The 70,122-nt window shown below is 42.9% G+C and overlaps 5 protein-coding genes across 8 annotated transcripts in view; 3 read left to right on the top strand and 2 right to left on the bottom strand.

Moving 5' to 3' along the window:
- The window catches only part of LOC117814695 (peroxisomal succinyl-coenzyme A thioesterase-like), a 13,805-nt gene extending 3,925 nt beyond the window's left edge, over nucleotides 1–9,880 (bottom strand). Inside the window, exons 1-5 of the mRNA XM_034686164.1 lie at nucleotides 9,428–9,880; nucleotides 5,416–5,628; nucleotides 5,209–5,308; nucleotides 4,945–5,135; nucleotides 3,144–3,313 (exon numbers count right to left, since the gene is read on the bottom strand). Coding sequence (XP_034542055.1) covers nucleotides 3,144–3,313; nucleotides 4,945–5,135; nucleotides 5,209–5,308; nucleotides 5,416–5,628; nucleotides 9,428–9,533 — 780 coding nt within the window. The 5' untranslated portion in view covers nucleotides 9,534–9,880. The remainder of the gene's footprint in view (nucleotides 1–3,143; nucleotides 3,314–4,944; nucleotides 5,136–5,208; nucleotides 5,309–5,415; nucleotides 5,629–9,427) is intronic.
- An 11,010-nt stretch (nucleotides 9,881–20,890) lies between these two features.
- Nucleotides 20,891–24,072, bottom strand: LOC117814694 (kelch repeat and BTB domain-containing protein 13). Its single transcript, XM_034686163.1, has 2 exons — nucleotides 24,035–24,072; nucleotides 20,891–22,629 (listed from the first exon to the last, which is right to left on the bottom strand). Exon 2 carries the CDS (start codon nucleotides 22,517–22,519, stop codon nucleotides 21,059–21,061), a length of 1,461 nt encoding a protein of 486 aa, XP_034542054.1. The 5' UTR covers nucleotides 22,520–22,629; nucleotides 24,035–24,072; the 3' UTR covers nucleotides 20,891–21,058.
- Nucleotides 24,073–28,351: 4,279 nt separating this feature from the next.
- Nucleotides 28,352–34,351, top strand: LOC117814697 (serine/threonine-protein kinase pim-3-like). Its single transcript, XM_034686166.1, has 6 exons — nucleotides 28,352–28,630; nucleotides 29,460–29,569; nucleotides 31,234–31,284; nucleotides 31,847–32,210; nucleotides 32,518–32,694; nucleotides 32,793–34,351. The coding sequence occupies exons 1-6, from the start codon at nucleotides 28,552–28,554 to the stop codon at nucleotides 32,978–32,980; spliced, it is 969 nt and encodes a 322-aa protein (XP_034542057.1). The 5' UTR covers nucleotides 28,352–28,551; the 3' UTR covers nucleotides 32,981–34,351.
- Nucleotides 34,352–36,630: 2,279 nt separating this feature from the next.
- Nucleotides 36,631–42,859, top strand: ftsj1 (FtsJ RNA 2'-O-methyltransferase 1). Its single transcript, XM_034686167.1, has 11 exons — nucleotides 36,631–36,862; nucleotides 37,720–37,848; nucleotides 37,966–38,035; nucleotides 38,145–38,265; nucleotides 38,348–38,426; nucleotides 38,541–38,593; nucleotides 38,669–38,722; nucleotides 41,442–41,544; nucleotides 41,680–41,763; nucleotides 41,860–41,963; nucleotides 42,428–42,859. Exons 2-11 carry the CDS (start codon nucleotides 37,728–37,730, stop codon nucleotides 42,596–42,598), a joined length of 960 nt encoding a protein of 319 aa, XP_034542058.1. The 5' UTR covers nucleotides 36,631–36,862; nucleotides 37,720–37,727; the 3' UTR covers nucleotides 42,599–42,859.
- Nucleotides 42,860–44,559: 1,700 nt separating this feature from the next.
- On the top strand, nucleotides 44,560–60,168 carry LOC117814679 (bromodomain-containing protein 1-like). Of its 4 annotated transcripts, XM_034686143.1 has the most exons (12): nucleotides 44,576–44,887; nucleotides 49,700–51,090; nucleotides 51,266–51,422; nucleotides 51,512–51,640; nucleotides 51,785–51,913; nucleotides 52,118–52,430; nucleotides 52,532–53,290; nucleotides 53,365–53,506; nucleotides 54,629–54,756; nucleotides 55,122–55,216; nucleotides 55,568–55,722; nucleotides 58,530–60,168. In XM_034686143.1, exons 2-12 carry the CDS (start codon nucleotides 49,718–49,720, stop codon nucleotides 58,720–58,722), a joined length of 3,573 nt encoding a protein of 1,190 aa, XP_034542034.1. In that variant the 5' UTR covers nucleotides 44,576–44,887; nucleotides 49,700–49,717; the 3' UTR covers nucleotides 58,723–60,168. The 4 variants fall into 4 exon arrangements, with proteins under 4 accessions (XP_034542035.1, XP_034542036.1, XP_034542034.1 ...); XM_034686144.1 differs by lacking the exon at nucleotides 55,122–55,216 and having other exon boundaries at nucleotides 44,560–44,887; XM_034686145.1 differs by lacking the exons at nucleotides 54,629–54,756; nucleotides 55,122–55,216 and having other exon boundaries at nucleotides 44,567–44,887.
- The last annotated feature ends 9,954 nt before the right edge of the window (nucleotides 60,169–70,122 follow it).

Genomic DNA, 70,122 nt, shown 5'->3' with positions numbered 1-70,122 from the left:
TGTTCTTTGAAGTTTCCCTCTACGGCGGCTGTGAATCAAAGGAAACAGGAAGTAAAACCCCGTTTTTTAAACTCTAATAACCAACGAAAAAGAAACTTTTCAGGAAAAAGAGGCCTTGAACACAAAACAGTGAAATACTAACTACATATCACCACAGCATACGGACGGGAGAAACATTCGTATCACGTGTATTTAGTTTTTAAAGTTTGACTGCTCCCCCATTCAAATGAATGGAGGAGACGGATTTTTTGACCTATACTGCAGCCAGCCACCAGGGGGCAGACACACTGCTGAAAGCTTCACCACCAGCCACCGGAACGCAGCAGGTGTGCTTTATGAACCAGCTCTCCTCACATCCATGCATCTGTCTCATCTTCATTGAGGATTTTTAGTAAGCTTTGATCAACTCCTCGTCATCAAAGCTGCAGATGCATGTCAGAGTGAGCTGACTGTCTGTCCAGTGCGCCTGTCCCTGCAGGTGCATTCAGGGACCGTCGTAAATGTGCAATGTAGCCCTGTATTTGTGTTTATGACGTTTTTATTTGAATCAAGAGATCAAGATTCAGTCTCAGTGGTCACAGAAAGAATGTTCCCTTTTGACTTCTTAGCAGGGACAGGCTGAATTATTTAACTTAGGATATTACATAAATGTTAAAAGAGTGAAATGTTGACGATTTTAACTCTTAATACCGATTTCTGATCGGCTACATGAATTATTTCAAAGAGAGAAAATGTTTCAGCAAAAATAAAAGACTAAAATGTGACTAAAACTAACATTTTCATCTAAAGACTGAGACTTAAATGAACACTGGTTCAGTCTGCTTTTGCTCTCCATACTGACTGTGTTTCCTGCATACACCAGCGCCTGCTGATGCATGATGGATTAATACTTCTCAGACTACAAATGTGCAACAAACCAAACACTTCTCATACTTAAATCCTGACCCACGCCTACAGAGTCTGCATTTTCAATTCTGTCAATAAAGATAACATGCAAATAAACCCAGATTGCACTAGATTATCAGGTACAACCTGAGCTCTGTGTGTTCAAGGATGAGTCATAAAACTCTTCTTTCTTCAGTCAGTGAAGCTGATTCTGCTGCCAGGCTTTTAACCTACTGACAGTTATGACTTTATTACACCACTGTATCAAAGATTGGATTGCATGATAGGTGCTGTTTTGTTGAGATTTATGTGGCTTCAGATTAAACAAGATCTCAGTAAGTGGGTCAAACCTTTGTCTGGGTGAATGAGTCAGGCTTTAAAGGGGACTGAACCTCTGAACCAGGACTGTCACAGTTTGTTGACACACAAACACACACTCAGATATCAGACACAAGTCCTGGTGTGGAGTGTAACCAAGACCTACTTGACTTCTGACATGTCATACAATGATTATACATGATCATGACCTGCACAGAGAAAATTACACTGGCTGGGAAGTGAAATGAAAATTAACAAAGGTTGAAACACTTTGAAAAGTTGGAGACTAATCAACATTTTGGAAAACCTTTTCAAATTTTATAAAACAAAACTACATTAAAAAAAACTTTTACCAAGACCAAAACAAATTAACATTTAAAGGCACTGTGGGGAGTTTTTAACCAGCTGAGAAACAGACTGAAACTGACACTGATGCCTCTTTATGACCTTCAAAAGCAAACAAAACCATAAACAACAACACTGATACCTTATCTGTTGTTATTTTTAATGCCTTAAACCGCTCAGAGGGGGTAGGTGTCAGACCACATGATTGGCATTTGGCTTTAGAAACACCCTTTTTTGGCTGTATTTATGGCAAATAATCACATTGAGTGATAAATCTGGCTGTTAAAAGACATTAGGGTGAGTTTTTGTTGAAAACACTACTTTTTCATGTACAGAACAAGAGATAAGAGGTATCACTTTGTCCACAAGGGGTTGCCAAAATTGATATAAATCAAAAGTTCCTCACAGCAGCTTTAAGAAAACAAATTCAAAAAATCAGTAACACTTTTAAAGAGTTAGGACATCTTTACCAGTCCTGAAAAAAATGTATAAACAGCAGATTCTACCTGAAAAGGAATGTACCAAATACAGGAAGTGAAATGGACTGCCCTGTCCATCATAGGTCATTCTGATGTGTCAGAATTGTTTTAAAAATTTAGATAATTCTGGATATTTTCAATCAGAGATTTTTAACAAATCTCTGTTTCCACTCACTCATTATAATCCACCAACCACAGCTTGATCTGATGTGTAAATACGGTCATGTCATCTCCTTATGTAGCTTTTAGTCCTTTTTAATCATATGGTGCTATTTCTACTTTTCTTCTTGTCTTCTTTTCTTCTTTGTTTGTGTTTTGGTTTCTCCTCTCCCTTTTTATTTTCATTTTATTTGACCTTATTATTCTTTTTTTGTTTAATCTTGATCTTTCTAATGAGCCTTTTTAACATCTAGGGCAAGGGACTACAGATGTAAACTAGCCTTTTAGCTAATTCTGGCATATTTACAAAAATGTTAATTAATATGCAAGGTCCATTTAAATGGAAAAATAAATTAATAATAAATTAATAAATAAAATGAAAATATCATCCGTTTAACATTTGGGAAAAAAAGCAGTAATTCTGGATATTTTTAATCATAGATTATGAATCAAAAAATCCTAGTTTCCTATGAATATTTTTCCACTATTAGTCTGAATTAAAATGACTCAGAGGACGCTGGGATTCTTTGTTCATAACTCTGATTGAAAGGGTCGGGGATAATCACTATTTTTCAAATTTGGTTTGGCTTTTATTTTGAAAGGACACATCAGAATGACCTGTGATTGACAGCACAGTCAGTTTTTTCTGCGCCAAAACAAACCGCTCGACCACTTCCGGATCACTTCCTGTATTTGGTACGTTCCTTTTCCAGTAGAATCTGCTGTTTGTTTGTTTCTGGTAAAAATGTCCCGTCTCTTTAAAAGTGTTTCTGATTTTGTACATTTGTTTTGTCAGTGGTAAAAGTGTTTAAAGTCATTTTGTTTTATAAAATGTAAATTTGTCTCTAACTTTGTAAAGGGGTTTCATCCTTTGTAAATTTGGTCCCCGCCTCCTTGAACACATTAAAGCTACTTCTCAGTCAGTTTGTTGTTGCGCTCTGCAGCCTCGACTCTCACCTCAAAGTAATCGTTCTCAACCATCTTTCCAGTTTCCAACGTGACTTTAGGAGTCAAGTAGTCGAGGGCCAGGGCGGCGATGCCATGGGAGGCCAGAAGAGCTGCACGGTACTCCACCAGCTGCCCTCCCCCCCCCCATAGGTCAATGAGGCCAGGGAAAGGTCCGGGTCCTTAATATGGGACAAAGCACAGAAAACAATGAGATTGTCCGGGAACTCTAGAGACCATTCCTGAAGATGTACAGACTCCATCCAGGTGAGCTTGAAACAGCTGAATCTGGGGTCTTTTAACCCCCAGAACTCCTTTACCCTGAACTAAAAGGTTCCTGTGCCCCCATTGTTGTCTGCGTTTCGACCGTGGCCTGAAGTCCCGGGTAGATTGTGTAAATCAGGTCAGTGACGTATGGAGAAAAAAAAAGCACTACACCACCAGACCAGTAGAGGGCAGTAAAACAAAGACGAATGCCATTCATCACAGATGACACCATAGGAGCAGACGGACAGGCAGGTATCATTATGAGCAACACAACAGTTAGCCTGTTAGCATGAAGAGACTCAGCTGGCGCTGTTTTAGATGGTGCTATATTTCATCAGAGATGGATTCACTGAATCAACACGTGAGAGGAGATAAGCGCGAGTAGCAAAGACGTTTCAACACGGCTTTAAAATCCTTTGACACTACACCACCAGACCAGTAGAGGGAAGTAAAACAAAGACGAATGCCATTCATCACAGATGGAAAAAACAATGACTGTGAATGGTTTTTGGAAAAAGTCGGAAAAAAAAATTTAAAAAAAATTTTTGAAAAAAAAAATAATTGAATTTTTTTTTTGAAAAACAAAATTAGAATTTTATTATTGAAAAACAAATAATTTGAATAAAAAAAAAATTTAAAAAAAAAATTTGAAAAAAAAAATTTGAAAAAAAAAATTTGAAAAAACTTTGACGAAAAAGTTGACCCGGAGCCTGTTGAAAAAAAAATCATTTTCCTCAAATTTGAAATTGTGCTCCAAAAGCAGAAAAACATGAAAAGAAGTGAAAATTTTGCACCTGCCGTTAAAACATTGAAAAAGCAATGAATGAATCAACACGTGAGAGGAGATAAGCGCGTGTAGCAAAGACGTTTCAACACGGCTTTAAAATCCTTTTGAACTCAAAAAGCCGTGGCAGAGATCGACCGGTGTTTTGGTTTAAACAGCGACCCTGTTAACTGGAGACTCTCAGCCGGATGCATCCCTCATAAACGTCTTTAGACGATCATTAAATATCTGATGAGGATATTTTGAAATCTTAATAAAAACTAAACTAGTTTGCATTCCCAGGAACTCCCTCTGTGTTTCAACAGCTGTGTAAACTCCACAAACACTGACACGTTCAGCTGAAGGTCTCCAGTTTACAGGGTCACTTTTAAAACCGGAACACCGGGAGGAGAGACGCATTCACGGTGGGCTGAGAGAAGACTACTGTTACAAGCTGCTAAATCAAGAGAATCACAGCTTCTTCTTTTGAAAAGTACACACACATACAAAAAAGATAGAACAAATAAAAACTAATGAAAGAAAGAGAAATCAAGTGAATCACAGATGTGTGTGATGTTATTGTGGACGGAGGGCCCCCCCAAGCAGGGGCTTTTTAGGGGGGAGATTAACTACCCCTGAACTAAATTTAGACCCTGGTTCCTCCAGTCGAAACGCACGTAGTCCCGGGGTAAAGTTCCTGCGGTTGAAAAAAGCCTTAAAGCTACACTGAAGGTCAATGTCCAACCAGAGGACGCCCCCCTCTTGACTCTCATCTCATCTTACCTGAGGGCAGGAAGAGGGTTGCAGTGAGTCCATCCTCTGTAATCGGGACCCTACGGACCCCTGGTGCCATGTACCAGCGCTCCACGACGACACCAGCCAGCGGCACCTGATCGTTGAAGCCCTCAGTCTGGTGACCCTGGTACACAGAGATGGTGAACTCCATGGGGGTCTGGATGTTCATCTTTCTCAACCTGGAGGACAATCAGAAAGATTGGACTCTGACGCTCAGAGTATTTTTTGGTGTTGTCTGAACAGTTCGCCCACCTGAGCCACGGTTTGCTGCCTGGAACTGCTCTGAGGCTCCACAGGAGACCCATCTGTTCAACGCCAGAATATGTCCCGCCCAGACTGGGATCCTCTAAAACTGCAGTGGAAACAATCATCTGAATTTAATCCTTCTGAAAGATCACAGAGTTTTTAATAATACCTGATGAAATGTAAAATCAAAGGTCTAGATTCTGGATCGTGTACCGTTTACAGTCCCGGTGTTGTTGGCGGTGTAGTGACCGAAGGCCTCCCAGGTGTGTCCGTCATCACTCTGATGGAGCGCGTGGATGGTCAGCGGGAAACCAGGCAGCGTGTTCTGGACCAAGACGGTGAACTTCTCATCCACGAGTCCTCTGGACGGCTGGACTGACAGCTTCACGCAACACTGACTGTTCTGCATCCTGAAGGTTTGAACGCCTGAAACAATAACACAAATCTGTGAAGCTGGGTGACACCACAGGGAAGACAGGAGATCTGGCTAGCAAGGATGGAGTCGACTTAAAGGGATATTTCAGTTTTTTTGAAGTGGGGTCGTATGAGTTACAGTACACTATTGCTCCTGTTAGCCACAATGAGTGCCGGTGAGCTCTTCCCCTTTAAAGGTGACATATCACGCTTTTTTCATCAACATATATTGGTCTAAGAGATCCCCAAAACATGGCTTTTAAGTTTATATTATGAAATCAGATTTTGGTCTGCCTGAAAAACCCTCTTCTTCAGCCCTCCTCAGAACACTCTGTTTTCTCTCTGACCACGCCCCCTCAGGAAGTGGGTGTGGCCTCGGCTGTCCAGCACGTTGATCTAATGTTTACATGTTGGCTGAATATACACGGCTGCTCACAGACCCGCGTTACTTCAACCCTCTGAATCTGATCCAGAATCTGATCCTGACGGAGAGGCGCCTGCAGCAGGACCTTTCTGAATCATTGGTCACAGATTTAGTGTTTCTTGTTGTTTTATTTGTCAGTATGTAGACGTGTGTCTTGGTACACAGCTACCAACATGTAGCTATGTGGCTATGCTAACTAGCGCTAGCACTTTTCAATGAAAACTAAAAATCATCCACTAGATCTTCAAATCTGCAGACGTGGGGAGTAAAACCGACCTCTGCCAGAAAGGGAGCAGGACCTTTCTGAAGGATTGGTCACAGATTCTGTGTTACTTGTTGTTTTATTTGTCAGCATGTCGACGTGTGTCTTGGTACACAGCTACAGCAACGACATGTAGCTATGTGGCTATGCTAACTAGCGCTAGCACTTTTCCATGATAAATAAAAATCATCCACTAGATCTTCAAATCTGCAGACGTGGGGAGTAAAACCGACCTTTGTGTTTATTAAGACAGCCTACAACTAGCATGCCTCCCTCCTAAGCTCCTTGTTAGCACACATGTGTGCAGGGAATGAAAAACGGAGGAGGGGTTGAGTTGTATTTTATACAGTCTATGGGCTGAACAAGCTCCGAGCTCTGACTTCCTGTTACAGACCGGATGGCGTTGTGACGTATGAAAAACACTGAAAACTGAAACGGCTGGTTTCAGCACACATTTACAGAAAGGTGGAGATATCAGAACAGGGGCAGAATGGATTCTTTTCATTTTCAGGGGGTTTGTAGACAGGGACACAGATTTCAGGTAGAGAACCATTAAAAAGTCCATTTTGCATGATATGTCACCTTTAAAGGGGAAGAGCTCACCGGCACTCATTGTGGCTAACAGGAGCGCTAATGTACTGTAACTCATACGACACCACTTCAAAAAAACTGAAATATCCCTTTAACAACATTCACAGTGAGAGATATATTTGACATTTAAAACACAGCCCGACGAGAGGTTCGGGTAACTCTTTGTCCACAGGGGGCGCCAAAATCAACGCAAACCAAAAGTTCCTCTCTGGTGTTTTAAGTTCTAGTAACATTAGCACTGTGTAGTCTCGGCTTTATAAGATAAATGACTTCAAATAAAAACCTGTTTCGACCTCCCACACACAAATCACTTCTCTACACAAAGTCGTAAAGTACACAATAAGTCTACACACCTGGGTCAATCATTACTGGTCTATAAACTAAGTAACATCCTTATTGTATCTTAAACTCGTAAAATATTAGCTGGACTTGCACGCTCTCACTCTGCCCGGACAAATGTCACGCCACAACACGCCATTCTTTTTGTTTGTTTGTTATAAGTAAGGGATAGATATGGGAAAATAAGATTACATCGGTTTTATCTTTTAATGATTTTGAGAGAGTTATACATGCTTTTATTTCGACTTGACTGGACTACTGCAATGCACTTTGTGTCGGCGTTAACCGGGCCTCCCTGGCACGCCTACAGCTAGTTCAGAATGCTGCCGCTCTGCTTTTAACTGGCACCCGTGAGCGAGAGCACAGAACCCCCATCCTCGCCTCCCTCCACTGGCTCCCTGTTCATTTTATTGTTGTTTTGTTTGTTATTGTTTTTATACAAATAAGATTTTGCTCTTGTTCACTTACTACTTACTACATACTGAATTCTGGCCAAATCAGTACGTACTGCTAGTATAGTAGGCGGTTTAGGAAACTGCCACCTTTTCCACCAAGCTTACACACTGTAATCCATCTCCCTAGGACTGGAGTGTAGGACTGGAATGACCCCCCCCCTTTTATCCTTCTAGTATTGTATTCTTTAGTGTTGCTTTTAATATTGCTATGTTGTAAGGTGACCTTGGGTGTCCAGAAAGGCGCCTTTAAATAAAATGAATTATCATTATTATTATAAAACACAACGACATTAAAGCTGGGGTTGGTAGTCTCAGAAAACTAGCATGAATTTGAATGTAGCATTTCCTCAGGACTCCGTCTAACCCAGTTGTACCAGTGACACGATATCAGGAGAAAAGTTATAACACACATATAATACTGTAACAACTCTACTGTTTGTTAAACGTGTTCAGTGTAGATGCTCTTAATTCCTACAGTGTTGACGGTCAGTGAAGGCATCAGGAGAGGTGTAGAGTGTGTGAGCGGGAGAGAGGAGAGACAAGAGGAGAAGTTCTTCATTCATTCAAACATTGATTGTTGTTTTGTTGGTTGGCGTGGTAACGGCCGACAGATAAGATAAGATAAGATAAGATATTACTTTATTGATCCCCCGGGGGGGAAATTCAGTTGTTACAGCAACCCAGATATAAGTACAATCAAGAAAGAAGTTTCAATAAGTACAAAATAAAAAAAAATAAAAAAAATAAAAAAATAAAACAAAATAACATAAAAAAAATAAAATAAAAATAAAAATAAATAAAAATAAAAATAAGTAAAATAAAATAGATAAATAAAGCTAGAATACAATTTCGATATATACAATGTTACAATGGAATTTAAATTAAATAGCAGTAATTACAGGCAGTATTAAAAAATGTTTCAGTAGTGACAGGTTGACATGGTGTGATTATGGTTGGTAATGACAAATTAAGCAATAAATAAATAGTGACCGGTTATTAAAGATCGGCGTTTTCACGAATTGGCTCGTCATCCCTACAGTGTCCGGACGGACGCTACAGTACATCTACATTTCTGTAGGACTTACTAAATGTCATTCATTCTTCTGCTTGTCAGAGCCCCCGTGGTGAGAGCTTTTTAGACTCTGATCCGGACTACAGTCCTGAGCAAAGCCCCTCATGGGGTCAGAGGGGACAGGCCCGAGGTGGAGCGAGAGGGGCAGTCAGTAGAGTCAGGGGAAGCAGAGGCAGGAGACGGGGAGTGAACGCCGGGGAAATGTACGCTCTGCAGGAGGCGTGCAGAACGGCAGGACAGGATCTGATTGGTTTAACATTTTGGGACCCTAATGACGGTGATTGGTTGGTGTTTTCCCAGGTTTACTCCGGCTGTAGATAGCAGTTTTTCTTACCTCTTTTTTAAGAACACATTATGTATTGATTACCATCAGGACATAAAGATCATTTTAACCAGTAAAACAAAAAGTGGATCTAAATCTGAACACCAACCTCAGCTTTAACCAAACAGGAACAGATAGGTACCCTCGGGCCATAGACATGATGTAGTTCTGTTTTCTGATTTGCTCCTCAGGGCCCCCGTACCCTTCACATGAAGTTAAGTTTTAAAGATGAGGTTAAAGTATCACAAAGAGGGAAAAGTGGACTCTAATATTCAACTTTTGGCACCGACCTTCCCTTTGTTTACAGGACGAAACCACAGAAGACGAAAAGTAACATGGCACGCACCTTGAAGCTGTGTTCTCCTCCAGGTGAGTCTCCTGGATCTCCCCGGGTTTAACTTGTTACAGAGCCCGGAAACAAACACCTGACACTGAACAATCCGTGTCAACATCTCACTGAGGGGACCAGCGCGCGAGCTTTACTCGGGCTAAAGTTCAGCCTCCCCGGGTGGAGTCTATGGTGGAGCTTCACTCCACCTCCAGGGGAACGTTAGGGGGAGCGGACACAGGATGGCGGCAGCGAGTCACAGACACGACACACTCTGACCCTGTGTGTGTGTGTGTGTGTGTGTGTGTGTGTGTGTGTGTGTGTGTGTGTGTGTGTGTGTGTGTGTGTGTGTGTGTGTGTGTCACTTCACATGTTTTTGTTGTCGTGTAATATCCACTGTCTGTTCAGTGAAGCTGCTTTGCTTCTTCTTCTACTTCTTCTTCTTCTTCTTCTTCTTCTTCGTGGGTTTCTAAGAGGCGGCTCACAAACCAAGTAATAATGGTGCACACCGCCCCCTACTGTCCCGGAGTAACATCAGGGTTTTATGTTTATACCACAGGTTACATTCTACATAATGAAACATGAAAACAAATCACTAAATAATCAAATAAGATTAAGCAACATAGTAACATACATATAATAGTAACAAATAAATAACATACAATAATAATAATAGTAATAATAATAATAATAGTAATAATAATAGTAATAATAATAATAATATATTTATAATAATAATATAATTATAATAATAGTATGTAATAATAATAATAATAGTAATAATAATAGTAATAATAATAATAATAATAGTAATAGTATGTAATAATAATAATAATAATAATAATAGTAATAATAATAATAATAGTAATAACAATAATAATAATAATAATAATAATAGTAATAGTAATAATAATAATAATATAATTATAATAATAATATAATTATAGTCATAATAATAATAATAGTAATAATAATAATAATATAATTATAATAATAATATGTAATAATAATAATAATAATAATAGTAATAATGATAATAATATAAAATAATAATAATATTATAATAATAATAATAATATAAAATAATAATAATAATAATAAAATAATCAAGAAATCTTTATTGCCAAGTGAGCTCGCACACACAAGGAATTTGACGTGTTGAATGGAACACTGGTACTTAACAACTAGACTGTAAGGATTATAAATATAGAAACCTACAAACTAGTGATGGTGAGATGAAGCCTCATGAAGCGTCAAACCACTTGAGCCAATTGGTTCGAGGAAGGGTTCATTTCTCGAAGCTTCATGTGCACACGAAACCACCTACTGGCCAGGTGTATAATCACAGGCAGCTGGATCTTAACCACATAATGTGTGACGCATTGAATTTTTGTGTCTGTTATGGGAATGACCATGAATTACAAAAAATGTATGACCAAATAATTTCTGTACATAGATGATCATATATGTGTATGATAAAATATTTTTGAATGTATTCTGTGTGTAAATTTTCCCAAGATGGTAGTATCATATGATACGGCAGGTTGTGTAATTATATTTTTCTGTCACTTTAGGAAAATGGAATTTCTTCTCTTCTATTCCTCCCTTTAAACTCCTCCTTTCCTTCTTCTTCTTCTTCTGCTGCTTCTTCGGTGTTCTGTTGAGTTGTGCTACTGGAGTGCGAATCAGTAGCAGATACTATGCGCTTTTTCTTTATTCTTTTTAATAAAAACAAGGGTGTTTGAACTGAAAGAATAAGGCGAGCATCTCCTGCTGCTCTAACATTAAGGAATTATTGAAATTTTCAAATATATCTCAACAGACTAATATCACCTTTCAAAGTATGTCTCCAGAACCACAACATTTTATCTCACACCACTGCTCTCTTCATCTGCATTTTCAAGGTATGATGAGTGTGTTTTAATACCCTTACAATACAAAATCTTTACTTGAGATTTCAGGAGAACATTACCGCTCCAAGTAGTGACGCGGACGAGGCTGTGGAAGAGTTAGATACTCACTGGTGAGTAAATCTTCCCTATAACTTCCTTTCTCACTTCATGACTGCTCTTTGTTTTTGTTTTCACTGTTTTGTCTTTAAAGCTAATTTAACGTTTTTATTATTTCTCAGATTTTTGTCAGAAATTATAAACAGAGAAATCACAAACACATGAATTTGATAATACATCCGCAATGTATATAAATGAATCTAGAATTTAAATGTTAATGAAGGCACTGCCAGCCTCATGTCTCCAGACAAACTCTCTCACCCCCTGACCTTTGACCTCTCAAGAGAATAGGGAGGTAGTGTGGGGGTGGGTGTTAGCCAACTGATTGCACAACAACAAAGTGCAGTCAGCACCAAAACATCCATCTGTCCCTGTGGGGCCCGGGGACTTCATGTCAGATAAAAGTGGAGTCCTCTGGTTCTTCTGGTTCTGAGTCCTTCCTGTGGAACTTCTTTGCCTTTAATTAAGGAACACAGAGTTAAACCTCTTTACTGATGTCTCCTGACAGTTTCTAGAAATTATCAGGAGCTCCGCCCCCAAGAAGTTGTTTTCTAACATGTGAGAGATGTGTTCACTCAGGCAGGAGATGAGTCTCAAACAGCAGGACTTTTCTTTTTTTTAAAGATTTTTTTGGGGGGCGTTCTGCCGATACGACAGCTTTACAGTGACAGGGCATGTGAGGTGAGAGAGAGAGGGAATAACATGCATTTCTATTGTTAGTATCATTAATAGTGTTATTATAATTATTTGTAGTGTACTGCTTGGCACCCAAATGGACTTGAAGCACTTTGTTCCTCTTACTGATCTTGTTTCCTCTTGTCTAGATCTTTGCTTGTGTTGTTCTTGTTCTCGTATGTACGTCGCTTTGGATAAAAGCGTCTGCTAAATGACATTGTAACATTGTAACATTGTAGTGTTCATGATTATAAATATTATTATTGTTGTTATAATTATTATATATGTTATAATAATAATAACTATCATAAGTGTCAATATTATTATAATTACTAGTATTATTATTATTAGTGTTATTATTATTATCATTACTTTTTAATGTTTTTTTTCATTTTTATTATCATTATAATTATATTATTATTATTTATTAGTATTATTATAGTTATCATTATTGCCATTGTTGTTGTTGTTGTTGTTATTATTATATTAATATTATTATATTATGATTATTATTTTGGTTATAGTGATGATTATTATTATTGTCATTGTTGTTATTATTATTATTATTACTTTTATTTTCATTATTGTTATTATAATTTACATTCTTACTATTGCTTTCATTATTAGTGCTATCATTTTATTTATTAGTGTTATTTCTATTTTTATTACTATTATTTTTGTTGTTTTAATTATTTTTATTTGTATTGTTACTATTGGTTTTATTATTATTATTATTATTTTTTATTATCATTATTGTTTTTGTCATTATTGTGATTATTATTTTTTTTTTATTTTTTATTTTTTATTATCATTATTGTCATTATTATTATTATTATTATTATTATTATTATTTTATTTATATTTATTATTATTATTTTTTTAATTATTATTGTACACGTGTGAATACAGCTTCTCAATGAAGATAAATAAATTATTGTTACTTCAGTTTAGTCATCCCTTCAAAAACTTTAATCCTGAAACTGTCCAGACGTTGGTCGGCTCCAAATAAAAACCACCTATAACCCACATCCATATCTGAAGAGGAGGATTCCCTTTTTGATGCCTCATCTTATCTGAATGTAAACCAGAGAAACGTCTTACTTCTTCTTTATTTCTTCTCACCAGATGTTTCACCATCACAGAGACAAACGTGTCCTGATTTATGACGGCTGTTTGTCTCTAAACACAACACGCTCTGATGATAAACAACGCCCAGCCACCAGCAGCCTCCTGAAAGCTACGTCGCTAATAATGCTAATAACACTTCAATGTGCAAAAACATATTGAGGCGAGTTAAGAGGTCAAAGGTCGTCTGCCTCCCGCCTGGTGAAAAATGTCTTGAGCCACGCCTTCTTGCCGCCTCACCGGCTGTCCTTATACACACACACACACACACACACACACACACACACACACACACCCTTTAAATTACAGACCACAGAGACTGGTTAAGGGAAGCAGACTGAATGATCAGCTGCTTTAAATGTATTCATTCATTTAATATTCATGGCTGTCACTTATCATTGTCTCCTTATTCTGACTGTGGAGGAGGAGGATGGGGGGGGGGGGCGGGTGTTTTGGAGGACTCATTCAGAGACACAAAGGAGGGGACACATGTTACCGTCAGGACTGAGGCGGCTTGTGTTTGCATTCAAATTTGACTCCTCTGGAGGCGGAAATTCAAAAAAGTGAGGATCAGTGAAACTTTGTTGAAGAAAAACATCATTACTGGGGTTTAATGACGTCATCTTTTATATATATTTGGCATGTTTGAGCTTAAGACCCTTAAAGATACCATAGGGCTTCTTTATTATTAATTATTCCTGAGGGGGAGGGGCTGTTTAAGTTTAAAAATATTGTTGAGAACATTAACAAGAAAGGATTAGAGGAGGAGGAGGAGGAGGAGGAGATGTTATTAATCCCTTTGGGGAAATTAAATTCCTCCCTCTGTTATTGAACATGCTAAACACACACAGGAAGAAATACACTCAACTCAACTTTATTGATCAAGTATCTTTCATACATTAAAGCATGCAGCACAAATTACTAAGAGAGACAGGAAACATCAAAACTGTGTTATTTGTCGTCTTTTCCCTCGTGTGTTTCCTGTTTTATTTTGAAGTTCTCGCTGCCTGTGTTTGGTTCTGTTTTACTTCCTGCCGTTCCACTTTGCATCTCCCTTGTGATCTCTTGTGGTTCAGGTTTGGAGTTTTTTTGATAAGTAAGTTTTGTTTAGTTTTGGCATTTGTTTATTAACCCTCTTTCTGCATCTGCATTTTGGGTCCTCTTCTTTTGGTTGCCTTCAAGACATGACAGTATTGACATGGTCCAATGGAGAGCAACATGGGACTTCCCCCAGATCCATGTCCGGTTTGCTTCATGCTCTCTTGTCTGTCAACGCCATAGACTGTATAATAAAAGGACGTAGTATCTGTGACGTCACTCATCTGATCCTGAAGCGTTGTTTTGAAGCCGATCACCGGCGGCAGCCATATTGGAAATGCTGAAGTCAACCTAACTTTGTCGGACCTAGTGTGAGGTAAAGAGGCGGGCTTTAGCCTTTTCGCTAACAGCTACAGTGTTCCAGCCAGTCAATCAAGTCAGCCATGTCCTTATTTGGGAAAAACTCATAAGATTAATATCTTCAAAAGTAACAAGTTATAAAAGAATTCACCCGTACAGTGTGTGCTGATAGAGAAATGAGCTATTCAGACTACACTCCTTCTTTGAACCAGGCTGTAAACATGTTTATTTCTGCTGTAAAGATCGTCTTCTTTGAATGGGTGTGTATGTGGTTTCCTGTGTTTCAGCAGCCAGCCTCTAGTGGACGCTTGATGAACTGCAGTTTTTAGCACTTCCTCATGGGCTTCATATTTTAAGACCTGAGGTTGCCGCTTAGTCAACACTCACCGGTTGTGTTTTCAGAACGCAGCACGGAGCAGGACCGCCGCACAGCTGGAGTCATGTGACCGAGGTTTCCCCGTGGTAATCACTGAATCAAGGATTCTCCTCCTCCTCCTCTCCTCATCCATGTTGTCTTTCTGGTCCTCTGAAAACCTCTGACCTGTTGACTCCAGGTCTGGCTCCGCTCATCATGACTTTGGTTTGTTGTTGTAGTTAAGTGAAATACGATCTGGTGATAACACAGAGTGTTTTATTCTGAAAATTAACCGGATGTTTTCATTTTGTTTTGGTGAAACCTGACTTCCTGTCCCGCTCCATCTGCTCTGTTGAGATTGATGCGTCGTGCTTAGATCTGGTGTGGTGACCGGATGCGAATCCGGTTGAATTTGGCCATAAGGGGGCTGCAAGACCCCTACATATGAAGCCAAACTGGCGCACCTCAATCCTGGAACAACACTTCTAAATCCAATTTTAAAAAATGGACAAATTCAGCAAGAAATACACCCTTTTTTTTATCTTGAGGATTTTATGGGTTAGTTTTTGTCCTTACAAGTTAAACATAAGTAAAAGTATCAGTGTTATAAAGGCTCAACGAAGGAGTGATTCATGATACTTTAATGGGTTGTTATTTAATACTGACAGCAGAACGGTGAGAGGTCACGCTCCTCTGAAAGCCTCAGATATCAGGGTGAAAATCAGGGGTCACCTCGGGGTCAACAGCACCGCTGCAATGATGACATCGCTGCTTCAGACCACTAGTGTTTGTTTGTGTGTGTGTGTGTGTGTGTGTATGTGTGTGTGTGTGTGGCTGTATTTAGATTAACCTAGTTCCTCTGCAGAGCTGGTCGGATGAAAGCAGCGTGCGTGTAAACACAGAGATCAGTGACCTCTGCCTGCAGTCAAAACAAATACAAGTTAGCCGTGTTTCTTAAATGAGAATAATCTTTAGTTTTTATTATCTATCAATCAATCAATCTTTATTTGTATAGCGCCAAATCACAACAAATGCTATCTGAAGACGCTTTTACAAACAGAGCAGGTCTAGACCACTCCATGTCAAATTACATGTCACATTACAGAGATGAGTACAAGTCCATTTACCATTTACTATTTATCCTGACCAGCTCAAAAGCTGACTTGATTTCCCCATTTTTGATGTGAATGTCTGCTTGGAGGAATATGAATATCTGTTTCCTCATTCGGTTCATAATCAGAATCATCAGACTCAGAATTGACCACAAGATGGTCTTCATCTTCAGACACACCCTCCTCTCTTTCACTGTGATGACCAAAGAGGAGTGCCAGGGTTATCACCTGTTTACTTCTGCTGCTCATGTTGTAAAGCTCTGACAGAGAGTGTGTCATGTGTAGATGCAGAGTATAATGTTGGGAGGACTCCCTTGCAGAGAATCAGTATATGTTTTTCCCTCCCCTGCTGTAGTGATGGGAAGTTCGGCTCTTTTCAGAGAGCCGGCCCTTTTAACTCGGCTCCCAAAGAAGAGTCGGCTCTTTCGACTCCAGAGAGGCTCTTAATTTAGGATCTTCTGTAGCCGAATATTTTACCTTAACTTTGCAAAAATAATGGTTTGTGTTGAAAACCCTTCATCAGTGTTTTTATGAGAAGACTTATAATTACCCAATGTTGTACATTGATTCTGTTACAAAACCATTCTTACTTTAGTTTAGTATTTTCATCAAACTGTTGTACAAATTAACCAAAAACTGCAAACATATCCACAGAACAGAACCAGAACCAAACTCAAGCAAACAGAACCAGAACCAGAACCAAACTCAAGCAAACAGAACCAGGACCAGAACCAGAACCAAACTAAAGCAAACAGAAACAGAACCAGAACCAGAACCAGAACCAAACTCAAGCAAACAGAACCAGAACCAGAACCAAACTCAAGCAAACAGAACTAGAAACAGAACCAGAACCAGAACCAAACTCAAGCAAACAGAACCAGAACCAGAACCAAACTCAAGCAAACAGAACTAGAAACAGAAACAGAACCAGAACCAAACTCAAGCAAACAGAACTAGAACCAGAACCAAACTCAAGCAAACAGAACCAGAACCAGAACCAGAACCAAACTCAAGCAAACAGACCCAGAACCAAACTCAAGCAAACAGACTCAGAACCAAACTCAAGCAAACAGACCCAGAACCAAACTCAAGCAAACAGAACCAGAACCAAACTCAAGCAAACAGAACCAGAACCAACTCAAGCAAACTGAACCAGAACCAAACTCAAGCAAATAGAACCAGGACCAGAACCAGAACCAAACTAAAGCAAACAGAAACAGAACCAGAACCAGAACCAGAACCAAACTCAAGCAAACAGAACCAGAACCAGAACCAAACTCAAGCAAACAGAACTAGAAATAGAACCAGAACCAGAACCACACTCAAGCAAACAGAACCAGAACTAAACTCAAGCAAACAGAACTAGAACCAGAACCAAACTCAAGCAAACAAACCCAGAACCAAACTCAAGCAAACAGACCCAGAACCAAACTCAAGCAACCAGAACCAGAACCACACTCAAGCAAACAGAACCAGAACCAAACTCAAGCAAACAGAACTAGAACCAGAACCAAACTCAAGCAAACAGAACCAGAACCAGAACCAGAACCAAACTCAAGCAAACAGAACCAGAACCAAACTCAAGCAAACAGAACTAGAACCAGAACCAAACTCAAGCAAACAGAACCAGAACCAGACCCAGAACCAAACTCAAGCAAACAGAACCAGAACCAGAACCAGAACCAAACTCAAGCAAACAGACCCAGAACCAAACTCAAGCTAACAGAACCAGAACCAACTCAAGCAAACTGAACCAGAACCAAACTGGAGCAAACATTATTAATGTCCTCAGCTTGGACGGGCTGATCTGATTTCTCCTCTCAGTGAGTATTTGCCCGGTCTTTAAGAAGACTCTCTCAGAAGGAACAGATGAAGCCACGATACACAGCCTCCCCTCCATCACCTGTATCCTATATCCTCACATGTGATTGGCCGCATGGCCGCCATGCTGACCAATCAAAACAAAGTTCTGCTGTGAGCAGAGCTGGGCTGAGCACTGAGAGAGCTAAGCAGGGAAAGGAAAAGACTGGGAGCCGGCTCTTCTGATTCACTGTAAAGCATCGACTCTCAGAGCCGCAGCTTTGGATCATGACACATCACTACCCTGCTGAGAGTCCCCTCAATGTGGGGGGAGTTTGCCCACGGGAACAGAGAAGGTTCCCGTCGCTTGATTACACTAATTAAGGCAAGTAGAAGAAGTTTCATACCGAAAAAACACTTTGAACAATTTCTTTTTTATTTTTGAACTTTGAAAAGGGTCAATCTGACCCTGAACATAACAGGAGGGTGAAGACCAGATTAGAGGTGATCAGTCAGGAGAGGAAGACAACATGAGAATTGTTGGAAACATTTTTATTGAATGTTTTTCACATAAATGAAGTCACGGATCATTTTAAAGTGAGTTACATCAGTAAAGAGCAGACCCTCACATCACATGATCTCTGATAACCTGATTAACGTCCACAGATGCAGACGCTTATCCATCACTGAGTTAAAGCCCCGGCTCCTGGCTTCACTCCCGGACTGACGCTGGAGGTTGTGGAGGGCGTTGGCCGCAGAGCCGTGTCCCCGACTGACCCCGGCCTCCCTCTTTACTCTGGGTCAGATCAAGCATCGCTCCCTGCTGCTGGCATCCAGCCCGGCCGCCCGTGGTGCCTGGCTCTGCCTGCCGTTCCCCTCCATCATCATCATCATCCTCATCATCATGGCTCTGTGCTGAGAGGAAACAGAGGCTGCCGCAGGAAACAGAAGCTCTGTGTGAGGATGAACACTGGAGCTCACATTGAGCCAGCAGCACAGAGAGACAGGCTGACTGCATGAGGTTCATCAGATTTACATTAACGTTTATGACATACAGGACGACCATTAAATGGAGGGCACACAGTCGTACAAACAACCTGTGATTCGTTTACCCAACTGATGTGGAGGGAGAAGAATAATCAAGAGAAACTGAGCTGCAGGCTCGACAAGAGGAGATGTTTGACCGGCTTTAATTTGCAGAAAAGTGTCTGCTTCCTCCTCGCTGCATTAAGAGGGGTGAACCTTGGACTCACGCTGCTGTGACGCAAATCTGAGCTTTATCTACCCCAGTGAGGTCGCCCGGTCAAGGGTGTATGATGCTGTGAAACACAAAACACCCAACGAACCCAGGAAACTTCACTCGTGATGCATCCCAGATTCTTTAAAGGGTGTAACTTGCGTTTAAAAATTGCAAAAAGGGTTACAGAAAAACAACAACTACAGCAGGATGGTGCTTGACTGAAAGATGAAGTTACACTTCTGCAGACCAAGATGACCAGGGTCCGTATGCACGTCCAGCCATTTGAGATGAGAATGTCCGTTTGTACTAATGGTGAAAAAAAAATCTGCAGGATTCCCGCCCCTGTTAGGCTGTTCCTACGCAATTCCACCCTGTAGGTTACGCCAAATCCTAACCATGTAAATAAAAGTACTCCTGTAGATTATTTCACATGAATGAATTAGAACATAATTCTTAGGTAACCCTCAGCAACACTGGGAAGTGAATCCTTCCCAAACAACTCTGTTAACAAGTCCTCATCCTTCAATAGGGGGGCAGGTGGTCCTCCACCTGGACCATGTTGGTGGTGGTGCTTGTTGCACAAAGCTGCTTTAATATTGCTGATTTTATTTTGTAGGTCTTCTACTGAGCGCGCTCAGAAACACCACACGCATTGACCCTGTTCAAGATCTGAAGCCAGACTTTCCCTTTCTCCTTGTTTGTTCTCTTTGAGGATTGACTTGCTGATAACACCTCTTTGTTCATTCTATAATCTTCTAATTAAATGTCCATTTCTTCTTCCAATGAAAAATTGTTTTTTCTTTCTTTTTTGTTTAAGTTAAATTTTTTGGGCTTTTTGCCTTTATTGCAAAGTACAGCTGAAGAGAGACAGGAAATATGGGGAGTAGAGAGTGGGGGAAGACATGCAGGAAATGGTCGACCGGCCGGGAATCAAACCGGTGACCCCTGCGACGAGGACTGTAGCCTCTGTATGTGGGACGCTCAGACCGCTAGGCCACCAGCGTCCCAAACATTGTTTCTTCTTGATCTTCTCTCAGTCACAGCGGGACCGCTCGACATGTTTATTGTTGTTCATGCGTAGTAGGCATGTGCAATTTGAATTTGTTGGATAGGGGTTTTCCAGGAGGTTCCCTGGACACGTGACGTTTTGCACCAGCCTCGCTTTCATGGCGCATTTTGATAATTGGCCAATTATTTGCAGTTGTGCATGTGGCTAACGCTACGGCCAAATGGGCCATCCCATAACGGTACGTTAAGACTAATGGTCCCGTTTGTGTAATGGCTGGACGTGCATACGGGCCCTGATCATAGGTCATACTACATACCCATATTCATTTTTATTTATTGCTTAATCTGTCATTACCAACTATAATCACACCATGTCAACCTGTCACTACTGAAGCATTTTTAATACTGCCTGTAATTACTGCTATTTAATCTAAATTCCATTTGTAACATTGTATATATCTAAATTGTATTTTATCTTTATTTATCTATTTTTATTTTATTTATTTATTTATTTATTTATTTTTTATTTTATTTTATTTTACTTATTTATTTTATTTTTTTTTATTTATTTAATTTATTTTTATTTTTATTTTTTTTATTTCATTTTACTTATTGAAACTTCTTCTTGATTGTACTTATGTCTGGGTTGCTATAACAACTGATTTTCTCCCCCAGGGGATCAATAAAGTAATATCTTATCTTATCTCATCTTATCTTATCTTATCTTATCAGTGTAAGAGTATAAACCAAACATGGGAAGTCATACCTGGACTTTATTAGAATACAAACACTTCAAACTACAAGAGTAAACCTGAGTCTGCAGGACTGCTCCCAGATTTCATTTTTATTTATTGAACAAAAGGTAAAAAAACATGTTTTTAAGTGAAAAAAACTCACTTCATTTAGATCCAATAAAGAATGAAAAAGTTACTTCAGCGTGAGAGCGTCCGGCAGCTGGAGCATAAACGTCCAAACAGATCCACTTCTGGGGAAACCCTTCATCTGACGCCGGGGCTTCCAGTTTTTACTGTCCACGGCGAACTCCTGAGTCATGCTCCTGTTCAGCGTGAACACAGAGTCGCCTCTCACCACGGCCGTGAACAGAGCACCTTTGCTGTTTGCAAAGTGTCCAGGCAGAGACGACCACTGACCAGAGCTCAGACTGTAACAGTCCATCAGGCATCTCAGGAAGTCGTCCGACGGCCCGTTCCTCATGACGTACAGGTTGTCTCTGTGGCCGACCATGCAGTGGCCGTAGCTCTGGTGCCTGATCAACGTCGTAATAAGCCGCCACTCGTCTTTCCTTGAGATGTACTCGTAGATCTCTGTGGTCTCCATTGGCTTCCACAAACACACAAAGATCCTGCTCATTGCTTTGGTGCACGCTGCTCCTGCTGCAGGTCGAGGTAAGTGCGCAGCAAACTCCCACCTTTCAGTCGTCACGTCGTACATTTCCACGGACGACATCACTGTCCGCTCATACTCTCCTCCAACGGCGTAAAGACGATCGCCCACACCCACAAGGCTGAAGTTGTATCGCCGCTGTGCCGGACTGGAGATCCTGCTCCAGCTGTCGTCTTTCACGTCGTAGCAGAAACAAGCGTCAACGACTTGTTTGTGCAGTCCGTGAACTCCTCCGACTATGTAGAGTTTGTTGTCGAGAACAGTCACTCCAGCCATGGAGGTGCTGGCCTGAAGAGGAAGGTCTGTCAACACCTTCCAGCTGTTCCCGGTTTCGTCCAGGTAGCAGACGGTCCTGGAGGCAGCGTGGACAGTTTCATCCCCAACGCAGGTCACATGGGCCCCCACAGCTGCGAAGACACTCGGGGTCAAAGACTCCACATAGGAGATCAGCTCTGATGGTAAGGATTTCTTCACCTCCGCCTCCAGGTCGGTGTACATGCTGCGGATGAAGAGCGCAGCAGCGTGGTAAAGGTCCATGAGGCCAAAGGTCGCAGCGGTGTGAAACATCAGCAAACAGTTGTCAGAGTCGATGAGGTTGATGAGATGCGTGGTGAGCGACGCCGCCTGCAAGAAAGCAGCACACTCAATAGCTTCGACGATATCGTCTCCATCCAGGGCGGGCTTCTCACCTCGAAGCACCGCCAAGGCGATAAGGAAGCCCCGGGCACGCAGACCGTTGAGGTGGATTTCTTCCTGCCGACACTCCTTCATCCCAGAGCGGTACAGAGCCCGGAAGTAGTCACAGCTCTGAACGAGGAACATCTTCTCCTCAGAGAAGTGAGTGCTTCCAACCACAACCGTTAGTTTAGCCGATACAGGACCAGAGGCGTGTCTTCCGTCTGCACCGTCACAGCTGCTGTCGGTTTCTGCTTCACTTCCGTTTGCTGACATCACAGAGTTAAAGATCCGGCATGAAAATGACATGAGAAGTTTCCCAAAGTCACCTCGTGGAGCTGCAGAGGAGCGACTCGGTAGGAAGCAGCTTCTCTCTTCAGAGCGGCTCAGTTGTTTCACAGCTTCGAAAATAGTCGCAGCTAAACATAGAACAGAACAAATGACTGGGGTCACATTCATGGTGGTGACAGGAGTGGGACAACTGAACCCTAGAGTATATCTGCTGCAGACTTAAAGAGACAATACGGGACGTTTAAACCTGGGCCTTTGTTTTATATATTCTAAACAACCAGGCACAATGTTTGAATCACTCACGTAGGTTAGTTTCACCTGTAAAAAACTCTGTGTTGACTCCACTGTAATCTTTTGGGGGAAATGCACCAAATGACGAAGGTTACCGTCACTTCAAATCAGGGTTGCCAGGTCTGCTAGGACAAACTTCCTTTAACAGGCAGAAACCTCCAGCAGGACCAGACTCATGTTAGACACACATCTGCTGAGACCTACCGTGTTGGAGAGAGGGATAGAGGGAGATGAAGAGAGAGAGAGAGAGATGATAGTGGGGAGACGGATAGTAGTAGTTGTAGCAGCTGGAGTCTGGCACGTCCACAGCAGCAGGAACCTACGAGACAAGGGAGCTCAGGGACTCCAGAAAGGTCTAAGAAAAGAGAAAAGAGAGGGAAAGAAGGAAAGAAAGAAAAAGAGGAGAATAAATTGTGAAGGAAAGACAGAAGGAAAGGACGGAAAAAGAAAAGGAGACATAAAGGATGAAGAAACATGGAAAGAACAAAGAAAGAAAGGAAGAAAGGAAGGAAGAAAAGGAAAAAGGAATAAAAAAGGAAAGAAAGAAAGAGAGAAAGAAAGATGATAGTGGAGAGACGGATAGTAGTAGTTATAGCAGCTGGAGTCTGGCACGTCCACAGCAGCAGGTCAGAGCAAACCTACGGGACAAGGGAGCTCAGGGACTCCAGAAAGGTCTATGGTTAGTAACTTTAATGGGACAGGAAGAGTTAAAGTGAGAGACAGGCAGAGAGAGGAGAGAGAGGGAAAGACAGGATCCCAGTGTGTCAGTCTAAGCCTAACTAGCAGCATAACTAAGACCTGGTCCAAGCCTGATCCAGCTCTAACTATAAGCTTTATCAAAATGGAAAGTTTGAAGCCTACTCTTAAAAGTAGAGAGGGTGTCTGCCTCCCGGACCCTGACTGGTAGATGATTCCAAAGGAGAGGGGCCTGATAACTGAAGGTTCTACCTCCCATACTACTTTTAGAGACTTTAGGTACGACAGTCAGTGCTGGTATAGACTTTGTGGTGTTATTTTGTAAATATTGCAATTCTTTTGATGATGAAAGCATTAATAGTGTACACTTGAATGGCATTATATTCAGTGAGACTTTCCTTTGACAGGCTCCTTTTCAATATTGTGGCTTTTGGCTACTTTTGATTAGCCAATGGGGGGATTTTGTCGCCTAGACCTGGCAACCTTGCCTTCAAATCTCACGCTCTTCAATTCGACCTGCAGAACTATTCTCTACCTGTTCCTCACCTGTTTAGTTTGCCTGCTGGAGCCAATCCCAGCTGACTTTGTGTGGAAGGCAGGGTACACCCTGGACAGGTCGCCAACCCATCCCAGGGCCAACATGGAGAGACAGACAACCATTCATGCAGACACTCACACCTACGGGCAATTTAGAGTGATCAATTAACCTGGTGAGCATGGTTTTGGACTGTGGGAGGAAGCAGGACCCACACATGCACGGGGAGGACATGCAAACTCCACACAGAAAAGCACCTGCCTGAACGAGGAACCTTCTCGCTGCACCACCGTGTGAACTTACCTATTAAAATACCAAAAGCCCAACATGATGCAAACAACGTGGCCAAACCAGGAAGCAGTGGATCAGGAACTCTGAGAGTCACAATCACTGTTTTTTATTATGGAGCCGGTTTTATAAATGCATGTTAGTCTTCAACAAAGGAGATCTATCTGTGAGGTTGTTAATAAAACGATCTTATCCTGTCATGAGAAGTGTCAGTGGATTTACTTCGATTGGACGCATCCCCCCCCCAGAGATTATGTGCCTGAGGGTTGCTGCTTTAATCACAGACTGGAGCAAGTCCAAAACTTTTTGTACCTATCCATCATTTGGACCCCAAAATATGAGCACACGAAGCCCAGGTTTAAATACCAGTTCACAAAACACTTGTGAAATCTGCTGAAACGTATATATCTGTGTGATGTAAACAGTCCAGAACAAACTGTGTGATCCCTAATCTCCTGATCGTCATGTGAGTGGACGTGAGTTCAGATCCCTTTAAGGACGTTTATCTCCGGAGAACAACAGCAGCTCTCCTCTTCGTGTCTTTAAAGCTGTTTTCTGTTGATCTTCTTCTTTACGTTCACTTACAGTGCGGGGAGGAGGGGCTGACCCAGATTTGGACTCCGTGGGGTGGTAATACGGGAGGTCATGTGACCTGGACACTGACTCCTCAGTCAAAACAAGCCAACTGGAGCAGGTTGAGGGCTGACAGGGGATTGTGGGAACTTGAGGCAGCTTGGTTGCAGGTTTTTCTTTCACTAGTTGTTTAAAAAGTCATGGGCTGTTTTCAAAACCGCCTACTTTCCTAGCAGTACGTACTGATTTGGCCAAAATTTAGTATGTAGTATGTGAACAAGAGCAAAATCTGCAGCATGCCAAAACTACCCGGATGTCGTACTGATTCAGGAACATTTCACAGTATGCATCGGACCAGTCTCCCTCGTGTACTGTTTCCCACAATGCATAGCGCTCTTCCTGCTTCTTCTTTTTTTCCTTTTTCTTTTTTTTCTTTATTCTTGTCTGCATATATATTTCTGGTTTGTGTCATGTTTGTCACAAACTGTCAAATATTAATGCAATTTATTCTTGCAGCAAAAGAAAAGAAAGAAAACTTTTTTCTTCTGTGCTTGTGACTGTGTGCATGAGACCATCACCATCCCTCTTAGAACTCTGGCCTATCTTTTATTGACAGCTAATATCATGTTCTGTAAAAGAGGGCGTGCACACCTAGGTGGACCAAAAAAAAAATAAGAGAAAGTGAAAGAAAGATTACATAAGGATATACAAAGGGACAGGGAAAGAGAAGGAGAGAGAGACCTAAGACACTTAGATGGAGAGGGACCATCTCACCATGATGCCAAAAAAAATCTGTGCGGTGATACTAATGATTAAGCAACCCTTAGTGTCCACAATCATTACTGGAGCTTGGGTCAGAGGGTTGCCGCCGTGCTGGGTTCTATTTGTGTAACAAGACCACCACTGGTGCAGATGATACCACTCGGGTCAGATCAGCCGAGCGGTTCAGCCCAGCACCCGGGCTGCGAGAGCAGTCAGGCCGAAGGATGCTGGGCCCAGGCCAGGGGACAAGCCAAGGACCCAGACCGGAAGCAAACAGGTACCGCCGGGGCACCCAGGGCGACCCCCAGGTCACCCAGCAGGAGGAAAGGGGGGTGAGGGGGGAGAGATCCCGCAGCCCCCACAAGGAACACCTCCACAACACCGCCCCCACAGCCCCCCAAGACAGAGCCAAAGGAGCCACCAGGGCCGAGGGGGCCCAGCACCAGGAGCAGACAGCCAGGCAGCCGGGCAGGACCAGGACCAGAGCCCGCCAACCGGCGCGCCGGAGCGGGGGGAGGGCGTAGGTGGCAGGGCCCCAGCCACGCCCCCTGCCCGCGCCCCGCGACTGATGGACCAGGCCGCGGGGGCATGGAGGGACACCCCAATTTTTTTTCCTTTTTTGACTGGGGGTACTCAGTTTTTAGATGCTTTTTAAATCATAAGTGATGATAAGAAGAAGTTAATCAGTCAGTTTGGCTGTTGTTCCGCTTTCCAAAACCGGAAATCCAGTGACGTCTGGCCCAGCGTACTGCAGACCAGATCCAACAGAACAGTCAGACTACGGACTAAATTCAAACGCAGTATTGTAGGTAGTATATAGCAAGCCGTTTCGAAAACAGCCACAGTGTTGGTTACACTGAGGAAAATGGTATTTCTCCTTTGGAATAAAATGGGAAGAAATTGAGATTTCAGTGAAATTCATTCATTCAATCTTTGTGTTTTCACTTAGAAAGCCCTGACTGTCAGAAGATATAAAAGCAGATGGACACAGTTGAAGATTAGCTGCTACAGAAAGAAATGTTTCTCTATGGAGGTGGTTGAGACCAAAAACAGAGCCAAAAGAGAAAGAAAATTTGCTGTTCACTTTGAAGACTATTTTCAACAACCTAATATTTGTCCTAATAAGTCACTGAGGGGTAAATTTGGAAGTAGTTAGGCAACAATGCGTACCTTAAATGCCGGTCAAATCCCCACCATAGTTTCCAATTATCTATACAATCAATAATCTGCTCACTCTGATACAAACCAAACATAAAGACGACTCAAACTAAACTCAGAGTACTTCAAAATGTCGGGTTTCCTTCCTTCACACCTGGCTCCAATCACCTGGAGCCTTGACGTTATGCTCACCATAAGTGAAGGCTCCCCCTGGTGTTCAGTGTTGAAGCACTGATTAATTCGTATCGCATACAATAATGAAAAACAAAACAAAACAAAAACCTTATTTTGACCTCAATAGATACAAATTTGTAATTTGGGAAACATAACATAGCAAATACTTTACAGAAGGATAACTCTTTAACCTGAAGTTGTTGTTTTCATGCAGGAAAAGAAGCTCTTTGCTGTTTCACACTCGCTCCGAACTTTGGAAATGTCCTGAAATCACTCAGGTAGGGTGCATGTGTGAACGCAAATGGCAGCTGCAGTTCCTTGAGTGTCCACTTGAGGCTGCCTCCTCACGTCAAGGGCTCCTCATTAGGTCCCATGTTAAAAAAGTATCCAGGTCACGGTAGATTTGATGCTTTGTAAGCACAACGACTGCAATGCAAAGAGTGATGACGTCAGAAAACACACCATATATGTTCATATAAAGCATGAAATAAAATATGTACATGATTTAATGTACAATTCATGTATACATGTGGTGCTCTATCCAAATACAGATAAAGATGAGGCTCACATGTTCACCTTACCAACTAAAAAGACGTATTTATGGCCACAAAATCAGTTATTGCTGTTTACAAATTTCCAAATGTGCTCACTTAAAGTTAACAGAGGACAACACTGTATGTGTGGATATATATATATATATTTATATGTATTGTATATATTCATAATACTAGTATATAAAGCAATGAATAACGGAGAAGGGATGGAATTAACAAGTTTTACTACTTCCCACTCATTTTCAGATATGTAAAAACAAGTAATATTAGTGATGATACCATTTATTATTATTATTTAGTTTTATTTTTTACACTTACAAATCAAATCAAATTCAAAAAAATATTTTTGACTGCAAAGGATTGAATTCTAAAGCTTAGAATATCAGTTAAATGATGAAATAAGAATATAAATGTTAGAAAGAGAAGGCTAACATGTATTTTTGTATTAAAGATTATTATTTATAACATTAATAATAATATAATGATGAAAAATAAGGACAGACTGAAGAATAATGAAGAGTTTGACCTTTTCAATACAGCAGATTATTCCCCTCTCCCCTCTGATGAGCCGCAGCACCGCCGTAGTGACACTCCCTCGATCCCTGCGCCTGTCCTACTACGTTAAAGTAGTCCGCGTGATTTGTCGTCGGTTCGGAGCTCGTTTCTTCACCAGTGTGTTCAAATTTCACCATGAACGGGTTCGATGTGACACACTGTGTTTTCTCTGCGTGAATTAATTCTGGTATGAGGTGAATCTGATGCGGTGTTACTTAATGATCAGACGGGGCGGAAGGATCTGTGTAATGTTTGTAAATATTGGCAGCTGTGGGCCAGGAGGAGGAGGCAGAGTGGCGCGCGCTTCCCTGGATGCTGCAGGACTGACTGCTTGTGCTGAAATGACCGGACTGATGGATTTACATGAGATTTCCCCTTCAGAGGACTAGTCTACTCTCTGGGATTTATCACCTGGTTACTCTCTCCTGTGTGTTCTGTATTTCTGAGGGGGAGTCACGAGCAGTATGCTGCTTTCCAAGCTGGACTCCTTGTCTCACATTTCCTCCAGCATGGATCTCCCGGCGAAGCTTCACCTCCAGCAAGGTAAAGAACATTCAAACCGACGACACCCCTGTGTTCCCCCCCGTCCTCTGTGCCACCTCTGTGCCTCCTCTCACTGTGGGACCTGGTTCCTCCATCCTTACCTAACCCCAACCGGTGCGCCTTCACGACAAAACCCCATGCTAGGTCATATCAGGTCACACAATCAGACGGGTCGCAATTTACAGCGGAACACCTTAAGCCAAACAAATCGACTCACTGGCGGGAAAGAAGGATGAAACACATATTTTATTCTCCTTATTTCAACACAATACATTTAAAATGTGTCAAACTGAGGCAGGATGATTACTGTGGTTGTATATTTAAAACATGTCAGGCTTAAGTTGAGTATTGTTATGGAGGATACTGAAGCATCATGAACTGCATGACCTTTAAAAACACACTGTGAGGAGCCATTTTGAAAACCAGGTGTTAATGTTAAATGTGTGTAAGTGTGTTAATATGAAAGATTAATGTGTAAAATGTGTGATGAAGTCACGTTTAAGCGTTAAAGAGAGGCTATCTGAGGACACGGGGACGCTATTGTGCGTCCACCATTTTTAAACGGCTGCCACGAGACCAACAGGGTCACCTGAGGACACCAGGATCCGTATCGGGTCCGTTTGGTGGTTTTTATATATTCTTTGATTAATAATGTCAATTTTAAATCAAACCTCTCACGAGAGGAGCCAGCTTTGATGGATATAAGTTGGATTTACACTCGCAGAGACGCTAAATGAGGGGATACATTTTTTGGCGCAACACTGCAGGGCCTCTAACCGCCCAGATCCTGTTCCTAACGTCTGTTTTATTCTGTTTCACGGTTCTTCAGGTAAAACGGAGAAGCCTCCCTTCGAGAAGCTGTACCGGCTGGGCTCGGTGCTCGGCAGCGGAGGATTCGGCACCGTGTATTCGGCGGTTCGCCTCGCCGACGGGCAGCCGGTAAGAGCGGGGAGACGCTTTGTTTTGATCCCGGTGTCTCGCCGGCACATGGCGGGTTAGTCTCAGCGTCAAGTTAACGGCGGACACTTCCTGTTTCCGGTCAGGACCCTACAAAATAAAAGCCGAGATGAAGTAAAAAACAAAACAAAAAGACATGGCCTCAAAATTAAGATATTACTCTATTGATTGGGGGGGGGGTTCTGTTTTTTTTACAATTCAAGAATGAGTTGAAAGAAGAAAAAATTAAAATTTAAGATGTATACAAATGTTTGAAATGGTGTAACTAAGATAACATATAAGATAAGATATACTTTATTTGTCCTCCATGGGGGGAAATTCTTCTGTTACAACAGCTTACAACACGGGACAGGGGAATACAACAATGTACTAACATAGTTAAAAAATATAATAACAATAATAATAGAAATGACAAGGGTAAAATATAATAAAATAAAGTAAAGTAAAATGAAATGAAATAAAATTATTACAGATATATACACACTATGTACACTTCTATCTGATAAATAGATAAGGTTTGTTATTGCACGATATAAATTGCATCAGGTTATGTAAAAACAAACTAGTGGTAATTACAGGCAGTATTAAAAAATCAGCAGTGACAGGTTGACATAGTGTGTTTATGGTTATGATAGATTAAGCAATATAATAAATAAATAAATAGGGGTATATTAATTAACAGCAATCTTATCCCCATTTAATGATTGTAATAATTGAATTAATTAAAAAATGGACAGTTACTCTAAATAATCCCTAATAAATGGACGATTTATTTATTTGTGTACATTTGTTGTTATGATTAAGTCAGCAATTAAAGTCATCGTCTACAATTTATTTTACTTATAATAATGTTACATGAAGAGATATGAGGTAAAACAAACCTACAAATGTACACAGCAACCTTTAATTTAACCTTCTTTCACTTTAAAATAATATTAAAACATTTATGTAAAAATGAAATAGATATACAAAAAAATATGTATAGTAATAATCCAATATTTTATTTTGTTATTATTTATTTCATTATATAGATGGTAAGTAATGTAGAAACTGTCAAGCTGTGAAAAATCAAGAAACAGTTCAAAAATTAAATAAATAAATACAAACAAAAAAACACAAACTGTCAAACAATTGTCCGTCCCTACTCAGCCCATCTAAAACTTCTTAATTAATGTAGCTGTTTCAGTTTTTCAAACCTCATACCAAACTGCTAATCACTGATCAAACACTTCTTACTAACCACAGTTTTACACAGCTGTTGTATCAAAGCTTATGTTTTGAACCCGTGCTCTTATTTTGAAAGCAGCGCCCAGTCTCACTACTTCCTGTTTCAATGTCTCAGCTGGCTAGCTTGACACACTCCTGCCCTGTCTGGCATGTGGTCTTTGTTTTCACAAAGAACCATGATCCATGCAGCTTTGATCTGGAGGAAAACATGTTGTTTTTTTTCCTCTGGAGCAAGAAGAGTTTTATTTTATTCACAGTTTAACAACAACATCAGAACCTCTAGTGAGAAAATCCCTTTAATTCACCATCAAAGAGAAACAAACAAAGGGCTTTTTGTTATTGTTTACCACCACAGATATTTAGGACAAGTGATGTTTGTTGTGTAACTCTTCTGATGTTATGTTTTTGTTTTCATGCAGGTGGCGGTGAAGCATGTGTGCAGGGAAAGAGTGACCGAGTGGGGCTCTCTGGTGAGATTTACCTCCATTTGGATAAATGTGTTTTTGTGTCTTTTTTTTATTTTTAATTATTATACTTGCTTTTTGTAATCCATGCAGTAATTAAATATTTTACAGCAGCAGAATAACAATATTTTTTATTGTTATTTATCACATTTATTCTCCTGATTTGGTTATTTTTCCTGTAAAATTAAAACTGATGTGTAATTTATTATTTTATCTAAAAATTTTTAGCTAAATTAATAATGAATAGAGACTAAACATTAACTAATAATCAATCAATCAATAATAATAATAATCGATAAATAAATTAAAAGAAATAAAAATAGAATTTAAAATATATATATAAATAATACTACTACTAATAATAATCATCAGTAATAATAATAATTATTATTACTATTACTACCATCACATACAAATCAAATACAAATGAATAAATAAAGAGTTATTATTATTATTATTATTATTATAAGTAATTTATTATTTTCAGTGATTGTTCATGTAAAATAAAAATAATAAAATGTTCACTCTAAAAGATGAAATTAAAACACTTTTGTTCTCTGGTATTCAGTGTGGCACAGTGGTCCCTCTGGAGATTGTGCTGTTGAAGAAAGTGGGCGGGGCTTTCGGTGGCGTGGTGCGGCTGCTGGACTGGTGGGAGCGGGTGGACGGCTGGCTGCTGGTGATGGAGCGCCTGGAGCACGGGCAAGACCTGTTCGATTACATCACGGAGCGGGGCGCGCTGGACGAGGCGGCGGCGCGGGGCTTCTTCCTGCAGGTGCTGGAGGCCGTGCGTCACTGCTACACCTGCGGCGTCGTCCACAGAGACATCAAGGACGAGAACCTGCTGGTGGACCTGAGGACGGGACACCTTAAGCTCATCGACTTCGGCTCGGGGGCGCTTCTGAAAGAAACCCCATACACGGAGTTTGACGGTGAGTCTGATCGTCCTGCAGGAGCGTGAAGCGTGCGACGGTTTGATCAGAGTTATTTTACAGGAGCTGTTTTCAGGAGGAGGAGACCAAACCTGGAGACATTAACCTAACGTGTGAAAGGTTTCAGGTTTCCTCATGTTGTGGACATTTCAGGTTCACGTCTTCCTGCGTTAGCATCAGCTTTACAGTGATTTCCCACTTCCTGTGCGTCTTTTCATGACAGCATCCATGGTGTTACTTCTGTACCTCCCGATCACAGCTGTGCACTGCGAAGCATCTAAAGACCCCTGTCTCTCCCCCCCTGCAGGTACGCGGGTCTACAGTCCTCCAGAGTGGATCCGGCTCCGCAGGTATCACGGGCGCTCGGCCACCGTCTGGTCGCTCGGCGTGCTGCTGTACGACATGGTGTGCGGGGACATCCCCTTCGAGCAGGACGACGAGATCCTGAGAGGACGGCTCTGCTTCAGAGAGAAGGTCTCCTCAGGTGAGTACGAGTGAGGAGAGTCTGAGCTCCGGCTGCACCTGAAAGGGTTCATGTTTGTCATGGATGTGACTGAGATCCTCTCCTCCTGTGTGTCACAGAATGCCAGCAGCTGATTGGCTGGTGTCTCAGCCAGAAGCCGTCTGACCGGCCGACCCTGGAGCAGATCCTCCTCCACCCCTGGGTGACGGGCAGCAGCGGGCAGAAGACGGATACCTGCAGCATCACGCTCCAACCAATCACCGCTGACTCCCCGTCCTCCTCGTCCTCCGGCCAGCAGAGCATCTGATTGGTCGATCGGAGGCTGCAGAGGGCAGGCATGGACTTGATTGACAGCTGTCTTGATGTGTTAGATCGTTTCTCTTGGGACCGCGTAGTCTCGAGACGTGTTAGAGTGTAGCTCTTATAGAGCGCCGTCACCCGTCCTTTGCTTTATAGTGCCTTTAGTTTCATGCCGCCGTGCTCCGCTCCGTCATGGCATCAAACTGCATATCAGGGCTCGTTAACGTCAAGTTGAGGCGCACCGCTTCCCACGTTGAGCGACGCGTTTCCCCCCGAAAAACTGTTGTAAGACTTTTAGTCTCCATTCCTTACGACTGTGGAAATCTCTCTCTCGATTATTTTAACGCCCAATCCTCCTCGCACATCAACAAACACTACACACACAGTCTGAGGCAGTGTGGGGAAACATGTCACTCAACCTGGACTCCCGATCGACGCGCTGCACGCCGTGTTCAGATTCAAAAGACAGAAAGTTAACGTTTATGATGAACACAACTTACTTGAACGCTCGCCAAAAAGATGAACCCTCATTAATCTAACGCCCTGTTTCACTCCCCTCCCTCTGATGGACTCACCCGCTGACATGTGGGATACTTGAAACACACAATCTACTCTCTGAGGACACACACACACACACCCACACCTCTGTGGAGTCTGGTTCAGGACCCCAGACCTGAGTCTCGGCTCAGATACCAAAACTGTTGAACTCTCTGTGGAGTATAAACACTTCTGTCTCTGATCCCTCCGGTTTCATTTGGACTCTGAGAGACGGAGGAGTAACTCTGACTGTCCTCTCCTCTCTCTGGTGCTGCTTCACCTGAACTCGTTTTTGGTTTTTCTCATTGTTTGAAGTCTTTGGATGTCCACAGGAACACACCACCTGAGTGTCAGTGTTGATACCACAATGAGTCTTAGGATCAGACGCGTCTTTTTCCTGTTTGACAGAAACCTCCCTGAGGTTGCTCAGCCGCTCCTCTCTCCGTCTCATTCCCCCCTTTTTTTTTTTTTTTAAGCTCCTCTCATCTGCGTCTCCTCTCCGCCCCTCTGAGTGTAAAATGCACATTCAATGCAAATCTTCAGTTTTATATTTGAGACACATGTATAGCTTTTTCATTTTTTGTATATTTATTTATTTAGTTAAAGAGACATTCCTCTTGTTTATTTATTCGTCTCATTGTCTTATTTTTTTATTCCTCTGAGAACAGGACGAGTTTCAGGGTCCAGTTTGAGTTTTCTGACATCAGGTCCAGAGTTATGACTCGATTCTCAGATTATCAATTCACTCGTTACATTGCTCCGTGTTTTATTGAATTCTGATGAGAAAAATATTTTTTCATGAAAAATGTTCAAATTAAAGCTTTTGTATAAAGTCTGAAAATCTGTGTGATGTCTTCTTTTAGACTATAAAAAAAATCCAACTTCTGTGCAATTTTACTCAATAATGTTAAAATAAGAAATGCTATCTATTTGCCAATAATCGAATAGTTTGAATTTTACAACCAGAGGCAAGTACGAAAAAACTGAAAACATTTTAAAGACGAGGTAATGGTTGCAAGAAGTGGTGACTTCCACTGCAGAGTCATGTCTGTTTTTAATGCAGTGACTTCCACTACAGAGTCATGTCTGTTTTTAATGCAGTGACTTCCACTACAGAGTCATGTCTGTTTTTAATGCAGTGACTTCCACTACAGAGTCATGTCTGTGTTTAATGCAGTGACTTCCACTACAGAGTCAAGTCTGTGTTTAATGCAGTGACTTCCACTACAGAGTCATGTCTGTTTTTAATGCAGTGACTTCCACTACAGAGTCATGTCTGTTTTTAATGCAGTGACTTCCACTACAGAGTCATGTCTGTTTTAAATGCAGTGACTTCCACTACAGAGTCATGTCTGTTATTAATGCAGTGACTTCCACTGCAGAGTCATGTCTGTTTTTAATGCAGTGACTTCCACTACAGAGTCATGTCTGTTTTTAATGCAGTGACTTCCACTACAGAGTCATGTCTGTTTTTAATGCAGTGACTTCAACTACAGAGTCATGTCTGTTTTTAATGCAGTGACTTCCACTACAGAGTCATGTCTGTGTTTAATGCAGTGACTTCCACTACAAAGTCAAGTCTGTGTTTAATGCAGTGACTTCCACTACAGAGTCATGTCTGTTTTTAATGCAGTGACTTCCACTACAGAGTCATGTCTGTTTTTAATGCAGTGACTTCCACTACAGAGTCCTGTCTGTTTATAATGCAGTGACTTCCACTACAGAGTCATGTCTGTTATTAATGCAGTGACTTCCACTGCAGTCATGTCTGTTTTTAATGCAGTGACTTCCACTACAGAGTCATGTCTGTTTTTAATGCAGTGACTTCCACTACAGAGTCATGTCTGTTTTTAATGCAGTGACTTCAACTACAGAGTCATGTCTGTTTTTAATGCAGTGACTTCCACTACAGAGTCATGTCTGTGTTTAATGCAGTGACTTCCACTACAGAGTCAAGTCTGTGTTTAATGCAGTGACTTCCACTACAGAGTCATGTCTGTTTTTAATGCAGTGACTTCCACTACAGAGTCATGTCTGTTTTTAATGCAGTGACTTCCACTACAGAGTCATGTCTGTTATTAATGCAGTGACTTCCACTGCAGAGTCATGTCTGTTTTTAATGCAGTGACTTCCACTACAGAGTCATGTCTGTTTATAATGCAATGACTTCCACTACAGAGTCATGTCTGTTTTTAATGCAGTGACTTCCACTACAGAGTCATGTCTGTTTTTAATGCAGTGACTTCCACTACAGAGTCCTGTCTGTTTATAATGCAGTGACTTCCACTACAGAGTCCTGTCTGTTTATAATGCAGTGACTTCCACTACAGTCATGTCTGTTTATAATGCAGTGACTTCCACTACAGAGTCCTGTCTGTTTTTAATGCAGTGACTTCAACTACAGAGTCCTGTCTGTTTATAATGCAGTGACTTCCACTACAGAGTCCTGTCTGTTTATAATGCAGTGACTTCCACTACAGAGTCCTGTCTGTTTATAATGCAGTGACTTCCACAACAGAGTCATGTCTGTTTTTTAAACCAGAAAGCAGACACAAAATTTATGAATAAACCCTCAATAATAAACCCCTAAATCCTCAGAACCATAAAAACGTCTAAGTGTTCTTCCTCTTCTTGAGTACTGTAGTTCAATATCAAATGCATATATGTATGTTTACCTGTCACTATAAACTAGAGAGAAAGATTTTCTGTGATTTTTCCTTTAGGGTATTTACGGTGACGACAACGACTCCTTGTGGCCGCCCCTGAGAAGACACCTGAACAAGTGAAAAGTAGTGACAGTTAAAGCTAACAAAAATAAATTCAATTATCCTAAAGAAAAATGAAAAATTAACTTTTGATATGTAAATATTTTTTTATTTTGTAAATTTTTTGATGTTACATTCGGTCATTTGTTGCCAAAAGTTTTTTTTAAAAAAAGGCAAAAAGAACAAGGTGTAGCATAAATTAGAGTTTTTATAAAATATGTTTGAAATACACATTTGAATACACGTATGTTTTTCGTGATTAATAATAAAAAAAGTAAATATTTAATCTTTTAAAAAGATTGGCAACGTCATTTTGAACAGGCGCGAGGACAGCTGCTCAGAAGGGTCCTTCAATCATCAACAACGGAGAAGCCCGTGAAATGTATAAACTAGACTTCGTCAATTGTTCATAAACCTTCATAAATACACACGAAGCTGTTATATTTAGACGTTTTCCGCCATAATTATATCAAAAAGACGTGAATATTTAATATTTTAGAAGGTTTGGCATCGTCATTTTGAACAGGCGCGAGGACAGCTGCTCGGAAGGGTCCTTCAATCGTCAACAACAGGGCAGCACGTGAAATGTATGTACTAAACTCTGTTATCGGTTCATAAACGCTCCTTAAACACATGCGATGCTGTTGATTTGGATGTTTTCGTTTAGTTTGGATGTTTATTTGTGTAAATCAGAGACAAACACTGACCTAACATTCAATTAAAACCTCAGACAGCCGTCAAATGTCACGGGTCTTGTGCACTCTTGACCAAACTCCATTCAAATTTAGTACAAAACTAAACAAACAGGTGTGCAGTGTGGTTCAAGTGTCCACAAGTATAACGAAATACATTTTTAGATTTATTTAAAGGTATCTTTTAATTCGGCGTCATAAAATAAATCATAAAGGTGTTTTTAAAAGTGAAATCTTAACTTTTTGGGATTATTCTGGCATTTAATGCATTTAATTGGGATGTCTTAAAGGTACAGTGTACTGAAAGGGGGATATATAATGATATCAGTTAGCCCCGGAAAAGAAGCTCATGTGATGCATGATATGTATGAGCCTTCCTTTATAAAGTAATCTTTATAAAAACATGAGCATGGTGAATAGTTTGTTCAATCTGTGCTACTGTAGAAGTGTTGCAGAGCAAGATGGCGGCCTCCATGGAAGGGGTCCCTCTCCTTATGTAAATATGAAAGGCTCATTCTAAGTTAACAAATATGAATTCATTTTTAAATAAGGTGATTATACACTCACTGAAACATACTTGTGCATATTATATTCCATATCTGTCTGTTCGGCTAAACACTGCTAAATTCTACGCACTGTGCCTTTAAGAGAAATATTATTGATGCGCTTCTACATCAATAATATTATATCTTAGAAACTACAATAGTGAGGAAAGTAAATCATGTCACTATTTTTGCGTGTCTTTCTGCCAGAGGTCAGGATGGGTCGCTCCTCCAAAGACAAGCGGGATATTTATTACCGTCTGGCCAAAGAGGAGGGCTGGAGGGCAAGGAGCGCCTTCAAACTGCTGCAGCTGGATGAAGAGTTCAACCTGTTCACAGGTGAGAGACACCACGGCATCTCCCTGACCTCTTCAGGCTCTTTGAGGCTCCTTACAAGTCTGTCTATGTCTGGCTGTAAGGTCAAAAGTTGATGAATAAGGTAACTTTCTGTCTCAGGTGTGAACAGAGCCGTGGATCTGTGTGCAGCTCCTGGCAGCTGGAGTCAGGTCCTCAGTCGGAAGCTCAGGTTTATTTCACACACATTCATCTGAACCCTTATCATCCTTATATATTCTTCTTGTGGTTCTCAGCTCTAGGTTTCAGTTTATGATTCATGCATTGTTTTCTTTCCTCAGAGGACGGGAGGAAAAGGGCGTAAAGGGTGAGGGAGAAGAGGAGGTGAAGATCGTTGCAGTGGACCTGCAGGCCATGGCTCCTCTTCCGGGCGTCACTCAGATCCAGGGCGACATCACCAAGGTGAGGACACCATGAAGACTCAGGTTACTCAGATCTAAAAGAGAGACACTTGTTAAAGGTAGTATCTTCCTCCTGCTCTCAGGTATCCACCGCTCAGGAGATCATACGACACTTCGAAGGTCAGCCGGCCGACCTGGTGGTGTGTGACGGAGCTCCAGACGGTGAGGCGCTCTTGTCCATCTGTCCTATCCTGATTTCAGTCTTTCCCATGCCCCTGGTAGCCGTGTGTGTTTGTGCTCAGCTGTAAGGAGTAATGTTCTCCTCTGTCTCTGTAGTCACCGGGCTCCATGATGTGGACGAGTACATCCAGGCTCAGCTCTTATTGGCTGTGAGTACAGAGGTGTGTGTGTTCACCTGTGTGTCTGTCTGTGACGTCAGGCTGACAGCTGTTTGTCTCTCTCAGGCTCTGAACATCACGACTCACGTCCTGAAACCTGGAGGCACATTTGTGGCCAAAGTGAGTCCAACTTTATTGAATTCTGTTCAGTGTTTGGTCTTTGTCTGTAATCACAGCTCTCAATTACTAACTGTGTCTGCGTCAGAGGTCAACTCAGCTCATCTTTATTTATGCTGCTCCTTTCGTACATTCAAGCATGCATCCCAAAGTGCTTCAGTAAACAACAGAGTCAGAAAACAACAGCAATAGATAAGAAAAAAACTAGTTAAAATCAGTAAAATGAGAAATAACAGAAAAACAAAATAAAATAAGATAGAATAAAATTATATAAAATAACTGCAAATGAGATAGAATAAAATAAGATAAAATAACAGACAACAATATACAATAAAATAAAATAAAACAAATTAGCAGAAAATAATATATAATAATATTAAATAAAATAATATGAAATAAAATAACAGAAAATCAAATAACAGACAATAGGACATAATAAAATAAAATAACAGACAACAATATACAATAAATAAAATAAAACAAATAAGCAGAAAATAATACATAATAATATTAAATAAAATAATATTAAATAAAATAACAGAAAACAAGTTACAATAAAATAAAGTAACAGACAATAGGACATAATAAAATAAAATAAAATAACAGAAAATTAGATATAATAAAATTAAATAAATAACTGAAAATAAGATAATGATATATAATTAAATAACAGAAAATAAGATCTAATAAAATTAAAATAAATAACAGAAATTAGGATATAAAAATATAAAATCAAATAACATATAATAAGATCTAATAAAATTGAAATTAAATTCATGTTATTACAATAGTTGTAACGGTGATAAATGTGAAATATGCAGTCCAGGGCTAAAAGGAAATTACTCCAAATTAAAAGCCAGAATAAAAAGATAAATTTACTTTGAAAAACAAAGAGAGGTCAGGACAATTAAAAAAAAACCAGTTTCAATCTGTCTTCTTTTTGTGACTTTTGAGTTTTAAAGATATGTAAGGGGTTGAATAAAGGTACTTTAAATCTGCACTCATGGAGCGAGAATCAGCCAAAGGTTGAGATATGTATTGTTTAGATTTTTCAATGTTGTTGTTAATGTTTAGTTTTTCTCAAATTAGAGGAATCTAAGGTTTTCTTCTCCTTAAGGCATTATTTTGTGCAGGGAGCGTCCACAACCTCAGCTTCAGAACGCCTCTCACCAGCGTTTACTGTAGCAAGGATAAGAAAGTATTCCCGCTGCACTTCAATTTCCCTGGGTCTGTTTTAAAATGCTCTGTATGCTTCATACTTGCTTTCATTCAACGACATTTTAACAAGAAACTGTAAAATTATTGATAGAAATCATGTCAGAGCATTATTAATAGCTGCAGCCTTGGAAATTGGAACTCGAAAATACGACTTAAAGCTGGGGTTGGCAGTCTCGGAAAACTAGCATGAATTTGAATGTAGCATTTCCTCAGGACCCCCCCCCCCACACACACATGCACGAGCGCCGCTGACTTGCGACCATATGATGGTGACTGATTCAAAACCGGTCGTCACCAAAACATTATCATAGTGAAAGTTAAAAACACAAACAAACATGGCTGCTGTTAGCACTCACAACTGTCATGCTAGCATTATCCAGTTGTACTGGTGACACGATATCAGGAGAAAAGTTATAACACATATATAACACTGTAACAGCTCTACTGTTTGTTAAACGTGTTCAGTGTAGATGTTCTTAATTCCTACAGTGTTGACGGTCAGTGAAGGCATCAGGAGAGGTGTAGAGTGTGTGAGCGGGAGAGAGGAGAGACAAGAGGAGAAGTTCTTCATTCATTCAAACATTGATTGTTGTTTTGTTGGTTGTCATGGTAACGGCCGACAGTGACCGGTTATTAAAGATCAACGTGTTCACCAATCGGCTCGTCATCCCTACAGCGTCCGGACGGATGCTACGATACATCTACATTTCTGTAGGACTTACTAAATGTCATTAATTCTTCTGCTTGTCAGAGCCCCCGTGGTGAGAGCTTTTAAGACTCTGATCCGGACTACAGTCCTGATCAAAGCCCCTCATGGGGTCAGAGGGGACAGGCCCGAGGTGGAGCGAGAGGGGCAGTCAGTAGAGTCAGGGGAAGCAGAGGCAGGAGACGGGGACTCAGAGTACACGTCGGGGAAATGTACGCTCTGCAGGAGGCGGGCAGAACGGCAGGACGGGATTTGATTGGTTTAAAATTTTGGCACCCAAAAAGGCTGATTGGTTGGTGTTTTCCCAGGTTTACTCCGGCTGTAGATAGCAGCTTTTTTACCTCTTTTTTAAGAACACATTATGTATTGATTACCATCAGGACATAAAGATCATTTTAACCAGTATAACAAAAAGTGGATCTAAATCTGAACACCAACCCCAGCTTCAAGCTTGTCCTACGAATGGAGCTCCGCCATTGCTGTTGACAAAGCTGGTATCAGAAGTCCCGCCCCTTCTTGATTCTGATTGGTCGGTGATTAAGAAGTGACATTGATGAGTGCGGCGGTGTTCCAAAAGTTGAACTGCTTTCGAAATGTAAAGCTCTTTAAATGAAATGTCACCGCCTGTTTGTTACATCCTGACATTCAGCATTGCTTGAGAGTTAAAGATATCTTGGCCATGACTTCCACACACTGTCTGTGGATATTATTACCTCAGGGTGAAAGGTTGTACTCTGAGGTAAACTGAGGCCACAGATCAAACTTCATCACAACATCGAGCCGTCCTGTGTGTCTCAGATCTTCAGAGGGAAAGACGTGACGCTGCTGTACTCTCAGCTGAAGGTCTTCTTCAGCGGTGTCACCTGTGCCAAGCCTCGCAGCAGCAGGAACTCCAGCATCGGTGAGTCACTCAGGAAGCTCTGCTGACCTTGAACAGAGGATAAACCCCGCCCCCAGACTTTTATTTATACACCTTGAACTTCTGTACTTTAAGCGACGAGTCCTATTTTTGATTTTCATCTCATGGTGTTCGCAGAGGCCTTCGTGGTGTGCCAGAACTACTCTCCTCCTGAGGGTTACGTCCCCAACATGTCCAACCCTCTGCTGGATCATTCCTACGGTAACAGCAAACCATAAACACTTATTCCAGGAACACATCCATGCCTTTATAAAGTCTGCTAACATCTCAGTCCTGACTCTGCTCCCTGTCCTTCAGATGTGGACTTCAACCAGTTAGAGGGTCCAAACCGTGTCATCGTTCCCTTTCTGGCGTGCGGAGACTTGAGCGCCTTCGACTCGGACAGAACGTACCCTCTGCAGGTGAGCAGACCTGCAGGTTGATCCTGCTGCAAACGTGTGATCGGTTTGCCTCTGGTGTTGCTCATGTTAGTGAAAGTTAATAACTGTTGTCGAGAGGTTTTGACCAATCAGAATCAAACATCTGACACAACTGAAAGAACAGTAAGAAAGCTGGGTAATAAAAAGCAGCAATGTTCCATACCTCATGTCTGTAAAGGGGTCCTTTAAAATGTTTTTAGACCCCTTATGTGAATCAAAATCTAGTCTTGATAAAGTCTTTTTTGGGGGTCTTAATTGTCGGATTGGTCAAATTCTTAAATTGTGAATAAATGGAAAAGTTCAGTGCACCATGAAATCTACATAACTCATCTGTTAACTTGATTAAATAAGAGTTTTAAGGGAGTCTTATTTAATTGTTCTGTGTTCTCCAGACAAGTTTATGATCTGTAACAGTCGTGGTGATCTTCTCTGTTTTCTCTCCTCAGCTGGAAGAAGGTAAACAGTATCAGTACACCCCACCCACCCAGCCACCCATACGCCCCCCTTACCAGCAGGCCTGCCACCTCCGCAAAAACAACCTGCTGTCCAGAGAGGACGCTCCTCCATCCAGCTGTCAGAGCCGAGACGACACAGAGCAGCCTGCGGAGTCCACCTGATCCCCCCCTACGAGATTTATAGAAATTAAACACACAGACTGTGGACGGTTATTATCAAGAACAGACTCATGCCCCGTTTGATGACATAAAGGAGGCGGGGTTTATGTCGTATACTGCAGCCAGTCAGCAGGGGGAGCTTCAAATGTTTTGGCTTCGCTTTGGGAAGCTGTTGTGATGTCCATCATTTTAACCAGTCTTTGAATTGTCAACATTTTATACTAAGAAATAAAAGCAGGAGAAAATAAGGACCTTGTGAATCAATGATTCTAAGTGTATCGTCTCTTCTTTTAACTCAGGAGACCAGTATCTGGACTTTAAAGTGCCCCATTCTAGCCTGAAAGAGGATTTCAGCTGCCCAACAGTTCAGGGTCTCCTTTGACATATTTTATGTTTTCAATGGGGGACGAGTCAGGACTGCAGGCAGACCAGTTCAGCACCTGGACTCTTCTACTACAGAGCCATGCTGTTGTAACACGTGCAGAATGCGGTTTGGCGTCGTTTCGCTGAAATCTGTAAGGTCTTCCTGAAGACATCATTGTCTGGATGGCAGCATATTGTTCCTAAACCTGTATATATAGTTCAGGATGAATGGAGCCTTCACAGATGTGGAGGCTACCCATGTCATGGACTCTTCTGATCCCCATACCATCAGGGACGCTGGCTTTGAACTGTGAGCTGATAACAAGCCGAGTGGTCCCTCTCCTCTTTAGAGCGGAGGACACAGTGTCCATGATTTCCAAAAAGAATGTCAGATTTTGATTCATCAGACCACAGGACAGTTTTCCACTTTGACTCAGTCCACCTTAAACGGGCACCTGCATCTCTGGACCATGTTTATACATGGTTTCCTGTTTGTATGGTTCAGTTTTAACCTGCATTTGTTGATTCAACGAAAAACTGTGATTACAGGAAGTGATTTTTATCTACAGGGCCTGAAGATCACAGCCATCCAGTATTCGTTTTTGGCCTTGTCTCTTTTATACAGAGATTTGTCATCAAAATCAAATGAAGCATATTTCTTTATATTGTTATCAGGCTGGGGTAAATTGTTTGCATATGGATGACAACTTGCTGTTTTGATATCCACTCATCACATCTGTCAGTTAAAGCTAGGGTTGGTAGTCACGGAAAACTAGCATGAATTTGAATGTAGCATTTCCTCAGTATTCCGTCTAACCCCCAACTCATGTCTCACTCAGCGGTAAGAAAACACCAAAACATTATCATAGTGAAAGTTAAAAACACAAACAAAATGTGCAGGAGGCGGGCAGAACGGGATTTGATTGGTTTCATCATTTGGCTCCTGATGGCAGGGATTGGTTGGTGTTTTCCCAGGTTTACTCCGGCTGTAGATAGCAGCTTTTTTACCTCTTTTTTAAGAACACATTATGTTTTGATTGCCATCGGGACATAAAGATAATTTTAACCAGTATATCAAAAAAGTGTATCTAAATCTGACTACAGACCTCAGCTTAAGGTCTGCAAAGCTTTGTCTCAGCCCCTTCAAACTGTAGCTGCCGCGAAACACATGTAAGCCCATTTAGGCCTATCTCATAGTTATGACTTAGTATCTCATTATTATGACTTGATTTTTCTTTCCTTTTTTTTACTTTTTCCTAAAAAAAATTTTTTTTTAACTGGTGGAAATGGGCTTCCGTACGTTTTCATCATTTTGTCTTATTTTTTATTTTTTTCTATTTATTTTATCTGAGATTAAAGTCAAAATTCTGAGAATAAAGTCAGAATTTTGAGAAAAAAGTCAGAATTCTGACTTTAATCTCAGAATAATAATTTAAAAAATAAATTTGACCTTAAATTTTTTTTTTCAGTGGACCCTAATCCTCTTCCGTATCTTCTTTTTTTTGTAAATCAAGTCCATGTTATTATTTTCACTGAGAGAAATCCCCGGACCGAACCACCGAAAACCCCTCCACCTAAAACCACTTCCTGGTTGTCCTTTGTACGCCGTGACGTCATGACGCAAAGACTCACACAACCGCATTGTTGTTGGGGGAAGAGAAGCTCGGGCAGTTGCAGAGCTCTGCCACTTCCAACAGCTTCAAATCAGTAACATCGATCCGTGTTAGTCCCCGACCCGCGTATAGAACCCGAAACCGGTTCCGTCGCCCTGGATACCCGTCGCTCACCTCCAGGAGTTACCGGGTCCAGCGCGAGCCGCGGCCGCCGTCGGATGAGCGGACTGAATGTGGATTTAACTGCCGCTTCGCTCCGCAGGCCGCGCCGCCATTGCTGCTGGATTTATAAACTGAATTCGTGAAAACACCCGAGGTAAGTTCACCCCCACTCTGCCCTCACTGTGTCCACATCACTGGGTCCACTCTGGACGGGGGTCCATCCGAATCCAGTCCTCGTCCTTCAGAGGGAAAGTCCTGTTTAGTGATCTGCTTCTTGTTGTGTTGGTCGCCATCTTTCCTCCCCCCTCAGCTTCATGCTAGCAGGCTAACGCTAGCCCGGTTTGTGGACGGAGTGTCCTAACGCGTTTCCCCCCCCTCTCGGAGGGGTGGCCGCCTGACAGGAGGGCTTCCCCGGGTAGTCCTGGATGGTACCAGACGTGTGGTGGGTGTACAGCTCAGAAAGGGGGCCGTGTTTACCCCACAGATCAACGTTTGGGTTCGGATGAGTCCAGGGAGCTAACGCTAACACAGCCAGGGGAGACGCTGAGCGAGCAGAGAGGCTGCCGAGGTGATTCAACAACACCCAGCTCTCTGCGGCTCCACCAGGCCGAGGAGGGGCTCCACCAGGCCGAGGAGGAGCCCCCCTCACGCTGCCTGTGCTCGGGGTGGAGGGGTGGAGGTGGACTTGCTCGCTCTACATTTGTCTCATTCATGAAGTGGAGCCTGTTTCCGCCCCTTTACTGTGTTACACTGTGCAGCCAACTCACAACACACTGATCTCATTTATTTATTAAGCTGCACACACACACACACACACACACACACAGAGACGCAGGGGCTTCCCATTCAAAGCTGTTTGTTGATCCTCATGTCCCATCTGCTCCTGTGAGGATACAGTTGTAATTGCATTAACATGAGTGAGTAAGATGCACTCATAATACACACCTGAGAGTGAATGAGCCGACAGTGCTGCAGATAATTGACTAAGTGTCCATAATAGTACACACACAGAATACCACACATTCCTGAGATTAGAGCTCAGGTGTCTTGTTTGTCCTCTTTATACTGCTTTTCCACCAAGGTGGTTTCAGGGCCGGTTCAGAGCCGGTGCTCGATTGAGAACCAGTTTTTTATGTTTTTTAATATCAGGGGGGAGGATGCCATGACCAAAAAGATAAACCAAACAAATTTCTGCCATTTTCCTGCAGCGGAAAAATAATGAAGAGAAAGCTAACGGATTCCAAGGCTAAGCAGTGCATCCTTGCGGTTTGGTCTAGGGATGCACCGATCCGATCCTGGTATCGGATATCGGCTAGATCGGACTCAAAAAGCTAGATAGGATATCAGTGACAAAGGGCCGATATATAGTGCCGATCCATGCGGCAGATCAATTCATCTCAGTTCTATGCTTTTCTGTGTTTACAACAGCCATGTGCGCCTCCTACGCCATCAGCGCCGCCCGGTGGAGCATGATGGAGGATAACTACAGAGGCTCTGTAGTTTAGCTGCATGTCACACTTCTTTTGCTAACAACTCCGCCGGAAACTCTCAACATGTGTAGTGTTAATAGTTCGACGGATGGCGGTCGCGCTGAAAAATATAATGGAAGCCCAAAGGAGGAAGTTTACGTCAGCGGTAGCCGACTGCAAAGAAGGAAGAAACCTTCTATTAATGGATTCAAAGTGCGAAAAAACGGACAGGTTATTGGATTTAATTGTTCCGGATCCTTGAAATGAAGGGATTCAGGCCTCTGGTTTAGCACTTAGAACCCAGGTACAGTTCACCATCAAGTCAGAAAAGCCTGAAGTTACCAAAACATGATTCTATCCTCACATTAAGGAATAGAGATTGTCAAAACAATACCAGGATCGGATCGGATTGGTATCGGTAGATACCAAAGCCCAGGTATTGATATCGGTATCGGGACCTAAAAAGTAGGATCGGTGCATCCCTAGTTTGGTCCTCGCCATCGTTGTTATTGTCAGAAAAGCGGTCACGGACGAGGTCGTCATGACGAGGCTCCCTCACGGGCTCGTGTGGGTGGAAAAACAAACTGGTGCAGAGTTAGTTACAAACCATCGCAAACACCAGCCCAAAACTAGAACCAGGTCTCTGTTGGTCGAACTTTAACACCAACAGCGACTGTGATGACTAGGGGTGTAACGGATCTTTTTAACAACGATGTGATTCGTATCTTGATTCGTGGTTACTGATACGATTAAAGGACGATATTGATTCATTTAGAACGATCCGATCCAAAACGATTCAGTGACTTGAAATCAATTCAGTAACTTTTTAGCCAAAAATTCAACCAGAGTGACTGAGGAATACATCCTTTGATACTGGACAGTCCTAGATTCCTGTTGTTTCTTGTAAGGGAATCAGGTATCAATTAATTATGGATATAAACAAACAAGTAAACAACAATTAATGAGCCACGTTTTGTCCTGCAACATGCTGGTGTGGCCTGAGGCTTCTGCAGAGCTGATGTTACCTTGATGAACGCTGTAAGAGGCGCCTGGACGGCCGGCGTTGTGTGAAATCCCATGGCGCCTTAGTAGGTGGTTGGATAGATTTGTGGTGTTGCCGTGGTAACTTTACTTGACCTTTACATATCCTACAAACAGCGAGCGACTTATTTAGAACATCTCCGTCTTTGCTTAAGCCAAAGTGTTTCCACACGCTGGACCGCGATGGTGGCTTGATCATTCCTCACTCCCTGGCTTCTCCTCTGCCGTCCGCCATGATATGTTTTGTTGTCTGCTGGCGCGTGGCAATGGCGTCACAGACAGGCAGCCTGAATTGAGTAACGTTTAACGTTTTTATCATTAAAAGTGTAAAAAAAAAAACCCACATCCATATAAAGTCTGCCGAGCTTAAATCCAATGTGTTATTTCCTAGTATCAATACAATCGATTTATTACCTTTTAAAATGATGTTAGATCGATACATGTCGTCTGGAAGGCCAACTTGCCGAGCACAGATCGATGTAGTCGGATCATAGGAATATAAATGGATACATCGATGTAGTAGATGAATCGTTACACCCCTAGTGATGACATTGTATTGAAAAACATAATCTTTAAGATGGACTCGGTCCTCTTTTGCAGCAATAACAGCTTCCTCTCTTCTTGGAAGGCTTTCCACAAGACGAGTGTTTCCGTGGGAACGTGTGCCCGTTCTTTCTGAAGAGCGTTCATGAGCTGAGGCACTGAAGGAGTACCGCTTCAGTTTTACCCCTTTCCGAGAGTTCTCAGTGAGGTTTAATCCTGAAAGACATGTCGCTGTTAGGAACCGAAGTTCTCGTGTCTTATCAAATCCACAAATCTTGGAAAAAATAATGTAGCTATCTCTAACTCTTCAAGGACAAATAAGAAAAAAACCCTGTGCTCTAATCTAAAAGAGGCATCAACAGTCTCTTCTCTGGCCTCCAAAGATGTCACTCGCGCCTTCTGTGTCCGTCAGAACCATTGGCTGTGGTGTGCATTCCTGTGCTTTAGGGTTAAAGGTGTAAAGTTATCCATCAATCTTCAATGGTCAGAGTTAGGAGTCAAGCCTGAGTGGTTGGGGTAAGATGGTGGGCAAGGCAGAGAGTGTAATCGGGCCCAAAGGTTATGGTTAGGTACATAGCCAACTGACCAGTACCAGGGTTAGGGTTAGGTACACAACCCACGGACCAGTACCAAAGGTTATGGTTAGGTACACAACTTACGGACCAGTACCAAGGGTTAGGGTTAGGTACATATCCCACGGACCAGTACCAAGGGTTAGGGTTAGGTACACAACCCACGGACCAGTACCAAGGGTTAGGGTTAGGTACACAACCCACGGCCTAGTACCAAGGGTTAGGGTTACGTACATATCCCACTGACCCATACCTAGGGTCAGGGTTAGGTACACAACCCACGGACCAGTACCAAGGGTTAAGGTTAGGTACACAACCCACGGCCTAGTACCAAGGGTTAGGGTTAGGTACATATCCCACTGACCCATACCTAGGGTCAGGGTTAGGTACACAACCCACGGACCAGTACCAAGGGTTAAGGTTAGGTACAAAGTCTTTCGGCTGAAAACCGAAAATTCACTTTTGGGCCATTTTCGGCTGAAAATATTCGGTGGCCGAATTTTCGGTGCATCCCTAAGGTACACAGCCCAGTGACCAGTACCAAGGGTCACAGTAAGGTACATGGCCCCCTGACCAGTACCAAGGGTAAGGGTTAGGCATTCAGCCCAAAATACATAGATTAGGTTTTGCATCAGAAGTTCAACAGAAAATGCAATACAAATACAAGCTAACCGGTTGCTACATGCAGTGTGAAGGTCGGCAGGATATAAAGATAAAATGCAATTTGCAAAGACGTTTCAATTTGCAACATCAATAAGATCGATTATTGAAATCTGCGTTTGAGCTGTAACTTTGCACATTAACGTTGTGGATGTAGACCGACAAAAACAATGGAATATAAGCGGACTGACCTAATGTTCCCTTTTCATTAATTCATGCATGTAGTGCTTTTTGGCATTCAGAGATCATCTTTAAGTATTGAAACTTGTTGAGTATTAAAACTTTATCACAATAATCACATACTAAATATGTTGGCAAAGATCTGTTGGGGCAACAAAGCCTGAGCTTGACCATGTGACAGACTAAACTGTTGCTTGGTTTCATGCTGCACTGCTGAGATAAATGCTTACTATAGACAAGAGAAGGCCTTGTAAGATTACAGTGTGTGTAGACGTGGTGTCTTCCACCTCCCGCATACCTGTAGAACACTGTTGTTCTTTCTCTTTTGATTGTCTATAACTGAGGGGTCACATCTTTGTAAACATACATTAGATGCCTGACGTGAGACAGAGCCTGCTCTGTGTGCTGCTTGTTGCTTCACAGAAAGAATTAACAACAAATGTTTTTGATGTTGAGCACTTTCTGCCTCATTACACCAGTGACTCTGTTTTCTGTTGTCAGGGTCTTTGCGGTTTCAAAATGAAGAAAAAAAGTCGACATCACCGCCCGGCAGTGCTGAAGAGAGACTCCTCTCCCATCAAGCCGTCACCCAACAGGGAGACGCTGACGTACGCAGAGGCGCAGCGGATAGTCGAGCTGGAGGTGGACGGCCGAGTGCACCGGCTCAGCATCTACGACAAGCTGGATGTAATCAACGACGATGACCCCACGGCTCAAGAGATCATGGAGTGCAACAGCAACAAGGAGAACAACGAGAAGCCCCAGCAGGTCCTGGTGCGCTCTGTGCGCCTAAAAAACAACCAGCAGAAGAAGAACGCTGCGCTCACCGCTGCACACGGAGGCAACGGCACACACGGCAATGCCAGCGGCCTGTTAGAGCCAAAGGTTAGAACGGTTGAATACAATCTGCCGGTGGTGCCGAGGAGGCCCGCAGCTTATTACAAATATATGGAGAGGACGGAAGAGGAGCTGGACGAGGAGGTGGAGTACGACATGGACGAGGAGGACTACGCCTGGCTGGAGCTAATCAACGAGAAGAGGAAGAGCGAGGGCGTCAGCCAGGTGTCGCACAACCTGTTTGAGTTTCTCATGGACCGCTTCGAGAAAGAGTCGTACCAGGCCACTCAGGGTCAGAGCGACCTGCAGTCACTGGTGGACGAGGACGCCGTCTGCTGCATCTGCATGGACGGGGACGGAGCGGACAGTAACGTCATTCTCTTCTGTGACTCGTGCAACATCGCCGTGCACCAGGAGTGCTACGGCGTGCCGTACATCCCCGAGGGCCAGTGGCTGTGCCGGCACTGCCTGCAGTGTCCATCGCGGCCCGCTGAGTGCGTCTTCTGTCCGAACCGAGGCGGAGCCCTGAAGAGGACGGACGACGACCGCTGGGGTCATGTAGCGTGCGCTCTGTGGGTGCCTGAGGTCGGCTTCTCCGACACAGTTTTCATCGAGCCCATCGATGGCGTTCGTAATATTCCCCCTGCACGCTGGAAGCTCACCTGCTACCTTTGTAAAGAGAAAGGTGTCGGGGCTTGCATCCAGTGTGACAAGATCAACTGTTACACAGCCTTCCACGTCAGCTGCGCGCAGAAGGCCGGCCTCTACATGAGGATGGAGCCCATCAAGGAGGTGACGTCGTCCGGCGCCTCCACCTTCTCTGTGAAAAAGACATCGTACTGCTGCAGCCACACCCCCGAGGGCTGCGACCGCCGGCCTCTGAGCATCTACGAGGAGCCCCATCCCAAAAACGGTGCCTGCCACAAGAGGGCTGATAAGAGGGGGAAGTCTCGAGCCAAGGGCTGGCAGAAGAAGAAGAGTAAGAGAGTGGAGCCGGAGCCAGAACCTGAACCTGAGACCCCAGCCAACACTGGACCCAGTATCACTGTTTCAAGGTAGACTTGCATTTCAAGTCATTCTTACAAAATTGGGGCCCCTCCAAAAGCAGGAGGAGATGTTTAGCCTCACATTCACTATAAATGATTTAAAGACTCCAATCAAATGTGTAAAACTTCTTGTTTAAAGTTTGTTTCTCTCTTCTAAACATCTCTGTCTGTCTCTATCCATCAGCTTCGACACCATCCTGAACCAGGTGGCGGTTCAGAGGAAGCGTGTCTTCGTGGAGCGGGTGTTTAGTTACTGGGTGCAGAAGAGGCAGTCGAGGAACAACGTGCCGCTGATCCGCCGGCTGCAGGCCACCCCTCAACCGCCCAAAATCAAACCGGTGGTCAGTGCAGATCGCTCTCTCTGGATTCTGAACGCAGCGTTTAAAGTTCTCAAGTCGTTCTCACTGAAAGTAAACTTGTTTGTCTGCAGGACCGCGTGGAGAGCAATCAGGCGCTGAAGGAGCAACTGAAGGAATGGCACCGCCTCCGCCACGACCTGGAGAGAGCTCGTCTGCTGCTGGAGCTCATCAGGAAGAGAGAGAAGCTGAAGAGGGAGGAGGTAGAGTCATTTCATCTTTTACCTTTATCCACGAACTGCTGAGTTTTATTTGCCTCACCTACCTTTCCAATTCTTCCCTGTGGTCCTTGTTCCCGTGCGATGATACTTTGTGTAACGGTTGTCGTTCTGTGCGTCCTCCGTCAGATGAAGCTGCAGCAGTCGGCGCTGGAGGTGCAGCTGACTCCGTTCAACATTCTGCTGAGAGCTGTGCTCCAGCAGCTGCAGGAGAAGGACCAGTACAGCATTTTCACTCAGCCTGTCAACATCAAGGAGGTCTGTCACCATTTATACCTCAGTCGATTTCACCTCTACTGTCGATCAATAACACTCCAGTGTCCTGGATGCAGCAGGAAAGTCCTGGGAAGTGACTGAATAGAGCAAAGTCCATAACATCTGTGAAATCTCAAAGCTTAAAGGTTCACTTGCCTCTGAAGTTTTAACCTGTCCCCTCTAACTCGTCTCCTCTGTCTCCTGCAGGTCCCCGACTACCTGGACCACATTAGGAACCCCATGGACTTCTCCACCATGAGGCAACGCATCGACGCCCACGAGTACAGAAGCCTGGAGGATTTTGAGGGCGACTTCAACCTCATGATCTCCAACTGTATGTCCTACAACGCCAAGGATACGTTTTTCTACAAGGCAGCTCAGCGGATGCTGGACCACGGGGGAGTGATCCTCCGCAGGGCCAGCAGAGAGGCCGACAGGATCGGCTTCGACTTCCCCAGCGGGCTACATCTACCGGAGGCCCCTAAGCCGGAGCCTCCGCCCCGGTTCTCCTGGGAGGATGGTGAGTTTTTATGAAGAGCATCTGTCCGTCAAAGTAAGATAGAAAAAGTGTTGTTGTGATGTGACCCTCTCTCTCTCTCTCTCTCTCTCTCTCTCTCGCAGTGGACCGCATACTGAGCCCCTCCTACCGTCAGAAGACCCCTCTGGAGGACCAGCTGAAGGAGCTGCTGGAGAAGCTGGACCTGAGCACGGCCATGAAGCACAGCCCGTCCCGCAGCAAGAGGCTCAAGCTGCTGAAGAAGAGCATCACGGAGGTCCGCAGTGAGATCAACCTGAAGAAGCCCCACCGCTCGAAGACCACGGTCACTCCAGAGACCAGCTCCCCCCCCACAGAGTCCGAGGAGAAACCACTACCAGAGCCTCCCACGCCGGCGCCGCAGGAGGAGGAGAAGCCTTTACCTCCACCAGCGTTTGAGCTGCTGACCTCCCTGTCAGCCCTCGACACATTGCCGAGCGACCCGGGTCCCCCTCTGAAAACCCGCAGATCCAGCGTGGACCCCGTTCCCATGGAGCTCGATGGCAACAAAGACACTTCTACCTCAGTGCTCCCTTCGAACACCCCGAACGGGCACATCCTTGACCCGCCGCTCCTCAACGGGAACCTCCACACGGAAGCCTCCGGCACCTGCAACCGACGGACCAACAACCTGTTTCGCAAGTCCAAGAGTGCCAGCCCTCAGAAACCCCCCAAGACCCCAGAGGCTACTTCCGCACCCACGTCACCCCTGGGTGCAAAAACCTTCCTGTCTGTGGTCATCCCTCGCCTGGAGACGCTCCTCCTTCCGAAGAAGAGGAAACGCAGCTGTAGTGCCGACGCCGAGGAGGACGAGGAGGAGTCGCCGATAAAACGCCTCGGCACAGGTAGAGCAGCGCTCTCTGACTCTCTCCTGTCTGAGAGTTTGAATCCAAAGAGTAACATCGCTTTTGTTTTCCAGGTATTGCGAATGGTTTTGTGGTTGAAGAGGAGGAGGAAAATGAGGAGGATGTCTCTCCGTCTCCTCGCCTGCTGGAGCCTCGCCGGCGCTGTGCCTCTGAGTCAAGCATCTCCTCCAGCGGGAGCATCCTCTGCAGCACCAGGTGAGACCGAGAGGACAAACTCAGAGCCGTACACTCGAGAGGATTCTGACCTCTTCACCAATCAATCAATCTTTATTCATAAAGCGCCAAATCACAATAAGTGTTCTCCTCAGACTCTTTCCAAACAGAGCAGGTCTAGACCGTACTCTATGTTCTATTATTAACAAAGACCCAACATCAAGACAGGATCAGATCCAGTCCCATCTTACAGACAGGACTCAGTCTGATCTCATCTTAATCCACCATGAGCAGAGCACTTTGCAACATTTAGCAAGTTACAGTGGCAAGGACAAACTTCCTTTAACAGGCAGAAACCTCCAGCAGGACCAGACTCATGTTAGACACACATCTGCTGAGACCGTGTTGGAGAGAGGGATAGAGGGAGATGAAGAGAGAGAGAGAGATGATAGTGGGGAGACGGATAGTAGTAGTTGTAGCAGCTGGAGTCTGGCACGTCCACAGCAGCAGAGATCTAGAGGAACCTACGAGACAAGGGAGCTCAGGGACTCCAGAAAGGTCTATGGTTAGTAACTTTAATGGGACAGGAAGAGTTAAAGTAAGTGACAGGCAGAGAGATGAGAGAGAGGGAAGGACAGGATCATAGTGTTTTAGTTCCACCAGCAGTCTAAGCTTATAGCAGCATTTAGCAAGTTACAGTGGCAAGGACAAACTTCCTTTAACAGGCAGAAACCTCCAGCAGGACCAGACTCATGTTAGATGTTAGACACACAGTTGCCTCAACTGAGTTGGGGGTTGGAGAGAGGGACAGTGGATAATAAAAGAGAGAGAGAGATGATAGTGGTGAGACGGATAGTAGTAGTTGGAGCAGCTGGAGTCTGGCACGTCCACAGCAGCAGGTCAGAGCAAACCTACGGGACAAGGGAGCTCAGGGACTCCAGAAAGGTCTATGGTTAGTAACTTTAATGGAACCGAGAGAGTTAAAGTAAGAGACAGGCAGAGAGAGGAGAGAGAGGGAAAGACAGGATCCCAGTGCGTCAGTCTAAGCCTATAGCAGCATAACTAAGACCTGGTCCCAGCCTGAGCTAGCCCTAAATATAAGCTTTATCAAAAAGCCACACAAATGCCTCAAACTCCTCCTGTCCTCGCTCTCCTCTCCCTCAGCACCGTCACAGTGTCTAAAAGCGGGAAAGGGCGGCCCGCAGCTCGACGGAGCACCGTGGACGACAAAAGCACTCTGATGACCTGCATCGAGAACGGAGAGTTCACCGCAGCTGCCAAGATCTCTACAGGTGAGCCGAGCGTCTGTCCTCTCTGTGCCGGCCTTCACACCATGCACGGAGCCTCACAGCCTGATCTGGCCGAAGTGATCCACTGCAGCATTTAGACCTTAACGTGAAGAACTGGGCCCGGATCTTAAACAAAGTGTAAACAAACACAGAGGAACCTGCAGACTCACACACTCAGTTAAAGACCCTGAATGCCTCACATGCACACTTTAATGAGACTGTGTGTTTGGAGGAGTAGATTTCTCTTCCTACTTTAAGAGATGTGTGTGTGAGTGAGTGTGTGTGTGTGTGTGTGTGTGTGCAGACTGGTGGTGCTCTGTGTCTGTTGCTGTGAACACTTCATAACGTGCTTGTCGTTGTTTCTGTAGAGGTGTGGAAGCCCCCCGCTGCTTCTCCATTTGTTCTGGAGCCTCTTAAACTAGTTTGGGCTAAGTGTAGTGGATATCCCTCCTACCCCGCCCTGGTGAGTGAGTGTCAGTGCTCTCTGTGTCTCATTTCCCATCTGCCCCTCTGCCATTGTGCGTGCCGTAGCTCGTGATTTGTGCTCACAGCCATGCAGCAGATGTCAGCCGGGCCGATCGTGGACCGCTCATCGCGTGTGTGTGTGTGCGTGCGTGCGCGTGTGTGGAGTCAGCCGCTTCGCTCAGAGCGTGTCGGCTCGACTCGGCCTGGCATGCTTGTGTCTCTTGAGTGCGGGCTTCTTCTCTCCGGCTGCTGCCACCCGGATGTTCTCCATCTCGTCTCTGGCGTGGGAGCGGGGTTCACTCATTCTCTGCCTCTCTCTCTCTCTGTGTGTTTTCCCCGGTCCTCACAGATCATGGACCCCAGAGCTCGGAGGACGGCGTGCCAGCACAAAGGGGTGGAGCTTCCCCAGCCGCCACAGGACGTTCTCAGGGCCGGAGAGCGGATGCAGTTCAGGTCCGAAGAGAAACTCTTCCTCGTCCACTTCTTCGACAGCAGACGCAGCTGGTGAGGAGGTCACGAACTCATGCTGGAAAGAGCTTAGTGGTTAAATCCAAAGGTTACTGTCTGTGAGTCAGCGGCACAGGCTTCATCTCTTACCCATGATCCTTTGCTGCCTAGAAAAACAACAACTAAAGATCTGAGATATCCAAACATCAGGGCCCGTATGCACGTCCAGCCATTAGCTATGAAAACGGGCCGTTTGTCCTAGAAAGAAATGGATCAGCGGTCTGCATGAGCCAGGTTAACGCCCCAACAAAGCATTACATTTAATGGAGGTAGACCCCAGCAGGATTACCTCACCTGTTGGGCTGTTTAAAGGATGTGTCAGTCAGCACAAACGTGAAGTTCTGTCCCACCTGGCTCACCGTCAGGCTGTCCATGCTGAAGGGGAAGCAGAACTTACTGTGTTCAGAGTTCCCCAGTCTGTGTAACCTGCAGGATACTGTCGTTTCACCTCCGGCCCTGAGGTGTGAACTCCTGGCTGTGAAACCTCCAGAAAGACCTCCAACGTGGACTCAGGGCTCTCCTTGATTCGGGACCCCATCCTGGTGTGTCAGCCCGCCGCGACTGTCCGCGAAGCAGCGGCACAGGCTTCCTCACTTACCCATGATCCTTTGCTGCCTAGAAAAACAACAACTAAAGATCTGAGATATGCAAACATCAGGGCCCGTATGCACGTCCAGCCATTAGTGATGAAAACGGTCCGTTTGTCCTAGAAAGAAATGGAGCAGCGTTCTGCATGAGCCAGGTTAACACCCCAACAAAGCATTACATTTAATGGAGGTAGACCCCACCATTACAGGTGCTAACAACAGGATTACCTCACCTGTTAGGCCGTTTAAAGGATGGAGGACATCGTGATTATGTGTTACCGTTTAAGACCAAATATGAGAAGACAACAGATATTTAGGGATCGAACGGATCCTTTGGAAAAGTATGACGATGTTGAAATATACAGCAAATTTAGATTTAGGAGACGCCACATAATTCTGAGGTAACCCTCAGCAACACTGTGAAGTGGATCCTTCCCAAACAACTCCGTTAACAAGTCCTCATCCTTCAATGGGGGGACAGGTGGTCCTCCACCTGGACCACGTTGGTGGCGGTGCTTGTTGCTCAAAGCCGCTTTCATATTGCTGATTTTATTTCGTAGGTCTTCTACTGAGCGTGCTCAGAAACACCACACGCATTGACCAGGTTCAAGATCTGAAGCCAGACTTTCCCTTCCTCCTTGTTTGTTCTCTTTGAGGATTGACTTGCTGATAACAGATGTTTGTTCATTCTAGATTCTAAAAATCAAATGTCAGTTTCTTCTTGATCTTCTCTCAGTCACAGCGGCACCTACTGCTCGCCATGTTTATTGTTGTTTATGCGTAGTAGGCATGCACTGTTTGAATTTGTTGGATCAGGGTTTTCCAGGAGGTTCCCCGGACATATGACGTTTTGCACCAGCCTCGCTTTCATGGCGCAATTAGTTAATTGGATGATTATTTGCACGGCCAAATGGGCCGTTCCATAACAGTACGTGAAGACTAATGGTCCCGTTTGTGTGATGACTGGACGTGCATACGGGCCCTGGTCTTTAATTTTCCCTTCAGAGGGTCACCTCTCGTCTCTTCTTTATGAAGACATGATGGATAATCAGGAGCAAAGATGGGATGTAAAGATTTGAATCAATTCACAAGAAATACCTCGTCATTGTTAATAATAGTAAGGTCAAATAAAGGGAAGTTTTCAGAGAATAAGAACTAAATGAAGGTGGCGTGTCCACTGCCAATGTTTTTTGTGCTGGGAGCGCCCACAACCTCAGTCTCAGAGCGCTTATCACCAGTGTTTACTGTTACTAGGTAACAAAAGTAAAAAAAAAAAAAGGCACTTCCGTATCCAGTCAGGTCTGTTTTAAAATGCTCTGTATGATTCACACATGCTTTCATTCAACTGCATTTTAACATGAAACTGTAAAAATATTGATAGAAATCGTGTCAGAGCATCAGCAGCAGCTCTAAACCAGGAAGTCACATCTCGACAAAGCGAGTGTGAGGACTTTTCTCCTCCTCACGGACCTCTGTCACTGTGTTGACAAAGATGATTGCAGAAGTCCCGCCCCTTCTTGATTCTGATTGGTCGGTGATCAAGATAACATAAGATAAGATATTACTTTATTGATCCCCCGGGGGGAAATTCAGTCAGTGGTCAGCATGGTGCAGTCTGTGGCCTCCGTTACTGTTCAACAGTCTGATGGCGGTGGGCACAAAGGAGCGCCTGAAGCGTTCAGTCTTGCACCGTGGTGGAATGATGCGTTGACTGAACGAGCTCCCCATCAGCCACAGCTCATCATGGAGAGGGTGAGAGGGGTTGTCCAGGATGGCTCGCAGTTTGTCCATCAACCTCCTCTCAGCCACTGACTCCACACTGTCCAGCTCTAAACCAACCACAGAGCGAGCCTTCTTTACCAGCTTGTTGAGCTTGCTGGCCTCACCCGTCTTGATGCCTCCACCCCCAGCACGCCACAGCAAAGAAGAGAGCACTGGCCACCACAGACTGATAGAAGGTCTTCAGAAGCCTGCTGCAGACACTGAAGGACCTGAGGACCTGAGTAACATTGATGACGGCAGTGTTCCAAAAGTTGAACTGTTTTTAAACTGAGAGCGCTCAGAGCGCTGCGACAAAAATCAGCTGACGCTTAGAGCGTTTTTGCGCTGGCAGTGGACACGCCCCCGAACTGTGGCGTCCCTGAAGTAAAGAGAAGAAGCTTCTCTGTCCGTCCCGCTCCACCCTGACACTCTCTCTCCTCTCTCCTCTCTCCTCAGGCAATGGCTTCCTAAATCCAAGATGGCGCCGTTCGGGATCAACCAGACGCTGGACAGAATCAAGCTGAAGGAGGCTCGCTGCTCCTCTGTCCGAAAAGCTGTGCAGCTCGCCTTCGACCGAGCCATGGACCACCTGACCCGCGTCGGCAGCGAGCACCAGCTGAGTGCAGACCTCGCCGCCGCTGCAGATTGAACTCCTCCTCCTCTCATCCTCCCATCATCCGTCTCTCCTCTTTCAGCCTTTTGTTTCAATCACAGCAGAGCAGCTCAGTCTCTGCCTCATACGCACAACAAAAAAACACACACACACACACACATCATGTTTACCATATCCTGCTAACTGGATCGTCTTCATGTCTCCCCCCCCTTCTGTCTGATATACTGTAGCTTGTGACGGCCATCTTGTTTTGTCAAAGAGCTATGCAACGAAAAACGACTCGGTCATCGGGTGCAAAAAGTCGAGAGAAAAACAAAATCATGCCTGGGCTATGAGGACCGAAAAATCAGGGGTCTCAACCTGTTGAATGTGTCAGAGTTTGACCTCTGACCTCTTTTAAATGTGCTGCAAGACTGCTGCGACAGCCTCACTGCCACCGACATGTCCATCAGCGTGCAGCGGTGCGGCTGCAGCAGCTCCTGTAAATATCCTGTACAAGGCCTGACACTAATTTATTCACTCCCTCAGTTTGTTTGGGTACATGGTGTTCACATATTTATACAGTCGGAGGTGATGATCCACGTCCTCGCTGGCACTGACGCTGTCGGCCTTTTTTTTCCGCTGGTGCTATCTCTACACGGAGAAACAACAAACATGCATACTGTAACGAACGTTTTTATTTCAGCTCTTTTTTTACCGTTTTTGTAACTTATTGAGTTCTCAAGCTTCACGTTCTCTCGTCTCTGGCATTAATTTTTTCGTGTGTTCGCATCTGTTTTTTTTTTTTTTTTTACCTGAATGTTTTTACTGGACTACTTCGACATTTTTTTTTGGTTTGTACATATTTATATAAAATCTATATAGAAGCTCTCAAAAAGTTTAAAAATGCCGAAAGTGCATCATTCACACCGAAACCAAAAAAAATCTGCTGCCCACAAGGTTCCCACTAATGTGTTTTTACAGTTGTGTTTCAGCCTTTCTGTTTGCGTGCTGTGATGAGTTTGAGTCTTCTGTCATCTTTTTCACCTGAACTGAACTGAGCTACAGTCAGCTGTAGGAGAGAAGAGAATGTGCCTGTACTAATTTATTGTAAAGCAGAAAATGTATATGCATTACTTTATAGAGAGAGTATTGTAAGAAAATACTACGGGCACACGAGGAGCCACATGTAGAGGCGCCTCTTCTTCTGTTGTTTTGTGACCTTTTTTTTTATTTTTTATTCTTTGGATCAATAGCATTAAATCTGAGAGGTGAGGTGATAGTGTTTGATGTTTTATTTTGGCGGGGTAGGGATGGGTAGACTTCCTGTTTTGTTTGGCCCCTCTGGATGTGGATGTTGTGTGTGTAAATAGATTTGGTACTTTAGCTGATTCTCTGGGAAAAACCACAGTTATAGCCAACGGGAGCCGACCAGCCGACAGCAGGCCGGTGGGATTTTTATACTAAAACACTGAAAAATTAAAATATGTTATTGAATCACCATCATGAGTCTCCGGATTTTATTATTACAACTATCTTCAATATGGTCGTATTTCTTTGTATTTTTCTTTTGCTTCTTTTTAACTAATTTTATCGTTTTAAAAGGTTTTTTTCTCAATCAATCTTTATTTATATATCGCACCAAATCACAACATGAAGACAGGAACAGAAAAGCCAGGGAGACAAGTAGAAGGAAAGAGAACAGAATAAATGTTGAAGGAAAGGATGGGATAAGAAAAGGAGACATAAAGGATGAAGAAACATGGAAAGAACAAAGACAGAAAGAAGGAAAGAAAGCTGAAAGGAATGAAAGAAAGAAAGAAAAAATTAATGGATAAAGGAATGAAAGAAAGAAAGGAGAAAAGAAAGACTGATAGACAGACCCATATAAAGGAATCTACATTTACAGCAGCAGGCCGGAGGAACCCACGAGACAAGGGAGCTCAGGGACTCCTGAAAGGTCTATGGAAACAGAAAAGTGAGGGAGACCAGTAGAAAGAAAAAGAACAGAATAAATGGTTAAGGAATGACAGAAAGAAAGGACCGGATAAGAAAAGGAGACATAAAGGAATGAAAGGAAAATGTAGTAAAAAACAGAAAGAAGGAAATAAGGAATGAAAGGAAAAAGGAATAAAAGAAAGAAAGAAAGGAAGAAAGAAAGGAAAAAGGAATTAAAGGAAAAATGAATAAAAGAAAGAAAGAATGAAAGGAAAAAGGAATAAAAGAAAGAAAGAATGAAAGGAAAAAGGAATAAAAGAAAGAAAGGAGAAAAGAAAGAATGAAAGACAGACCCATATAAAGGAATCTACGTTTACAGCAGCAGGCCGGCGGAACCCACAAGACAAGGGAGCTCAGGGACTCCAGAAAGGTCTATGAAAACAGAAAAGTCAGGGAGACAAGTAGAAAGAAAAAGAACTGAATAAATGGTGAAAGAATGACAGAAGGAAAGGATGGGATAAGACAAGGAGACATAAAGGATGGAAGGAATGAAAGGAAAATGTAGTAAAAAAACAAAAAGAAGGAAGGAAAGAAAGAAAGAGGAAGAAATAAGGAAATAAGGAATGAAAGGAAAAATGAATAAAACAAAGAAGGAAGGAATGAAAGGAAAAAGAAATAAAAGACAGAAAGAAAGAAAGAAAGAAAGAAAGAAAGAATTAAAGAAGGAATTAAAGGAAAAAGAAATAAAAGAAAGAAAGAAGGAAATAAGGAATGAAAGGAAGAAAGAAGGAAGGAAAGAAAGAAAGAGAAAGAAAGGAGAAAGGAATTAAAGGAAAAAGAAATAAAAGACAGAAAGAAATGAAAAAGGAATAAATGAAAGAAAGAAGGAAATAAGGAATGAAAGGAAAACGGAATGAAAGAAAGAAAGCAGAAAAGAAAGAATGAAAGACAAACCCATTTAAAATAATCTACGTTTACAGCAGCAGGCTGGAGGAACCCACGAGACAAGGGAGCTCAGGGACTCAAGAAAGGTCTATGAAAACAGAAAAGTGAGGGAGACAAGCAGAAGGAAAAAGAACAGAATAAATGGTGAAGGAATGACAGAAGGAAAGGACGGGATAAGAAAAGGAGACATAAAGGCCGAAAGGAATGAAAGGGAAATGTAGTAAAAAACAGAAAGAAGGAAGGAAAGAAAGAAAGAAGGAAATAAGAAATGAAAGGAAAAGGGAGTAAAAGACAGAAAGAAGGAGATAAAGAAAGAAAGATTGAAAGACAGAGCTCAGGGACTCCAGAAAGGTCCAAGAAAACAGAAAAGTGAGGGAGACAAGTAGAAAGAAAAAGAACAGAATAAATGTTGAAGGAATGACAGAAAGAAAGGACCGGATAAGACAAGGAGACATAAAGGAAAGAAAGGAAAAAGTAATAAAAGAAAGTATGAAGGAAAGAAAGAAAAAGAAAGGAGTTAAAGGAAAAAGGAATAAAAGAAAAAAAGAAAGAAATAAGGAATAAAAGAAAGAGAAAGAAAGGAATTAAAGGAAAAAGAAATAAAAGACAGAAAGAAAGAAAGGAATTAAAGAAAGAAAGAAGGATATAAGGAATGAAAGGAAGTAGAAAGAAAAAGAACAGAATAAATGTTGAAGGAATGACAGAAGGAAAGGACGGGATAAGAAAAGGAGACATAAAGGAAGAAAGGAATGAAAGGAAAATCTAGTAAAAAACAGAAAGATGGAAGGAAAGAAAGAAAGAAGGAAATAAGAAATGAAAGGAAAAGGGAGTAAAAGACAGAAAGAAGGAGATAAAGAAAGAAAGATTGAAAGACAGAGCTCAGGGACTCCAGAAAGGTCCAAGAAAACAGAAAAGTGAGGGAGACCAGTAGAAAGAAAAAGAACAGAATAAATGGTGAAGGAATGACAGAAAGAAAGGACGGGATAAGAAAAGGAGACATAAAGGACGAAAGGAATAAAAGGAAAATGTAGTAAAAAACAGAAAGAAGGAAGGAAAGAAAGAAAGAAGGAAGGAAAGAAAGAAAGAAAGAAAGAAGGAAATAAGGAAATAAGGAATGAAAGAAAGAAAGAAGGAATGAAAGAAGGAATGAAAGAAGGAAGGAAGGAATGAAAGGAAAAGGGAGTAAAAGACAGAAAGAAGGAAGGAAAGAAGGAGATAAAGAAAGACAGATTGAGAGACAGAGCTCAGGGACACCAGAAAGGTCTATGGTTAGTAACTTTAAAGGGACAGGGAGGCTTCATTATTTCATTTCGCGTGTCATAATCCTGGACCTTATTTGAAAACACATTTTGAGTGACATTCTTCGCTTGACCCAGTCTCATCTTCCAGACAAGGACAAACTTCCTTTAACAGGCAGAAACCTCCAGCAGGACCAGACTCATGTTAGACACACATCTGCTGAGACCCTTAAGGACTGGGTTGGCTTATTACACAGTTTGTTGGTTAAGTCCCCTCAACTTACACCAAACTAAACAATCTAACGTCACATCTAATGAATAAAGGATTTACTCACTGCCTTCACTGACTTCAAGGTGAGTACAGACACATATGAGTCTAAATGCCTCTTTAAAGTGTAAAATGACCATGAGCAAACTTTAAAAAATAAAACAAACACACATCAGTAAAGATGTGCAGTGCAGACGCAGCGTGCTCACCTGATTTCTACAACCTAAAGCTCTTGTTTTAACACTTAGGACCATGTTTAAATGATCTAATACACACGGTGCATGACCTAAAGTGACCTTAAGTGACCTAAAGTGACCTTAAGTGAGGAGTGCTTCAGGTGTCAAACAACTGACACTTTGCACCTATCATCAGCTTCTAATTTGTTGTGGTTTTTTTGGTGTTTTTTTTCTGTTGTATGACTTCTCCAACATCCCTGCACATCCTGACCCGACCACAGGGGGGAGCTGTTGTTCTGTGGGAGTAAGAACAGCAGCCTGAGTGGGAAGCTGTTGAAGGTAAAGCTTCCTGATAAGCGTCCTGTTTGTTGACAGCAGACAGTGAGGGGGATGGAGGCAGACAGTCAGCAGATTCCCCCCTCTGGAATGTGAAGTGTTGATGTTTTACGAGCTTCTGAGGGTCATTATCGTCCTGAAATAACAAATGTTTTCCCAGTTGGCACGCTCCGTTCAGACTGCAGCAGGTTTCCTCTCCTTTCCCTCGCTTTCATTTCATCCTCTGCTGCAGAGACTCGTCCCCACAGCAGCAGGACGCTGTCGCCGTCGCCGCCACCGCCACCGCCGCCTCAGACGCAGGAGGTTTTCTGTGTGATACAGCGTTCAGTCTGATGGCTCAGATTTGGTTTAATTAAATCGTAGAGTCTTCCTCTTCAAAGTGTGTTATGCAGCTTTTGGTGATCTTTAGAGAAAACCTCATGAGAGTTCTCTCTTTGTCTTTGTTAACGTCGACTCAAACTGTGACTGGGGGCCAAACACCGGGAGCATGTCTTTGTTTCCAGGGTCAGATGTTCTTGAGCATGAAGTCCTTTTCATTTAGGAAACTTTTCAAAGGGTTTCAGGTTCAGGACTTCATCTATTGTAGCTTTTTAAACATCCAAAATGGTCATGATGTTAGTTTGACCCCCGGACATAAACCGGGCAAAGAAAGCGTCTGATCTGACCGACTCATCGCTGCAAAGGAGCTAGTGCTGCAAAACTGAAGCACTTTGTCTCTTTTGTACGAACCAAGGCCTCAGTTTATAGAAATAAAACATGCAACTATGTTGACATGTGGCCTGTGACTGCAGGGCGCCATAGGATGCATGACTTACATCGGACTTCCACGTGATCTGTGCACAGAGCAGGACCACCGGACAGCTGGAGTCATGTGACCGAGGTTTTCCCACGGTAATCCCTGAATCAAGGATTCTCCTCCTCCTCCTCTCCTCATCCATGTTGTCTTTCTGGTCCTCTGAAAACCTCTGACCTGTTGACTCCAGGCCTGGCTCCGCTCATCATGACTTTGGTTTGTTGTTGTAGTTAAGTGAAATACGATCTGGTGATAACACAGAGTGTTTTATTCTGAAAATTAACCGGATGTTTTCATTTTGTTTTGGTGAAACCTGACTTCCTGTCCCGCTCCATCTGCTCTGTTGAGATTGATGCGTCGTGCTCCGGCATCCGGCACAAATAGAAGTCTTGCGTATCTGATCCGGAGGACTCCGACCTGCCGGATCAGAGCGGAAACACAACGGAGCGGATCCAGTGGAAGTTAACACATTGACTAGAATAGAAACCTATCAGATCTGGTGCCATGATGGATCAGAGACGGACCGGAGTGCTCCATCAAAAGGAGAGAAGGTGTCTCCCTCCCAGACCCTTATTAGTAGATTATTCCAAAGCAGAGGAACCTGATTACTGAAGGCTCTACTTCCCATACTACTATGAAGACTTTAAAGGTGACATATCATGCAAAATTGACTTTCTAATGGTTCTTTACCTGAAATATGTGTCCCTGTCTACAAACCCCCCGAGAATGAAAAGAATCCATTCTGCCCCTGTTCTGATTTCTCCACCTTTCTGTAAATGTGTGTGAAATGAGCCGTTTCAGACTTCAGTGTTTTTGTTACGTAACAACAATATCCGGTCTGTAACAGGAAGTCAGAGCTCGGAGCTTGTTCAGCCCATAGACTGTATAAAATAATACTGAATCCCTCCCCCGTTTTTCATTACCTGCACACATGTGTGCTAACAAGGAGCTTAGGAGGGAGGCATGCTAGTTGTAGGCTGTCTTAATGAACACAAAGGTCGGTTTTACTCCCCACGTCTGCAGATTTGAAGATCTAGTGGATGATTTTTATTTATCATGGATAAGTGCTAGCGCTAGTTAGCATAGCCACATAGCTACATGTTCGTAGCTGTGTACCAAGACACACGTCGACATACTGATAAATAAAACAACAAGAAACACTAAATCTGTGACCAATCGTTCAGAAAGGTCCTGCTGCAGGCGCCTCTCCGTCAGGATCAGATTCAGAGGGTTGAAGTAACGCGATCTCTGAGCAGCCGTGTATATTCAGCCAACATGTAAACATTAGATCAACGTGCTGGAGAGCCGAGGCACATCCACTTCCGAAGGGGGCGTGGTCAGAGGGAAAACAGACTGTTCTGATGAGGACTGAAGAAGAGGACTTTTCAGGCAGACCAAAATCTGATTTCAAAGTGTTTTTTTGAGCATAAACTTTAAAGACATGTTTTGGGGACCTCTTAGACCAATATATGTTGATGAAAAAAGCGTGATATGTCCCCTTTAAGTTACAGAGAAGCCTGTAGCAGCATAACTAAGCCCCTGTCTATCCTGTACTAAGCTAGCAGCAGCATAATAAAGGCCTGGCCCCAGCATGAGCCAGACCTCACCATAAACTTTTTCGAAAAAGGAAGGAACTAGGGTCCTGTTACTGAAGGCTCTACTTCCCATACTACCTTTGAAGACTTATAGAGAGCAAAAGAGAGAGGAGGAGACGGGAGCTTGGTTTGTCACATCTCCTAGCAGCATAGCAAGGGCCTGATCCAAGCCTGAGCCTTACTAAGAATAGAAGTCTAAAAAAATAGAAGTCTTGTGTATCTGATCCGGAGGGCTCCGGCCAAGACGCAACCTCCGACCGTGAGAATTGAATCCCATGAGGAAGTGTTAAAAACTGCAGTTCATTAAGTGTCCACTTGAGGCTGGCTCAGGAAACTACATACACACCAATTCAAAAAAGCCGATCTTTACAGCAGAAATAAACATGTTTACAGCCTGGTTCAAAAGACGAGTGTAGTCTGGAAGATATTAAGATAACGGGTTTTCCATAATGAGAGGAACAGCTGACTTGATTGACAGGCGGGAACACTGTAGCTCAGGGGTGTCCAAACTTTTTTCAAAGAGGCCCACATTTGATGTTGTCAGAATACCTCAGGGCCAGAAGCTCCTACTGAGACTTAGTAATCATAAAATAATAATAATAAAAATAATACATTTTATTTATATAGCGCTAGGGACAGAGCAGACTATTCTTCCTGAGGAGACTCAGGTCCTTCAGTGTCTGCAGCAGGCTCCTGAAGACCTTCTATCAGTCTGTGGTGGCCAGTGCTCTCTTCTTTGCTGTGGCGTGCTGGGGGTGGAGGTATCAAGACGGGTGAGGCCAGCAAGCTCAACAAGCTGGTTAAGAAGGCTCGCTCTGTTGTTGGTCTAGAACTGGACAGTGTGGAGTCAGTGGCTGAGAGGAGGTTGATGGACAAACTGCGAGCCATCCTGGACAACCTCTCTCACCCTCTCCATGATGACCTGTGGCTGATGGGGAGCTCGTTCAGTCAGCGCATCATTCCACCACGGTGCAAGACTGAACGCTTCAGGCGCTCCTTTGTGCCCACCGCCATCAGACTGTTGAACAGTAATGGAGGCCACAGACTGCACCATGCTGACCACTGACCCCCCCCCCCCCTTGAACAGATCCATAACATCCCTGCTCGGTCTGTCACACTCCATCACTCCATCATCCCATCCCGAACTCTCTCTTGACTGCTGCTGGCATTATAATGCATAATATACTGTATTATATAATTATCTTGCTATATTATATTTTGTTAAATTACATTACTATTCTAAGTACAACTCATGGTCATATTACATACAAATATTCTTCTATTTATTGCTTAATTTGTCATTACCAACCATAATCACACCATGTCAACCTGTCACTACTGAAACATTTTTTAATACTGCCTGTAATTACTGCTATTTAATTTAAATTCCATTTGTAACATTGTATATATCTAAATTGTATTCTAGCTTTATTTATCTATTTTATTTTACTTATTTTTATTTATTTTTATGTTATTTTGTTTTTATTATTTTTTTTGTTTTATTTTTATTTTTTAAAAATTTTTTATTATCTTTTTATTTTTTTGTATCTTATTTTGTACTTATTGAAACTTCTTTCTTGATTGTACTTATGTCTGGGTTGCTGTAACAACTGAATTTCCCCCCCGGGGGATCAATAAAGTAATATCTTATCTTATCTTATCTTATCTTTTTCAAAAACTCAAAGACACTGTACAATTGTTAAAATCAATACAAGCAAAATAAACAAATAACAAATAACACAGATCAAACAGAGCAACACAACAGTACAATCACAAATGAAAAGCTAACTTAAAAAGGTGAGTTTTTAAAAGAGATTTGAAGACTGAAGGGTCAGAGCAGTTTTGTATATGGGAGGGGAGTGAGTTCAAGAGGGTGGGGGCGGCTACTGAGAAGGCTCTGTCCCCCCAGGTATAAAAGTTATATATGAACTCTATTTAATAATAAATAAATAAATAAATAAATAAATCAGTAACTAGGTAGTCCTCAGTTCTCCATAAGCCACATAAACATTGGTAAACTTTATCTTCTTCTGGAGGAAAATGTTTTTCATTCGGGTCGGGCAATGTGGGAAAAATATTGTCACATTATTTTTCTATGGCAGGATCACGATCTGGATTTCATCACACTTCTTTTTCATGTTGTTTTTAAGACTTGTCTGACCAGCAGACAACATTTTTAGAACTAAATCATTATTTTTGAACAATTTTTATGAACAAAATTTGGCCTTTTCTGCACAATTTCATAATTGTGATCTTGTCTTGTGTCTTCTTTTGTGTCTTCTGAACTTTTAATGTTCATCAAGAACATTTTCACATCATGATAAAAACATTCAGCTTTAACAGTTCTTGTGTTTCTTCTTTATTGCCGTCTTGCAGAATTCCCAGTGGTGATGATTCAGAATGGGATTAATTTCTGTGCTATAAATAACACATTTTAAGATGGAAGCTTCGGGCCATAAATAAATGGACCTTGGGCCGCGATTGGCCCCCGGGCCGTACTTTGGACATGCCTGCTGTAGCTGTTGGCGAGGAGGCTCAAAGCCCGCCTCTTTACCTCACACTCGCTCGACAGCAGTTTGGTTGAGTTCAACATTTCCAATATGGCCGCCGCCACTGATTGGCCTCAAAACAGCGCTTCAGGAACAGATGGGTGACATCACGGATACTACGTTTATTATTTATACAGTCTGTGGCTCCGACCTGCCGGACTGACCAGTGATAACACTTGAGGTGGCGCTGGGGTCAGTGTGGCATTTTTCATGGAACCCAGATTCAGTCTTCTGGCTGATTATCGTTGCATTATTTATCAGCTTGTTTTGAGTTTAAACTTTCCAGTAAGTTTAACCTTTACCTGATCTGACTGTCGCCGGTCTGCAGCGTGCAAACCCCTGAACCTCACCTGACTCAAAGTGTTCTTCCTCCGTCTGTGTCCGGTTACTCGTACAGTCTGAGACACAGTTATGAGGTTGCTTTTTTCACGTCATGCGCATCTGGAGACTCTTTGCAGCTCTGTAAACTTCCTGGTCTCAGAGAAGCTTCATTTTGAAACCATTCTCTCAGTTGAAATGACCCAAACTCTTCTTGACTTCATGCATTCATATCTACGCGGTGGCTGCACAGATTTTTGATGCTCCGTTTTTGTTTGATCTGCATGAATACACCACAGTCCAAGTAAACACTGAACCCTGGTAGTCTAGAGATGATGCCGCTGTGACAGAGATCTTCAGCTTGCTTTAACGACTCCCAGAGACTCTAATTGAGACAGAATCGAACCAATCAGATCGCTTCCTTCTCTTCATTCAGTTAAAGAACGTGCTTTTCAGTCGGTGCTCGAGTGTCCCTGCTGGTCCTTCATTCACCGTGTGAATCTGGTGAATTTCTCTGCATATCTCACTGATGACTCATCACTTCCTGCTAATTAGCTGCAGATATTTTGGGCGTCCTGAGCTCGCCGGCCTGCTCAGCCACACACACACACACACACACACACACACACACACACACACACACACACACACGCACACACACACACACACACACACACACACACACACACACACACACACACTCACTCACTCACTCACTGTGGGTCTCTGGGGGTTAAAATGTCTTTGAAGTTGGAGATAATTACCCATGCAAGCGGTAATTAACAGTGTCCAGCTCATAAATAAACACATCTCCTCTGCACACACACCATTACTGCAGCAGACGCCTCTGCAGCAGAGTCCGTCAGAGTCTGCAGGAATCACAAATCAAGCTGCAGACTCGGATCAGGTCGGATGATGACATTTAAGACAAACAACTTGAAAAACATCAAACATTCATAGGAACGCGTGGAGGATGAAAAGAAGATAAAAGAGGAGGAGAGAGCGTGGAGAAACAAGTTTAATGAAGCTCCTTCCTTCATTCCTTCACGCCTTCTCTCCCTCACTTCCTGTTCTGGTGATCAGCTAATTATAACTCAAGTCTTAAACCGACCAGATTTAGCCTCTACCTCGATCCACCAATCATCCTGCTGCTGCCAAAAATTTAAATCTCCTCTCTTCCTCTTTCAGTCGTCTCAGCAGCCCTCCTCCAGCCCGGTCACCTCCAATCCATCTCATCATGCCCGCTCCGGCTCCTCGGCTCCTCGGCTCATCCTGCATCCCTCCTTCTCCACCACCATCGA

This window comes from Notolabrus celidotus, chromosome 6, assembly GCF_009762535.1.
Source record: "Notolabrus celidotus isolate fNotCel1 chromosome 6, fNotCel1.pri, whole genome shotgun sequence".
NCBI classification, from domain to species: Eukaryota; Metazoa; Chordata; class Actinopteri; order Labriformes; family Labridae; genus Notolabrus; species Notolabrus celidotus.
Note: the sequence above shows the minus strand (reverse complement) of the source record. Positions and strands in the feature narration are given on the sequence as shown.

What these genes read in the sequence shown, in the direction of transcription:
- LOC117814694 (XM_034686163.1), bottom strand. Translation starts at nt 22,519, where the DNA reads ATGTCATTTTCATGCCGGATCTTTAACTCTGTGATGTCAGCAAACGGA.
- LOC117814697 (XM_034686166.1), top strand. Translation starts at nt 28,552, where the DNA reads ATGCTGCTTTCCAAGCTGGACTCCTTGTCTCACATTTCCTCCAGCATG. An exon ending in TGACCGAGTGGGGCTCTCTG is followed by an intron (nt 31,285 to 31,846) that starts GTGAGATTTACC and finishes TCTGGTATTCAG; the next exon opens with TGTGGCACAGTGGTCCCTCT. An exon ending in CCCATACACGGAGTTTGACG is followed by an intron (nt 32,211 to 32,517) that starts GTGAGTCTGATC and finishes CCCCCCCTGCAG; the next exon opens with GTACGCGGGTCTACAGTCCT.
- ftsj1 (XM_034686167.1), top strand. Translation starts at nt 37,728, where the DNA reads ATGGGTCGCTCCTCCAAAGACAAGCGGGATATTTATTACCGTCTGGCC. An exon ending in AGGCTCAGCTCTTATTGGCT is followed by an intron (nt 38,594 to 38,668) that starts GTGAGTACAGAG and finishes TGTCTCTCTCAG; the next exon opens with GCTCTGAACATCACGACTCA. An exon ending in CAGCAGGAACTCCAGCATCG is followed by an intron (nt 41,545 to 41,679) that starts GTGAGTCACTCA and finishes TGGTGTTCGCAG; the next exon opens with AGGCCTTCGTGGTGTGCCAG.
- LOC117814679 (XM_034686143.1), top strand. Translation starts at nt 49,718, where the DNA reads ATGAAGAAAAAAAGTCGACATCACCGCCCGGCAGTGCTGAAGAGAGAC. An exon ending in AGCCTGTCAACATCAAGGAG is followed by an intron (nt 51,914 to 52,117) that starts GTCTGTCACCAT and finishes TGTCTCCTGCAG; the next exon opens with GTCCCCGACTACCTGGACCA. An exon ending in TTCGACAGCAGACGCAGCTG is followed by an intron (nt 55,723 to 58,529) that starts GTGAGGAGGTCA and finishes CTCTCTCCTCAG; the next exon opens with GCAATGGCTTCCTAAATCCA.